Genomic DNA, 72089 nt, shown 5'->3' with positions numbered 1-72089 from the left:
AATGAGGCTTCTGTATTTCACCTCTTAACGCCCCTGCAGCTGCACTCTAACACTGGAATGCCGGGCCCCCACAGAGCAGCAGAGTCTCAAAGTCCCGTGGCGCGCAGTACACTTTAATTATTTATTTATTTTTTAAAACATGGGTAAAATGTCTGCAAGGTCCGCGGGCCGCAAGGGAAGGCTTGCCGGCTGCTGCTGGCCCGCGGGCCGAGCTATGAGTACCCGTGCCTTAGGGGAAGAGGGAAAAAAAATATATATATATATACATTTTATTTTTTGTGCAATGTGGTTTTACACCGGATCGCTCGACAGCGGGTCCAGGCGTAGGGTCAAACCAAAGACCAAGTTCAATTTTAGTACAAAGTACGCAGCACTCAGGAACTTAGATCATCTTATTTTATTAGCACAGATCCCAAGTCTGTCACACCGACGTGTTTCGGCCTAGCGGCCTTTCTCACCGTGAGAAAGGCCGCAAGGCCGAAACTCGTCGGTGTGACAGACTTCGTATCTGTGCTAATAAAATAAGATGATCTAAGTTCCTGAGTGCCGCGTACTTTGTACAAAAAAAATAATATATATATATATATATATATATATATATATATATATATATATATATATATATATATATATATATATATATATATATATATATATATATATATATATATATATATATATATATGAGCAAGAACCTTCTCCACAGGCAAGAAGAAGGGACCACATCAGGGGAGGCAGTGGAGACGTCATTTATTGCAGGTAAACCAAATTCAATTGCAGGGCGAATGCATTTCGGCGTTCTCTGTCGCCTTCTTCAGCGCCAAATGGTTTAAGCAGGAGCAGGGCGTTAGTCAAGGTTTTAAATACCATTGGCCCCTCCTGCATGCTGTTAGTAACCTCCGCCCCCTCAAGCAGCAGTAGTTCGTGTCACTGGCTGTTTAACATGGAGGACGCCCCTTGCATCTGTACTCCATGTCCCAGAATGCTGTGAACTATTCTGGGGAAGCTGCGAGGGTAAGTGATGAACCATATTGGGGGATACTGGCATCTGATGATTATAATGCTGGCGTCTCCTCCGCTCCCCAAACCACACCAACCACCATGTCCCAGCATAGCTTTAAGCAGGGGTAGGTCCGGAAGTCCAGCCCGCCCAAATGTGGCGTAAAGTTACTCCAACACTGCCCATTTACTTGCCAAGTCCAGTGGTGGGTCCCGGTACTCCCAGTAACCTAGGAACAAACATCGCCACCGAAGCGGATGCCAGTGTGCCGGGGCCATCTTTTAGTGCGGGGGTCTCTTAAAAGCACGACTCTGGCACTCGTGCTGGAAATGTGAGCAAGAACCTTCTCCACAGGCAAGAAGAAGAGACCACATCAGGGGAGGCAGTGGAGACGTCATTTATTGCAGGTAAACTAAATTCAATTGCAGGGCGAATGCATTTCGGCGTTCTCTGTCGCCTTCTTCAGCGCCAAATGGTTTAAGCAGGAGCAGGGCGTTAGTCAAGGTTTTAAATACCATTGGCCCCTCCTGCATGCTGTCAGTAACCTCCGCCCCCTCAAGCAGCAGTAGTTCGTGTCACTGGCTGTTTAACATGGAGGACGCCCCTTGCATCTGTACTCCATGTCCCAGAATGCTGTGGACTATTCTGGGGAAGCTGCGAGGGTAAGTGATGAAACATATTGCGGGATACTGGCATCTGATGATTATAATGCTGGCGTCTCCTCCGCTCCCCAAACCACACCAACCACCATGTCCCAGCATAGCTTTAAGCAGGGGTAGGTCCGGAAGTCCAGCCCGCCCAAATGTGGCGTAAAGTTACTCCAAAACTGCCCATTTACTTGCCAAGTCCAGTGGTGGGTCCGGGTACTCCCAGTAACCTAGGAACAAACATCGCCACCGAAGCGGATGCCAGTGTATTTAATTCCTCCCTACCCGCCCCCTTCACTTACTCCTAACACAGGTCTCCACTGTTCCTTCTCGACTCCCATACACCCATGCACAGACTCATACTTCTACTACACATAATAGATTAGCCGTAGCAGGTTCTGTTAATTTCGTCCTCCCCTATTAACCCTCCCTCCCTAACTTCTCGCACCAGAACCCTCGGATGCCTCCTATGCCCCATACACCCACATACACTACTACGCCTCCCCACACACTCCTGCACCCTATTCTTCAGCGCATAACATGGAACCCACAGGCATACACACTTACAACATCACTTATCCCCCCAAACTCTCAAAAAAATCTGTCAAACGTTTCAAGCATAATTTTTTTAAATCACACCCGGAAATTCCCTTCGCTGCTCCCTATTTCTCTGATCACAACCACTGATATCATTTTCCACACCAAACGTAGAGCCCAATGGAGGAAGGCATTCATGGACTTACTCTCTATATCTTCCACTAGGAAATCCGCACATGGTCTAGCGATTTCTATTGCACCGCCCCAACTCTTCCAAGCGACAGCAACCATCAACATTTACAATAACGGAATAATACTCATTCAATCCACGGATCGTAGTTTAAATCTACTGGATAACATCTTCTCCATTATTAAAGAACAAGTGTCTAATCCCCATTCTTCCACCCAATCTACTTTCACCCCCAGCACTCAAGATGTCACAGTTCCCACCCCTTTTGTCATCCTCCCCCCCCTCATCCCCGGTCACCACGGATATCGAATCCATTTGCCTCTTCCACCATGACTACCCCTCCCACCAACACACCTCACCTCTATGCGCCTAACCCTCACACGCAACCTCCATCATGCATGACTGTGTCAACTTATGCACCCCATCTGAATCTGTACCCACTCGGGGTATGATCATAGCTCCCCCCTCCCCTAGCTTCTCCCCCTCCATAACCATCTCTCCCCCTACCTCAGCCTTGCCTCACAATCACACTCCTAACACGCTCTCCCCCCTCTCCAATACTGAAACAAATCACGCACGTAGAGCAGAAGCTGATCCCCCTCCGGGTACGATCATAGCTCCCCACCCCTCTAACAATACCCCCCTTAACCCTCTCACCCCCTCATCATCCCTGCTCCACAATATCACCCCTAACACGGACTCCCCCTATGCCAGCCAACCCCCCACAGTTTACTTGTTAGCACACAATAGGACACCCATCCACCACCAATGCGATAGCACACCGCCCCCCACAAACCCAGCCTCAGAATATTCACCGCTACTATACCCATTCACCTCCCAGCCCCACCAACAACTCAGACAACTTCAGCAACTATTCTCCCATCCACATATGCAACACCGCCTCCTCTTCTACTCATTCCTGCACCAGATCGCACACCTAACCAGATCAATGCGCACTCACCCACACCCATATCCCAGACACCCTCCCCAGTCATAACCGCTCCAGACACCAGATTGGATGAGATAATGTCCGCACTTCACCAAATTAAGAGGAACTACACGCACTTAAAGATTTGATTTCAAGTCAACCACGGCGCTCCAGATCCTCAGGAACCTGTATATGAAGCAAGCCCCCTACCCACCTCCCACTTACCCCCAAACATACTCCACCCAGCTGGAAATCAATCCCATCCCGTAATTTTGCAACCCGCCCTATGCGAAGCATCAACCCATTCTCGGAGAATAACCTACGCTCTCTTCTTCACTCCTACGAACCGAAGCTTAAGATCCCATATCTCACGCACACATGCCCATCTCTACTATCCCCTACAACCCTCACAGGCCCTACACATAAAACAATAGAGGTACCATCGACAATAATCTTAGAAGAGTCTCACTCATTCAGGATCCCACTTCTTCCATCTTCACACCCCGACTTAAATGCACACTCCTGAACTGTAGATCGACCTCTAGACACGCAGCGGACATAGCTGACCTCATTATCGCACAGGACTTGGACCTTATAATGCTAACCGAAACCTGGCTAACAGAATCCTCATCGCCACTCATCGACATTCTAGTACCCCCTAATTACGACATCATCAGATTAGACAGGAGTGGTAAGACAGGGGGTGGAATCGCATGTATACACTGTAAGAACATCGCCGTTAATAGAGCCATATCCCCAGTATTCACCTCCTGTGAATATATATGCCTCGACATTAACAGCAACAACAATCCAATCTGCTCTTTACACATTATCTATCATCCACCGGGTGACAACCTCACCTTCATCAAACACCTCATGGACATTGTCACAACAAACACCGGACGTAAAAGCACCCAAATATTCCTTGGTGATTTCAATCTCCATTGAAATGACCACAGCAACTCAGTGGTCAACAGTCTCAAAACTTCCTCGTGGCTCTAAACCTCACCCAAATTTGCAACAGCCCTACACACAATAAAGGGTCAATCTTGGATTTAATCATCTCCAAAGGTGATGCCATTCAGCTTGAGTCATCCAACCCTGTGATTGGTCTGACCATCATATCATCACCTTCTTTATCAATGAATAGGTGAAACTTAATTCGGTTCAATCCACGAAATCAAAGGTATGGAAAAGAGACCTAAAAAAACTCAACCCTAACACATTACCCTCTGCCTGTCACAAACTTCTTCTGCCCCCTGCCGGCTCCTGTAATGTACATGATCTCACCAACCACTATCCCAACTCTATGACCTCGATAATTAATGAGGTTGCTCCCCTTCAACTAAAGAGAGTTTCTTCAAAAGTCTCAAAACCCTGGTACAACAGTCTACTTAATGAAGATAGACGCTCTCTGAGAACCTCTGAACGCAATTGGAGATCAGTCCCATCCGCAAAACACCTCAAAATTCTAAGGGCAAAAAGAAATGCATACTACAGAAAGTTCAAACGCACGAAAGCAGACTTCTTCAGCCACCAACTAGACCAAGCAAGAAATTGTCCAAAAAAAAGTTTGAGTTAATCGAAACACAATCTAAGGCTGAACCACAATGACTACAAGACACAGCACGTCCACAACCGACTTATGAAGAATTCTCTACCTTCTTTAATCTAAAGACTGATAACATCAAGAAAGATCTCCTCAATGACCTAAGCTTACACTCTAGTCACCACATCAATACCTCCCCCCTTATCCCAACTTCGGCACACCAAACCCATGCAAAGTTTGACCAAAAAAAAAATGCGGTATGGTCTTCCTTTGAAACTTACACTAAAGAAGCTATTGGCAAGATGCTCAGCACCCTGAAGCCAGCCAATCACATCACTGATCCTCTCCCCGCAAACGCTGTCAAAGACTTAACCCCATTGCTTTTACCTCTCTGGGCCAAAATCATTAACAGCTCACTTCAACAAGGTTGCATCCCGGACACCCTTAAAGTGGGACAGGTTTCACCCATCCTAAAGAAACCCACAGCTGACCCTACGGACCTAAACAACTATCGCCCTATTTCCAATATTTCTACCTTGGCCAAACTATTGGAAAAATGTGTCCACCACCAACTGACAAAACACATTGACCACTTCGACCTGCTTAACAAACATCAATCAGGCTTCCGTGCAGGCCACAGCATAGAATCAGCTATGACACACATAATTGATGATGCGCCACAAATACTTGATCAAAATGGTCTTGCCTGCTTCAAGCTCCATTTTACAACAGTGCCTTCATGCTACTTTTTAACTTTACTAATCCATCTATAAATAGAAAGACAAAATAGTGCCTTTTACAAGTGTGTGCATGGTTGTTGAACGCATGTGAGTGCTTATAAAATGACACAACAGTTGTATCATTAGGACATTTTTTCACCCGAGTGCACAGCATACACAATGTTGTTTAACATGGCTAAAAACATTAACAAAACCAATAAGTCTGATAGACGCGATCTGATGCTCTGCCAAGGCTTGTTTAACTAGAGCTGCTTATGCTGCCTGAGAACAGTACTGTACTCTGATATCTTAGAGTGGGTGACTTGCAGAGTTCGAGGCCCATGACTTTGACACCTCTGCATACTATACCTAGGATATTTTTCTCACTGAAATGCAGAAGTCTTAGTGTTCGTATGCTATTCGGGTTGTTAATTCTGTTTTAGATATGCTGGGACATAACCTTGCAATTTATTACACAGGTTGGCCAATGCTTTTAGGTACACCAGGTTCTCAATATAAAGTTTCCTTTACATTTGTTGGGGGCGGGGATTCACAACACTGCAGTCTTCTCTAAATCTCTTCTCCGCCTCCAGTCCACTACAGGCATTTAACGTTGTTGAAATCTTAAAAGCTCTCCAGTCCCTGGTCTCTCCTCTGCTAATGGTTTAAAAAGAAAAGCCAAATAACATGCCTTTTTATTGTGCTCTAACAATGGGAAGATTCAGAAAAGGGGGTGGTGATGAACAGAGTGTCTGAATTAAGCAGACCACTCTTACCCAGTCCAAAGATCAGGGCTTGATCCATCACCGTTATTTAGCTCACTGCCCCATCCCAGCTCAGAACCTGGCTATATGCAAATTAGTCTGTCCCTGGCCCAGTGCATCATGGGAACAGGGCAGACCAAACTACCAAGCCAATTCTTCACCAGAAAGGAGACAAGCTTCCGGGGACCGGTTTCTGCCATTCCAGGCGTCGTCGGCCCGGCTTGCTTGAATCCTGATGGAGCCGTGAGCAAGGGACTCATGTCTGAGTATACCCTTCCACGCTTATGGTGGACAAAATGATTCAGAAAAGGGGGTGGTGATGAACAGAGTGTCTGAATTAAGCAGACCACTCTTACCCAGTCCAAAGATCAGGGCTTGATCCATCACCGTTATTTAGCTCACTGCCCCATCCCAGCTCAGAACCTGGCTATATGCAAATTAGTCTGTCCCTGGCCCAGTGCATCATGGGAACAGGGCAGACCAAACTACCAAGCCAATTCTTCACCAGAAAGGAGACAAGCTTCCGGGGACCGGTTTCTGCCATTCCAGGCGTCGTCGGCCCGGCTTGCTTGAATCCTGATGGAGCAGTGAGCAAGGGACTCATGTCTGAGTATACCCTTCCACGCTTATGGTGGACAAAATGATTCAGAAAAGGGGGTGGTGATGAACAGAGTGTCTGAATTAAGCAGACCACTCTTACCCAGTCCAAAGATCAGGGCTTGATCCATCACCGTTATTTAGCTCACTGCCCCATCCCAGCTCAGAACCTGGCTGTATGCAAATTAGTCTGTCCCTGGCCCAGTGCATCATGGGAACAGGGCAGACCAAACTACCAAGCCAATTCTTCACCAGAAAGGAGACAAGCTTCCGGGGACCGGTTTCTGCCATTCCAGGCGTCGTCAGCCCGGCTTGCTTGAATCCTGATGGAGCAGTGAGCAAGGGACTCATGTCTGAGTATACCCTTCCACGCTAGGTGGACAAGGTGATGGATCAAGCCCTGATCTTTGGACTGGGTAAGAGTGGTCTGCTTAATTCAGGCACTCTGTTCATCACCACTCCCTTTTCTGAATCTAACAATGGGAAGAGCAAGCTCCAATACTACATTATCAAGAGATCTAAAGAAGGATAGACTCATTATTGGAAATGCAGAAGCTCTCCCCCCACCCCCATAACGTTCCACCCCCTCCACTAACTGGAACTAACTGGAAAACCAATCATCAGTGGATTTCCCAATGGCTCAACTCGCACAGTTCAACATCAGAACAGATTCAAGGCTTTTAAGCATGGCAAGCATGGAGGAATCGTGGTAGCCTCTCCATGCACATAAAATCCTTAAGTCTGAGATGCCACTGTGCAACAGAGGGTGAGGTTTCTTCTCCCACTAATAGGCTAAAAGTCAGTTTTGCTACCCCTGAAAATTCCATATCAGAATCATGTCAGACAAAGCTTGGCATGCTAGCAGAGGTGAGAGCAAACCCAAGATTACAAAGAAAATATCATCTGGGATAGGGTAGCCAAATACCTCCATGATAGCTGCCAATGTTTCCTGCCAGAAGAGTCTAACTAAGGGACGTGTGCACCTGATGGGCTACAGTTCACCTAGCAGTCCACATCCACACCAAAAGAGGGGGCTTAAGTTGTGGAAAATATTGCACAGCCTTGCTGTATGAAGATACCAATCAAACATAACGTTCATCCCTTCTTAATATTTCATCAAAGTAGTTCCTACTGTCAGTCCAATATATTTCTGTTAAGTGTGTCCTTTCATCTCACAATGTATGCCAGGCCCGGCAACAGGGAAACCTCCATCATGCTGTTGTAATATTGTAGACTGTACCCCTCGACCCAGCAGCTATCAAGATGAAATTTTAGAAAGGGGTAAGTTCTCTTCTTGCTGCTCTTTTCGTTTTTGAATGATGCACCCAGAACCTCATTTAGGCATAGTGGAATAATTCCACCTTCTAAAGAAGCCTGTGTACTCTAGCGCCCTTACTCTACTGCCCTCACTCTACCACCCTCACTCTACCGCCCTCACCCTACTGCTCTCACTCTACCACTCTACCGCCCTCACTCTACCACTCTACCGCCCTCACTCTACCGCCCTCACTCTACCACTCTACCGCCCTCACTCTACCACCCTCACTCTACCACTCTACCACCCTCACTCTACCACTCTACCGCCCTCACTCTACCACTCTACCACCCTAACTCTACCGCCCTCACTCTACCACTCTACCGCCCTCACTCTACCGCTCTCACTCTACCGCCCTCACTCTACCACTCTACTGCCCTCACTCTACCACCCTCACTCTACCGCCCTCACTCTACCACCCTCACCCTACTGCCCTCACTCTACCACTCTACCGCCCTCACTGTACCACTCTACCGCCCTCACTCTACCACTCTACCACCCTCACTCTACCACCCTCACTCTACCACTCTACTGCCCTCACTCTACCACTCTACCACCCTCACTCTACCGCCCTCACTCTACCACTCTACCGCCCTCACTCTACCACCCTCACGCTACCACTCTACCGCTCTCACTCTACCGCCCTCACACTACCGCCCTCACACTACCACTCTACCGCCCTCACTCTATCGCCCTCACTCTACCATTCTACCACTATCACGCCCTCACTCTACCGCTCTCACTCTACCGCCATCACGCCTTCACTCTACCGCCCTCACGCCCTCACTCTACCACTCTACCACCCTCACTCTACCGCCCTCACTCTACCGCTCTCACTCTACCATCATGTCTAATTTACGCTCTTTTTCGGCACACTCGTGTCCTCTTGTTTGGTCTCTCTAGCATCACCCTCATCACACTCTCCTAACGAGTCCCGCATGTGACCCTACTTGCACCCTCTCAGATCCATCTTCATTCTTTTCTGATTTTCCCTGTTTCCGCCACACACTCCACTCCTTTGTGTATCCTTTCTGGCCTCTTTCCTACTTAACTTTGTATCCTTACTCCTTTAATCCCATTTCCACCTTCTCACAACCCCTTCGAGCACTGTTATCTTAAAATTTGTGATTCTCTCTGTCTTATGATGTTTGCCCTGCCACCATTTACTTCGGACCTTCACCCTCACACCTCCTCATCCTCACACACCCTCTCATCCCCTCACACACCCTCACACACCCTCACTCACCCTCACAACCTCTCACTCACCCTCACCTTCACCCGTCCTCACACGCTCTCACCCACACCCACCCTCACTCACCTTACACCCTCACCCCCTCACAACCCTCTCACCCTCACCCTCACCCACCCTCACTCTCACACCCCCACCCTCACACACCCTCACACCCTCACTCTCACACTCCCTCACTCTCACACCCCCTCACCCACACACACACCCTCACTCACCCTCACCCACCCTCACACACCCTTTCACCCTCACACACCCTCACCCACCCTCACACCCCCTCACCCTCACACACCCCCTCGCCCTCACACCCCCTCACCCTCACCCCCTCACACCCTCTCACCCCCTAAACCCCTCACACCCCTCACCCTCGCCCTCACACACCCCCTCACCCTCACACCCACTCACCCTCAGACCCCTCACCCTCACACACCCTCACCCACCCTCACCCTCATACCCCCCACACCCTAACACCCCCTCACCCTCACTCACCCTCACACACCCTCACCAGCATAGCATAACTAAACATAGCATAGCATAACAAAACACAGCATAGCATAGCATACCAAAAAAAAGCATAGGATAGCAAAAACATAGCATAGCATAACAAAACAAAGCATAGGATAAGAAAACAAAACATAGCATAACAAAACAAAACATAGCATAGCAAAACACAACAAAGCATAGCATAACAAAACACAACACAACATGGCAGAACAAAACATAGCATAACATAACAAAACATAGCAGAACATAACAAAAAAGCATAGCATGACAAAACATAGCAAAACACAACAAAACATAGCATAGCATAACAAAACACAACAAAACATAGCATAGCAGAACAAAACATAGCATACATAACAAAACATAGCATAGCAAAGCAAAACATAGCATAACAAAACACAACAAAACATAGCATAGCATAACAAAACACAACATAGCATACCATAACAAAACAAAGCTTAGCATAGCATAACAAAACATAGCATAACAAAGCATAGCATAGCATAACAAAACATAGCATAACAAAACAAAACATAGCATAGCAAAACAAAGCATAGCATAATAAAACATAGCATAGCATAAGAAAACATAGCATAGCATAACAAAGCATAGCATAGCAAAACACAACAAAACATTGCATAGCATAACAAAACACAACAAAACATAGCATAGCATAACAAAACAAAGCATAGGATAGCAAAACTAAACATAGCATAGCATAACAAAACAAAGCATAGGATAGCAAAACAAAACATAGCATAACAAAACATAGCATAACATAACAAAACATAGCATACCAAAACACAACAACACATAGCATAACAAAACACAGAAAAACATAGCAAAACACAACAAAACATAGCATAGCTTAACAAAACACAACAAAACATAGCATAGCAAAACAAAACATATAATAGCATAGCAAAACATAGCATACCAATCACAACAAAACATAGCATAGCAAAACATAGCATAGCAAAACAAAGCATAACATAATAAAACACAACAAAACACATCATAGCATAACAAAACATAGCATAGCATAACAAAGCATAGCATAGCAAAACATTGCATAACAAAACATAGCATAGCATAACAAAACATAGCATAGCATAACAAAACACAGCATAGCATAACAAATCAAAGCATGGGATAGCAAAACATAGCATAGCATAACATAGCAAAACAAAACATAGGATAGCAAAACAAAACATAGCATAGCATACTGCAGCACTCAGCACCACCACAGCATCACTTAGGGGCACCACAACATCACTATGCGCTACCACAGCATCAATGAATGCCACAGCATCACTCGTTCGCTATCACAACATCACTCAGTGCCACCACAGCATCAATCTGTGCAACCATTCAACAACACCTGGTTCAAATATGTTCTCTCAATGTTTCAAGCTTTATTCTAATGTAACAAAAAGATTTTAATATTTCACTTCTGTTCTTGGATTTTCTCCACAATAAAATACACTGAACATAATCTTCGCAAAAGTTATTTACAAAAGTTTAAGATATTGCCATTATAAATTACAATAACTTGTATTTAAGTATTAATTATTAAAAAAAATTAAAACTCATTGTTACTTGTAATATCAATACATGTAAGTCACGTAAATATAACACATACTGCATTACAAATGCTATAGGTGTCACATTTGCGAAAGTTATAACTATTGGCATTGTAAATGACAAAGCTATTAATTTTGCTATTTTCAAAAACAAAACATAAATAAAAAAAGTTGTCATTTACAATACCAATAGCTCAAACTTTCCTAATGCGAGACCTATTGCATTGCAAATGCTTGTTTGTTTTGAAAATCTGCTCACCCTTACTTCAAATGTGTGTGGGAAGTTCTTCCAGTAAATACATTATTTACAAGCTTGTCTTATTGTGTCATTTAATGTGATGCTCTGTGATGGAATTAAATTACATAAAAGCACTTCGATTCTTGTAATTCCATTGGATATTTGAACACGCAAAACGTGCATTTCCAATCAGGCAATGCGAAGACCGCCTTGCGCTTGGGTCCTGGGAGAGAAGGATAGACGTGCCGTACTGCGCATGCTCCTTCCTTTCCTTTTCTGCTCCAGGCCCACAAGCAGCCGCAGAGGTGAGTTTATCCGGCTCCATCTGTTGAATATGCTGGCTCTTTAAGCCGCTCGACTTCCCGAGTATGATACGGGACATATTACCTTGCCGCCCGATCTTTTATTTTCCAAACGGACGCGAGTTTCGGGCCCTAAACAGGATTAGGCTGTTGGCTCCGGGGTTAGAGGCTAGTACCCTCTCTGCGTAATCCCGCCCTTCCGCTCTTGCAAACGGATATAGTTATTCGTAGGTTACGTACTGGTCTAGTGGGAAACGGTGAGGGCATGATCTGGTGGGGACATGATCTGGTGGGGGGTTTGCAGTTAAATGGGGCTAATTTGTTTGAATCGGGAGTAAGGAATGGTGAGGGTTCCTGCATGGAAACCGACTGTGGGCATCATGGGATGTGTAGTCTGTCCTCCAGTACCTTGTTAAACTGCGGGTAGTCTGTAAAAAAAAAACTGACTCTTTCTGCTTGCGTATTTTCTAAGTCCTCATTGGTTACTCCATACTTTCTAGATATTTATATTCGTCGGAAAGTAAGGCAGGACGTTTCCTAATGAACGCACATCCCATAACTTTCGCATCACACCGGTGCGAAGTCGAAACTGGATCACGTTTTGTCCACGGGATGTTTAATACCTGGGTGATTAAACGTATATTTTATGCGAATGGCGAACCACTAGTATTTATTTGTTTTGCAAACGGCACAAAAGCAACTCTACTTCCGGGTTGGTTCTTAATATTCGCGTCTACTTTACGTGGATTTTTCGTGTGGAAATGGACGAGTGTCACTGGGTGGGTACTTGGGCTCAACTGTGCAGATGCAGAGCGTAATATTTCATATCGATTGAGCATCTTTGGATTTAAATAATGTCTTTTCTAGGTATGGTGACTTAAAGCTAAAATAAACGTGATCCGAATTAAGGGTCGGTATACGTTTTGTGGCTCAAGATAATTGGGCTGTCAGCTTGTGAGTGTCTTTTGCACGTGCGTTGACATCAGTGTTGAATTGTCCACTTGTACCTCGGAGTAACGAGCAGTTCTTTATCGGCCTTTTACGTTTACATCTAGTTGCATGTTTTAGCGTGGTTATGAAACTGGTTTGCGCCTATTGACACTAATGCTTCGGGCATATACAGTAAAGAATGCTTGATGTAGTGGCCCTATTTATTTCTTATGTTGCAGTGGGTAATTGAAGGCCTATTTCCAACGGGTGCATACAATCTACTCTTGGACTAGAGCCCGAATTTTACCACAATTGGTAGGGCAGCAGTATGCCAGTGGACTAATGCGCTGAACCAGCAGAGGGTTTAAGGAAGAGAGACCTCTGTAGGTGAGGCATTTGCACACAGCCGTAGGGCAGTAACTGTTCGCAAGCTGTGTCCCAATGAATCGTCTGTTATACCCCATAGTATCACCTTTGTGCAGTTATCTGGGATACTGAGGGCCTTTTAAATTGACCTTTCAGCATTGGGACCAAGTGCGTTGTACTAAGTGAGTGTGGTGCTAGTTGAAGCCGTCTAGATTAATGGGCCATAGTCTTAATCATGTTATCTGCATTCTTTGCTCTCCGGCTGTACAAGCAGAAATCTTAAAACCCCTACATCTGCATGATCACTTATGACCACTGTGCACTTTAAAAAAGATACATTAAGAGTTTGGGTATTGCTGTTGTGATGTATTATTGGTCTAACGAACTGTTCAGAAACAAACCGCACAATCTAACCCCACACCGTGGCATTGTCATAGGGAATGTAATACTTAGGGGAACGGCCCGGGCCAGTATTATGTGGAATGATGCTGAAGACCGTTCGAGTTAATGACTCGTGGAGAACAATTGATGGGTGCCATCAGTCTGAGGCAGCGCCGCTCTTAACGCCTCAGAAGAGGCACTAAAGAATTACCAGGGTACCAGATTACTGCCTCTGAGGCAGAGTATTAGATTCAGATTTGTATCTGTTATCATGCCAAGTGGTACCCAAATATTGTCAATCGTTGTATTTACTAAATCTTTTACGTTAGATAATAATAGTTTAAAACCAGAGACCTGTTGGTTAGACATAATTCCCTAATCCAAATGTAATGCAGCTCCACCGATCTGGCTTTTGTTAGCTTAGCGATGCAGTGGACATTTTCGATTCCCTACTGGAAGCAGCACTCGTGAGATGGGATGAGAGCGCGGTCATACATGCTCGGGTCTGCCAAGGTGTGAAAAGACAAACATGACTTGACTAAGACAACGTTCTCCTCACTCTGGCTGCCAGAAATGACAGTAGACCTTTCTTGACATGGTTATAATTTAAATTCATTTAGGACAATGTATGATTTGATTAGTAAAGGGACCGCTCCCCTACGTGCGGTGTACTCATTTGGTACTGTTCCTTCATCCTAAAACACAACAGGAATCTGGTATAGGAGGTGAATTTACATCCCCAGTGTTGGTTTTTTTCGGTCGCAGTCCAAGATAAGTTGATAAAAAAGAGTAATGCTGCTTTGTGCGTGAGTGCTCATACACTAACATCTCTGATCATTGTTTGAGGCTTTTGGTATATTGTAGAAATGTTATGTTGCTTTTGGGATGCAACGTCCTAGTTGTTCAGAACATCAAAATATAATAAATGGGATAAAAGTTTGAAACTATTGCACACTACTGTAACATGCATGTAAAGAACTTTAACCCCTCTTCATGAGGCTCACAGTATATAAATGTTTGTATTTATATGCAGTATTACTTGTGCCTCCGATAGGGACTTATTTTCAGGGTTATTTATACTAGCAAGTCGGTTCAATAATAAGTGCAGATGTTTTTTTTTTTTTTGCCCATTAAGAAGAAAGTGCAAACTGCACGTTACATTTTTGCCTACACGCTTAACCACCAACTGAGGATTAATGGTATTTGCCCGAGCAAAACAATAATATAGCATGGAAACACATTCAAAAGTAATAGTTCCCACAATTGTAATTTTTTTCGCTCAGATTTTCTTACTAATTGTCAATAGATTAAGCCTACTACGCAGCACAAGCACGCTCTGTAAGGTATATTGTGGCTTACCATTAACAGAGGTTTGGAACCCGTCCATGCATTACCACTAGTTGTATTTCCTTGTCATTCATATTTGCTTACTAATTCATATAGCAACTTCTCAACCTTGTTTGTCCCTCAAGGGAGCGTTGCCACTTTCCTGTGTGTGTGCGCCCGAATGACAGGTGTCCGTGCTCGATGTGGGGGCAGGCATAATTTGTTTTCTTTTTAAGCACTCACAGATTGCATGTGTGTTTAAGCCATCTCCCTTGCGTTTCTCTCTCCCATTCATACTGCTGACTGTTTGTGCTTCTCCATGCCCCTTCCCTGTTAAGCTCACCCAAGTGCTTTTCCATCTTGTATCCACCTTTAGCCTGTCTTGTTGCATACCCACCTATCCTGTTTAAGTCTTTCCTGTCCGTCCCAAATAAATGCCTTTGTAAATTTTGTCATAAGTTACCAGTATGACTTATATCGGTAACTAAAAACAAATTAAGCAGTACATCGTTTTATTGGCAGGCACATAAGTGATGCCAATGCCAAGCTGCACAATATCGAGAATGCTGTGGAGCTTGGTAAAAAAACATTCTACAAAGCCGTTCATTCACAAAGGCGAGACCCATTTGCTTTGCTGATTCTTGTTGGGTCGAGCCTGGCAGCGCATGCACTGCAGCGTGCTGTATTGGAATGTGGAATAGAAGCTCCGCCCATATTTGTCATTGTCCTTCGTAAATGCTGGCTTCTGATTTATTAATATGCTTGTTCGTCCCTCCTTAGTACTGCCTTGTCTTCATTTGTAACCTCCCACGAGGACTGGCCCGTTTACTTTGGTTGTTACACGGTATGTCTTTTTAAGTCTAGAAGTACTATTTTCTTTAATGAGTTTTTCCTACTGCCGGCACAACATGCTTTCCTGCAACTTTCAGTGCACTACGCGCGCTTTCACTTTCTGGGCAGCCGGGGCATTTGGTAATTGGCAAAGCATAAATAAAAGCCATTGTCATTTACAATGCCAATAGCTTAAACTCTTGCAAATACGAGACCTATTGCATTGCAAATGCTTGTTAGCTCGAGCCTGGGCAGGGCATGCACTGCACGCCCTGCTGTATTGGAGTATGTACTTGAAGCCCCGCCCACTCTCCACCCATTTTTAGGGCTCGGCCTCCGCCCACGTAAGTGGGAGGAGTTTCGAGATCCTAATGTTAAAGAAAAAAAAAAGTATCTCCTAGGGCTTTGGCGAGACAAATTCCACACATTCCTTAGTGTGTTATGTCATCTGGCCAGTGATTCGTCTTCGTTGTGGTGTCGTTTTAATAGCCTTGAAGTGATAGGGTAAATGTAGTTTTCGTCCGCCATGTTGGGGATTTTTCGTTCGTGTGCGCGCAAAGAAGTACATTAATTATAATTAGGAGCTGTCAGGGTGCCTCCGTAAGTGAATCCAGATGGCCGGGCGCGTTCACCATTCAGCAGCGCGCAGCTACACCATGCCAGGCCGGGAAAGGGCTTCATTAGTTCAAGAACAAGAGTCTGACGTTCTGTCATGGGCTGTTCTTTTAATCTCAGTTTCATTTTTTTTCTGGAATGGTCCGTGGCCGGTGTGAATGGAATTGTTCTCTCGAGTTTATAATGTGTTTCTTTGCAGCAGCTTTTGTTTTCGGAGCTGAGGTAATGAATAGCAAGCTGGCAGGCAGCGCCTTTTAGAACTGTTTGCTTTCTGGGCAGAGTCCTGCAGTGGTGTTGAACTTCAGCATAGTCTGACAGGCTGCTGTATTGTTTGTATTTTCCCATACCGCCTGCGTCAACTTTTTTCCACACACGAATTTCCAACAGTTTTGTTCTCTCTGAATAATGCGCCTTGTTACTTCCTTCAGACAGCAAGCAGAGTTTTAAAGGAATGATTCAAGGAGCCCGTCAGTTGTTGACACAACGAAAGGTGAGGTAACTGTTTGCTTGCAGTTACGGACCTTCGTTTGGGGTTTTCATTGGTATTGTTTTTCCTAATGGGATTGGTGTTTGTGAGAAAATTGACTGCCCACAGCTGCGCTTGTAAGACGCGGCTGGCAAAGCGTGTCACGAGGGCTGTGTGGGGCTGATACAGATGCTCGCGCCCTATCAACATTGGGGACTGTATATTGACCGTCGTGCTGAAAGGCGGAGCAGCAGAAGTAGATTTCCGTTCTTGACTTAAATTCTATTCTTCCGAGCTCTGGGAGAAACCCCGAATGGAATCTAGGTATCCTGCTAGTTGCAGCGTTTGCGCGATGGCAAAAGAGGAAGTGTGCTAAGTTTTATTGTTTTTATTTTTTATAAAGTAAAGAACATTGGTAGGAAAGTTTGTAGAACTCCCCAAGTCTAGCAACTCGGAACACATACTTTGATTATGTCGTTTTTAGAACAGTCTGCCAAAGAATTCATTTCACAACTTGTAAATGCAGTTTGAGAGTTGAGACTGCAGTTTGAGACTGCAGTTTGAGACTGCAGTTTGAGACTGCAGTTTGAGACTGCAGTTTGAGACTGCAGTTTGAGACTGCAGTTTGAGAGTGCAGACATACTTTGATTATGTCGTTTTTAGAACAGTCTGCCAAAGAATTCATTTCACAACTTGTAAATGCAGTTTGAGAGTTGAGACTGCAGTTTGAGAGTTGAGACTGCAGTTTGAGAGTTGAGACTGCAGTTTGAGAGTTGAGACTGCAGTTTGAGAGTTGAGACTGCAGTTTGAGAGTTGAGACTGCAGTTTGAGAGTTGAGACTGCAGTTTGAGAGTGCAGTTTGAGACTGCAGTTTGAGAGTGCAGTTTGAGAGTGCAGTTTGAGAGTGCAGTTTGAGAGTGCAGAATCGGAGTGCAGTTTGAGAGTGCAGTTTGAGAGTGCAGTTTGAGAGTGCAGTTTGAGAGTGCAGAATCGGAGTGCAGAATCGGAGTGCAGAATCGGAGTGCAGAATCGGAGTGCAGAATCGGAGTGCAGAATCGGAGTGCAGAATCGGAGTGACATTGGGAGTGTGCGGGTGAGCAGTGTGTGAATGTGCAGAAAACACCACACACACATACACCACACACATAACGCACACACAAACCACACACCTCAGTCTCTCAACACCACACACTTGTCACCACTCAACACAACACACTCACTCCCCAGGCTCACCCCCACAGACTCACCACCACACACTCACCAGCACACAGAAAACAACACACACAACACACCCCCAGCCGTCAATGAATGCTTTCACCATGCACAAACACCAACAACCATCATACATCTGTGCACGCTTTTACCAAGCACACACCCACCAGCCGTCAGTGCACCCTTCCACCAGGCGCACACACCTCCAGCCGGCAGTGCACTTTTCCACCAAGCAATCGCAGTATGGTACACTTTACTTTTAAACATATTCATATAAAGCACAGCATGCCACCATTGGTAAAATTACAATTCAACCAAGATACTTCCACTACACACCACATGCACACACTCCATAACACATGGCAAAAAGACATTGGCATTTACAATGCCATTAGCTCAAACTCAAATAAATCCGAGCCCGATTGCATTTCTAATGCTTGTTGTTATTGGCTTGTCATTGTCCTTTGGAAATGCTGGCTTCTGATTCATTATTAGGCTTGTTAGTCCCTCTTTAGTATGGCCATGTCTCATTTGTAATCTCCCATGAGGACTGGCTCTTTTACTTCGCTTGTTACATGGTAAGTTTTCTTTAGTCTGTAAGCACTACTTTCTTTAATGAGTTTCTCTTACTGCAGGAGGGTCTCGTGTGCAGTTGTGACCACGGCTTGTTTATTTAACTCGTAGCAAACAGGGACCACTTCAGGGGCCATGGGATGCCTTCAAGCATTTGGAATGCAATAGGTCTCACATTTGTGAGTTTAAGCTATTGGCATTGTAAATGACTGCCTTTTTATGTATGTTTTAAAAAAAACAAAATAAGTCATTGTCACTTACAATGGTAATAGGTTAAACTCTAGTAAATGCGGTACCTATTGCATTGCAGATGCTTGTTTTTAACTGGTACCTGCCAGACAGCTCAAGCAGTATGATTTTGAAAGACCTATTGTGAACTTACCAAGAACTTGGTGGGTTTAAGGCCTGCCTTTAATTTACTTTGTCACTTATCTGGGTCCTTCGAATTCAATGACTTTTTCTCACTCCATTGTTGTTTTTGTCCCTCATCTGGAGCATATTCCTTTTTTTTTTTTTTCTAATAATTTTTAATTAGATCATTTGTACTCTTCCACTGCTCATGTCTAGGTTAAGCCAGGGGTCCACAACTTTTCTTATAGGAAGAGCTACTTAAGGTAATTTATACATTTGTGAGCTACTGCCTAATTAAGGTATTTGATAAATGAACCGAGTTCAAATATCTTGGACTTTACTGGCCTTTAAGTAGCCCATGTCTGATACAAGCATACAGCAATAATGGCACAATAGCTGTATCGCAAAAGGTTTTCATTTGGGTTTTCTGGATCAGTTTTGTCCATTTTGTGCTTGAGACTGAGAGAGATCCATAGAGGGAGAGAGGAAAAAAAGGAGAGTAATCGAAGGAGAAAAAAAAGAATGGCAGAGAAAAATAGGACAAAGAAAATAAGAGAAGCAGGGACACTAATAAAAGGAAATTTGAAGAAAAAAACTGGGACAACAAGAGATTGAAATGACAGGAAGTAGAACAGAAGGAAAATGAGACAAAGGAAATAATGTGAACGAGAAGAGGGTGGGAAGGAAACGAAAAATGAGGATAGAGTACAAAAAACAAGAAATAACGACGGACAAACGGTAGAGGAAGCAAAGGAAAAAAAGCAAATACAACAAAATGACAGAGAAAGAAGAAAATAAGAGATCAAGAAGATAAGCCAAAAGTCGAAGGAGAGATCAGATGTAGAAAGAAAAATAAACAGGATAATAAGACGGAGGGGAAAAAATTGAATCAAGGGACAATTAATGAAAGAATGGTGAAGAAAGTAACAGAAGAAAGAAAAGCAGAGGACAAGGAGGATAAATGGAGAATGTAAACAAATGAAGCTAATAATGGCAAATGACGGAAAAGAAGAAAGAGGTAAAAAGTACAGAGAATTTACAGTAGTGGGCAGGCTGCATCACCCTGAGCTTACAAGTCTTTCCAGAAACGAGGACGGATTTTTAAATTTCTTCCTTATTAGGCAGTCAGCAGTATATTCTCAAGCCTGCTGATTGGCAGTTATCGTGTGTGGGCTACTCAGTGGAGCTACTGGTAGTTCCCAATCCACCTGTTTGAGACCCTAGGGTTAAGCACTCCATGAGTGTGTTTTCCAGTTCTTTCCCACATGTTCTTCTCCCTCTTAGCAACAAATATCCACTTGTGCAGCTGTCTTCCCCGGAGTGCCCCCACTGATGGCACTGTGTATATTATTCCACTCCCACTCCCTTTTTTTTTTTTTTTGTTTTTTTTTTTTACATCTCTAGAAGGCTTTAGCAAAGCAAATATGTCCTAAAGGTGGAACCTATTTGCTTTTGCCAGTGCTTGTTTGCATTATATTTGAAGCGGGTTCCAGAACATGCCGTAACCAGAGACATTTTTTATGCTAGATTGACACCGAAGAGTAAATAGCCTTGTTGATGCCATGCGAAATCCATCATAATACTGCTAGTGCAATAAATACTAAACTTTTTTAAAAAGTATATGTTTTCAGTTTCTCTGCCTCTGTGCAGAGTTGCTGCTAAGAGAAACTTCTTGTTTGTGGACACATTTTTTTTCTCCTTCGCTGTTCTTTCCAATTTCAGTCCATTGAATGCAGTAAATGTGTTTGTGATCTGATAACCGCACATCACATTTTCTTGGGGAGGAGGGCAGCTACTTTAAATTAGGGTGTAAAAGTGGCTCTGATCGTTTTCTGTTACAGATGTTGATGCCCAAGAAGAACCGAATCTCTATCTATGAGCTCCTGTTCAAGGAGGGAGTGATGGTGGCTAAGAAAGATGTCCATATGCCCAAGCACCCTGAGCTGGCTGACAAGAATGTTCCCAACCTACATGTCATGAAGGCCATGCAGGTACATTGCGAGTTGATGAACATGGCTTGGAATTGATCACGTTTGGTTTAAAATGTTAAGGGATTTGATTTTCTGTATTGTCCATGTGGTTTGAGCCATAGACCAGATGCGGAAGTCTTGATTAAGTATCTGATCCACGTTAGATACCGAATTGATCTTGTATCCGCAATTGGAGCTTTTAGTTTGGGATTTTTTATATTTGCCTCCGTTGTCATTTCAATCCAGTGCCTTATTAGTTTTATTTTTTAATTGTTTTCTGGAGCTGTGGTGTACATAAAGGCAAAGTAGTTTATTACTACTAAAGTCAAATCTTTGAGATATATGGGTTATTTAAGTGATCGTATTATTCTTTCAGCCAATAAAATCTTGAGTGGGTTGCTGTGTATTGACTGTCTATTCATGGAGTTCATGTCGGCCCCTCCATGAAGGAATCTTGAATAGTATCTATTAGCTTACAAAGACCATTGCAGTTCACTCAAGTTAGTAGTACAACTGTTCTTGACCACAGAGAACCTCTTAGAGGTTGTGGGACTAAAAGTGTGATATTTTGGATCGCTTTAGGTTGTTTTAGGCATGACCATTTCAGCAGGATGTTGGGGCTTTTAACCAGGGATTGACATGAAGGCCAGGACTATGAATTTGAAGCGGAGCACTTTTTGCATGTTTAGCCATGGTGTGTAAGTGGGATAATGTACTGGCCAAGTTTAAGTGTAGAGGGCAGACAACGAAAAGATCACAACATTAGTATGCTTTGGACTTGTGTATGTTGCAGTTTTGATGGCATGTCATTAACTACGAATGGTAAACAGTCTGAGTGAAGTTCTAAATGAAGTTGGTTCAGTTATATTTGCAAGTGCTTACCTGGTTTGTAAGCAGATTTGTATGTCATGGTGAAGGATGATTAATGCTGGATTGAGCATGAATCTGTACAGCAGTGAAGTGAGATTGCATAGTGGTACCCAGTTGCAGTCTGACAAAGCAGTTATCTGCTTTATAGATTTTCATTATGTACACTAAAAGTGCCCGCCACTTGTGAGGTTGGTGGTAAATGGATTATTCTGTGGACTGGTTAGCAGACTACACCAGCTGTAAATTGAAAGCAGGATTAGTAAAATGATCTGTTATGCATCTGCTACTTTTCAGTCTCTAAAATCACGTGGTTACGTGAAGGAGCAGTTTGCCTGGAGGCATTTCTACTGGTATCTGACCAATGAGGGCATCCAATACCTAAGAGACTTCCTGCATCTGCCCCCTGAAATTGTACCAGCTACCCTGCGCAGAAGCCGCCCAGAGACTGGCAGACCAAGGCCCAAAGGTACAAAATAAGTCATGTATATTAATTTCTTAAGTAAACTGTTTAAAAAAAAAAAATTATTGGGTTTTCTGAATAATGCAACGTATAACCATCATTCATCTGGCACAGTATGCAGTGTCCAAATGAGATCGGCAAAGCTTCATGCAAGTATCGTTCCCAATCCCTCTCTGCCTACAAATGCCAAAGAAGGTCTTGGTTAACTCCAGACCTAATTAGGGTCCCAATTATTAAAGAGTTACAAAATTGCACCCATGGTATGTCTTTGCATTGGAGCAGATTTATGGCTTTCATGAATTTACAGAAGTAGGATGGGAGATTGTTATTATTATTGAGGCACACCGCTACCTGGAGGTTTCATTGCGCCAGACAAGAGCAACAGAAGATCAAGGTTACTGGTTAAATAGCCAGGTTTTAAGGTTTTTACGGCAACTTACATGGCTGTTTTTGTGACGAAGAGGGATAGGGAAAGTGTTCCACAACATGGGTGCCAAGTAAGAGAAGGAACACCCTCCCTCCCAGGCGAGCAAATTTGAATCTTGGGACTGAGTATTTGGCCTGGGAGGCTGACCTACGCAGGCGTGTCGTGTGATAAGTCTGGACCAGAGAACATAAATAGTGGGGAGCTATACCTAGTTATACCCGCATAGACTATGGAATTGTGGCCCTCAGTGGTCTCCCTCAAGCAACAGCACCCCTAAGAGCCTCCTTGAATGCTGCCGCGAGACTCATTTCGGGCTCAAGGAAACACTCTCATATAACCCCTGACTTGAAATCCCTGAAATGGCTTCCCCTCGAACCCAGAATACAACTGAAAATTGCTGTTATGACACACTCAGCCATACACCACAAGGCTCCCATCTACCTCACTCAAAAGTTGACTATATCAGGAGGCTCGAGATCCAATAGAAGTACAAAAAGTCTGCTCCTGAAACCTCGCAGATTCCGTAAGGAAAAAACTTACAAACGCTCCTTCTCAGGAATGGCACCCAGGATCTGGAATGCACTCCCCCTCTCCCCCCCCTGAAACGAGGATTATCTCCTCCACTGCACTCTTCAAGAAAGAAGTGAAAGCCATCCTTATGGCCAAGTTCACCTGATCCCTACTGTTGCTGCTCAGAGACTTTGCACCAATTTTGTAACGCTGGATACTTAACGGTCCAATAACTTTTTATTCATGACCTCCTGACCTCTTTTGCAGTTGGATCAAAGACTCTGCACCGTCCTATAGTATTGTCTATTTTGAGTGTTTATTGGTATCTACTGATCCCTATGGTAGCTGGATCAGAGTCTCTGCACCGCCTTATTTTAATGTCTATTTGAATGTATATTGTTATCTCATGATCTGTATTGTAGCTAGCTCAGACTCGGCACCGTCTTATATTATTGTCTATTTGAGTGTTCTCTGTTATTTCATGATCTCTATTGTAGTTAGATCAAATACTCTGCACCGCCTTATTTTACCGTCTATCTGAGTGTTTACCTGTATCTTATTGGCACATGACTGTTATCCTATTATGTTACCGCTTACTATATTGTACCCAATTTTTATGTCCACTCACCCTACTGTTGCCCACTCTCCCCCCTGTGAAGCGCTCTGATATCTGTCAAGATCTTGTTCGCGCTATATAAAACTTTGAATAAATGAATAAATAATTGTATGCATAAAGCACATAGCTTTAAATTTTAGTCCCGTTCTCAATTCTTAGCCAATAGAGGTCCTGAAGGGTGCCTGAAATGGAAGATGTTTTAGGAACATGGCAGAGCATCCTAGCTGCAGGATTCTGTACAACCTGTAATCTACGAATTACCTCCTCGTTGGCTCCTAGATAAAGAATGTTTCCATAATCCAATCTTGACATTATCAATGCTTGTATTACAGTTCTTTAGGTAGATCAAAGCAGCATCCATAATATCTTCCGGAGCCACCTCAAGATAGTAAAGCAGATAGAAGCAGTTTTAGTGGCTTGCTGCTTCATGGAAAGTTGATCCTCGATCATTACACCCAAGTTGCGGGCGGATTGGACTGGCTGAGGAAGTAGACTCCTTTCCAGGGACCAGCGACGTGGGCCCCAAAGATCTTTAGCTTTCCCTATGATCAGGACCTGTTTTACCCCCATTTAATTTTAGCCAGTTGTTGTGCAATCAACTGGCTATTTTAAGCAGCCCTGTCTGTGAGGAGGAAACTTTAGAGGTATCATTACTAGATAGGAAAAAAGAGGCTGGGTGTCCTCCGCATAAGAGAAGATACACAACCCAGCTTCCTCCGCTATGGTTGCCAACGGGCTAACATAGATTGAATAACACAGGGCTCAGAATCGAGCCTTGCGGTACTCCATAGGGAGATTCACAGGTCTTTGAACTAGCTGAAGAAGAGAGAACCTGGAAGATTCTTACGGTAGGGAAGTCTTTGATCCAATCCAGAGCTAAGCCTGCAATTCCCAGCGATTGTAGAACTTTTGTAGAACTTTTAGAAGAGTATGGTGTGACACCCTATCGAAGGCGGCACTTAAGCCTAACAAGATAAGTGTAGCGCTTTCCCCTTTATCAAGTAGCTGGCTGATTGTTTCAGTAACTCCCAGAAGAGTAGTTTCTGTAGAGTATCTGGCTCAAAAAACAGATTGGATCAGTGCAGGACTTTATTAGTTTCCACAAATTGAACAAGCTGTTGGTTCACATGTTTTTCTTATATCTTACGGGGAGGAGAGATCGGTCGAAAATTAGATGGTTCTGCTGGATCGGCATATTTTTTCAACAGGGGAACTACCATTGCATGTTTACGCTCTGCAGGCAGACCAGCCTCTTTCAAGGAAGCATTAAGTAATTCCATGATGGGCTGTAGAGTACTGGGCTTTATTTTTTGAAGGTGTATGAAATAAAGGGTTATACCCAACAGTAGTCACTGGGACCTGGGTCAGCTAAGTACTAAGAGGAGAGGGTCCCAGCCTAAATAGACAATTAATATGAAAAATTTAATTATAAAATCACACAGAGAATAAATCCGTCCACATTGTTTTAATCACAATGGGAGAAGGTAATACATATCACACTTTTTGAACAATAAACAATAGGTTGAACAGTGCCCCAGTAAGGGAGAGGAGGGGGTGGGTGATATCAAGTGAGGAAAATGTGGTAGGGAAGGAATTGAGTGACAGAGTAATCAATCATTTGTAAGTAAACAGTAAAGAGTTACATATTCTGTACAAGAAAATGGACATTAAAGTTCAGATTGTGTATTTACACGGGTCACCCATAATTCTTACAAACCCTGTGAGGCTCCCAACACTCAACAACAGAGGCTCCGTCCCTAACAACCTCAGAAAAGTTCCCCTCACACTAGAAAGCTCGACCACCCTTCTCTCTCCCAAACTCAAATGCATCTTACTCAATTGCAGATCGGCCCAGAGACACTCCTCCGACATCGCTGATCTCGTCTCAGCTAGGGATATGGACCTAGCCATTCTAACGGAAACGTGGCTTTCTGAAGCCTCTACCCCGATTATGGACATACTAGTCCCCCCCAACTATCACATCATTAGGTTGGACAGGTCGCCTGACAAGACGGGCGGGGGAATTGCATGCATTTTTAGGAGCAACCTCTCCGTTACTCAAGTCACCTCCCCCTCCCTTTCCTCCTGTGAACTCCTCTGCCTCGACATCACCAGCGAGGGCAAACAAGTTTGTGCTTTACATCTCATCTATCACCCGCCTGGTGACAATCTCATATTCACCCAACAACTCATGGACATGATCTCTTCCAATGCCGGTCGGCAGACCACCCAAGTCTACCTGGGTGACTTCAATCTCCACTGGAACGATCAGAAGGACACAATGGTGAATAGTCTCAAAAGTTTCCTTAATGCGCTTGACCTCACCCAAATATGCGATAGACCAACACACGACAAAGGCTCGATACTCCATCTCATCATTGCCAAAGAGAACACTACACAACTGGAGGCGATCCAACCCTGCGACTGGTCAGATCACCACATTATCACCTTCTTTATCAATGAAAAAGTTAAACCTATCCCGGCTCAACCAATCAAATGCAAAACATGGAAAAGGGACATGAAGAATCTTAACCCCTCTACCCTACCTCCCCACATCGGCAATCTCCTCCTTCCCCCTTCAGGTGCCTCGGATGTTCAATCACTGACCGACCACTACCTTGACTCTATGAATACAATAGTCAATGAAGTTGCCCCACTGCAACTGAAGAGTCTCCACCAAAATTTCTAACCCCTGGTATGACGATAGACTCAATGACGACAGGCGTACCATGCGAATGGCAGAGCGCACCTGAAGATCGGACCCTTCAGCACTGCACCTCAAAAGGCTCAAGAACAAGAGAAATGCCTACTGCAGGAAAATAAAGCGCACTAAGTCGGTCTTCTTTAGCAGTCAGTTGGACCAAGCAAAAAACAGGCCAAGAAAGCTGTTCGAACTAATAAAGACCCAAACAAAGACTCAACCCTCACAATCAAACAGCACAACAAGCGACACCCCACACTGTGAAGCCTTCTCTGCCTTCTTTAAGCTAAAGACTGACAACATAAGAAATGACCTCATCATGGATGTGAGCCGACTCCCCAACCACAACAAGGCCTCATCCCAGACTCCCTCAAGGTAGGGCAAGTCACACCTATACTCAAGAAACCTACAGCAGATCCGTCTGATCTAAACAATTACAGGCCCATCACCAATATCCCCACCCTGGCCAAACTGCTGGAGAAATGTGTCCAACTCCAACTAACAAAACACATTGACCAATTTGACCTCCTCAACCCTCATCAATCAGGCTTCCGAGCGAAACATAGCACGGAAACAGCTATGACACACATACTTGATGACGCCCTCCAAATTCTTGATCGCAATGAGTCCTGCCTCCTCATCCTTCTTGACCTCTCGTCAGCATTTGACACGGTCAAACATGAGAACTTGCTGGAGTTGCTAAGCACTAGAATGGGTCTATCGGGAACTGTTCTCAAATGGTTCTCGTCCTTCCTCCACAACCGGTCTCAGAAGTTCAAGATCGACAATGTACTATCTACACCTGTGCCTGCAGACCTAGGTGTTCCACAAGGATCCTCCCTCTCCCCCACACTGTTCAACCTCGTCATGGAACCGCTCGCCACCTTGCTCCAAGCTTCCAATGTCCAATTCCATATGTACGCCGACGACACACAACTTTACCTAAAGCTACAATCCCCGGAAGATATCAAACATCTGAATTCCACGCTTATTAACACTCAATCTTGGTTGGCCGATAATCACTTCAAACTAAATGCTCTGAAAACTGAGTTCCTACTCATCTCACCCCCGGCGAAAATCTCCACCACCCAAACCTGGCTCAATAACCTAACCGCATTCAATGTCCAACCGACTATCGTGGACTCGGCGAAATCCCTAGGCATCACACTCGACGCCAAGCTCAACATGCAGCAGCACGTTAGCAAAGCCACAAAAGGAGCTAATTTCCAAATCAACACACTGAGGAAAATTAAACCCTTCCTCCCTGCCGAAGACTTCCAAACTGCCGTACAAGCTTTAGTCATCCCTAGAATAGACTGCGGACTCCCGCTATCCACAACAGCACCCTTAAGAGCCTCCCTGAACGCTGCCGCGAGACTCGTCACTGGCTCAAGAAAACATTCGCATATAACCCCAGACTTAAAGTCTCTAAAATGGCTGCCTTTTGAAGCCAGAATACAATTAAAAATTGCAGTTATGATACACGCGGCCGTGCACCACAATGCACCCAACTACCTCGCTCAAAAGTTATCTATATCAGGAGGTTCTAGAGCCAATAGAAGTACAAAAAATCTACTCCTGAAACCTTCTAGATTTCGGAAAGAGAAAACATACAAGCGCTCCTTCTCAGGAATGGCACCCAGGATCTGGAATGCGCTCCCTCCTGAAACTAGGCTTATCTCCTCCACTGCACTCTTCAAGAAAGAGGTGAAAACCATCCTTCTGGCCAAGATCTCCTGAACCTTATAGGTGCTGGATCAGAGACTCTGCACTGCTTTGTATCACTGTTCACCTGTCCTTTGGCACTATACTTCTACTTGATGGGGACACTCATACGCTACTCTCTTACTACAGACCAATATATGATACACTTTGTTTTACTGATTCGCTCTCCCGATGCCCCCACTTAGGGTCCTCTCTATACTAAGACATTGGTGTTAACCATCCACACACCCAAGGCGTACCTGAACACCTCTGTAGTGGGATCAATGACTTGTGTCGTCTCATACTATTTGTTTACCTGATTGTATATTGATATGTTCTATGTATGTTATTATTATTGTTTACCTGATCGTATATTGATATGTTCTATGTATGTTATTATTATCCTACCATGTTAGCGACTATTATACTGCTCCCATTCTCTCTGTTCTTTCCTATTGCCCCTACCCTGTTCTTTGTGAAGCGCTCTGATATCTGTAAGGATCTTGTTCGCGCTATATAAAACTGTGAATAAATAAATAAATACTCCACAAAGTTCAATCAATGGAAAGTTAGGACATGGAGTTGACATCGAAAGAACAAGTGGTTGTCGACGTTTCGACCCTCTGAAAAGCGCAGGTATTCATATTATCCTTGCCGTGGGGTCTTCATCAGGACGTGTATCGGGGCAGGCAACCTGTATCATAAATGGATACGGTTTGTTGAAAGGAAACTCTGCTGTGTCCGGTAAAAGCGTTCAAGACGCGTTCCTCGAAGGGGAATTGTTACTTGGGAAGACTCGTGGCCCAACGATGTTGGGTGCCGACTGAATCTGGCGGTGTACCGATAGACTTCGCTAAGTCCATTTTCTTGTACACAATATGTAACTCTTTTTACTGTTTACTTCCAAATGATTGATTACTCTGTCACTCAATTCCTTCCCTACCACATGGAGATGGAGGAAACCCCTAAAATATGCAATTTAGTAGGTTTGCACAGACTACAAAGGGCATATCAACCCTGGAACTATTGCTTGACAGATCTCCAGCATATAGATCTGTGGAAAGATGGCAAAACGAAATTGATAGAGTTCCAACCTATTATAGTATTAACCCTAGCATAATCGGAAGGGCTTAATATCAGAGCTTTCATATGAGATTGCTGCCATTATTTGTCACTGCACTATGTGGCACCAAACTGACAAGTGGCTTTCTTTACAGGACAGGTAGATTTATGAAGCAACTTATCAAATGGACAAGTAGATATTTTATTAAATTGCACACCCCTGATAACTGGCTCTCAAGAGGTACCGATGTCCATGTGGGAAATGTTTGGTAGCTGACAGTAGTCCTTTGGGCATTACATAGCCACTTTGGTTCTCCCCCCTTTGCAACAGACCATGATGGTGGGTGTGCTGTTTTCAGAGTTCATGAATTTGTGAATCTCTCATAAAGAAACTAATGTTTGTCAATTTGAATACAAGTTTTCAATGGTAGGAATCTTCACTAAATTCATGGATTGACCGCTTCCTGGGAATACAGACTAGACTTGGTGGGCAACCACAAGTTGGTTTTTTAAATTGAACGTTTAACTGCTGGTGGAGTACCTGGTCTATTCTGAGCTGGCTGATTCCCCTCTGGCCATAAACATCGACAAAACAAAAAACAGACAACAATCAGAACAACGAAACAGGAAAGACCGAAAGCGAGCCGAGAAACCCCAAGGAAAGCACAACGGGAAAACACGACCAAAAGAAAACTGATGAGGAAAAGAACAGCACACTTCTAAATACCGCAGAGAATAAAATAAACATAACAGCGGATCTGATAAAAACTCAAATAAAGAAGGGGAAAATGGCAGGAGATCCAGGTCCAAATGGAATACAACCGATATTATTTAAACACGACATCGAATTCTGGAGTAACACACTACTACCACTCTTTGTGGGCATACAAGACTCAGAAACCTGCCCCGAATCCTGGCATGGATCAACCATAAGCCCAATTTACAAGCAAGGAGACAGGAGTGATCCTTGCAATTATCGGTTAATCGCTCTACTCGACATTGAAGCAAAGTACTACGCGGGCATTTTATTGGATGAATTGACATCTTGGGCAGCGTCAAAAAACATAATCCCGGCAAACCAAACAGGGTTTTGCAGAGGACAAGGAACGACTACAAATGTCATGGCATTAACTCTGCTGACAGACGCGGCTAAAGTAGGAAAGAACTCCCTGTTTTCATGTTTCCTCGACTACAGCTCAGCCTTCGACCATGTGGACCAGGGCAAACTATGGAGAAAGCTTGATAATTGGGGGGATACCGCAACCCCTCCTGAAGCAACTAATCTTACTCCACACTAACACCTGGGTTAAGATTAAGCTGGGAGACGTGACGCACCTTTCTAGGAGAATCCACACCTCTAAAGGACTAAACAAGGGTGCGTCCTAGCACCTACTTTGTTTAATCTTTTCCTGGCAGACCTACCAGGGGAACTGGACAGTATTAAATCGCATGCCCCACGGTTGGGGGACACCACGCTATCTAACCTCCTCTACGCTGACGACCTGGTTCTAATTAGTCGTACTCCAATTGGCCTTCAGCAACTGATAAACACTACCAGCACATTTTCACAGCGTAACGGGTTACAAATTAACCGATAGAAAACAAAAACCATGGCTGTGAACTATAAGAAGGCCAGGAAAATTGTTGGCATTTGGACGGACACAAACTGGACCATGTAGCGCAGTGGTTCCCAAACTTTTTTGACCCGTGGCTCCCTTGACCTAATTGGCAGTTGGCCGTGGCTCCCCACCATTTTTTTACCTGGGTGCCGCGGCGCACCCTTTGGGAACCACTGGTCTACATGAAGAATCAAGCCTAGACATGAAGGATTCAGAGAGTAGCTCTCCACCAGGCCCCTGACCCCGCACCCACCCACCCAACGCTCTCCACCAGGCCCCTGACCCCGCACCCACCCTACGCTCTCCACCAGGCCCCCCACCCTGCACCCACCCACCCAACGCTCTCCACCAGGCCCCTGACCCTGCACCCACCCAACGCTCTCCACCAGACCCCCCACCCTGCACCCACCCACCCAACGCTCTCCACCAGGCCCCCCACCCTGCACCCACCCACCCAACGCTCTCCACCAGGCCCCTGACTCTGCACCCACCAACCCAACGCTCTCCACCAGGACCCCCACCCTGCACCCACCCACACAACGCTCTCCACCAGGCCCCTGACCCCGCACCCACCCACCCAACGCTCTCCACCAGGACCTGCACCCACCCAACGCTCTCCACCAGGCCCCTGACCCCGCACCCACCCAACGCTCTCCACCAGGCCCCTGACCCCGCACCCACCCACCCAACGCTCTCCACCAGGCCCCTGACTCCGCACCCACCCACCCAATGCTCTCCACCAGGCCCCTGACCCTGCACCCACCCTACGCTCTCCACCAGGCCCCCCACCCTGCACCCACCCACCCAACGCTCTCCACCAGGCCCCTGACCCCGCACCCACCCACCCAATGCTCTCCACCGGGCCCCTGACCCTGCACCCACCCAACGCTCTCCACCAGACCCCTGACCCCGCACCCACCCACCCAATGCTCTCCACCAGGCCCCTGACCCTGCACCCACCCAACGCTCTCCACCAGACCCCCCACCCTGCACCCACCCACCCAACGCTCTCCACCAGGCCACCCACCCACCCAACGCTCTCCACCAGGCCCCTGACCCCGCACCCACCCACCCAACGCTCTCCACCAGGACCTGCACCCACCCACCCACCGCTCTCCACCAGGCCCCTGACCCCGCACCCACCCACCCAACGCTCTCCACCAGGCCCCTGACCCTGCACCCACCCACCCAACGCTCTCCACCAGGCCCCTGACTCCGCACCCACCCAACGCTCTCCACCAGGCCCCTGACCCCACACCCACCCACCCAACGCTCTCCACCAGGCCCCTGACCCCGCACCCACCCACCCAACGCTCTCCACCAGGCTCCTGACCCTGCACTCACTCCTTATGAAATGTCATTAGTGCTCATGTAAAGCACTCCAATATGTTTGGGTTGAGTTTGCTCTATAAAAAAATTGAGGGGAAAAAAAATGAAAAAATTTGTTTCATTTACCCTTTCAACGCTTTTTGCATCTAAATAACCAAAGGTACTCGTGACTCCACAAGGAGCATGACCCCCTCCTGTGCTGAAACACCTTCCTTTCTGCCACTGACCGGCATCTCTTTCACAGCTCATCAGCAGCTGAAAGAGTTGATTGCCTTCTTAAATGGTTAGAACTGCCAGGCGCCAAAATGCGGGATTATGGGCATCATCTTTAGCCTTTGAGTAAGAAGTGCCTGGATCTTCATTGGCAGGCGGGCCTCACAGCTATGTCTGTAGCCGAGTCCTGTGCGCGCTGTTTGTGCGCCCCTCCCCTCTCCCCCCTCCACCCTCCCCCGCCGCCGTGATGCTCTGCTTCAGAAAGGCAGACACTAGGGGCAGAGCAACCTATTAATCTTGGAGGCGAAGGGGGGCGAAAGTGACACATTCTTAGTGTGACTTTCACACTTCTCCTTTCCCACATCGTGCCCGCGGCGCCCCTGGCTCCTGATAACGGCGCACCAGGGCGCCGCGGCGCACAGTTTGGGAACCACAGATGTAGCGTGTTACAAATATCTGGGAGTCCTAGTAGACAGCAGAGGCTCGTCTTAACCGCAGTTAGAGACGTTGCATCGAAAAGGCACCATGAGCTGCTTAGCGATGATCCCCTGGAAGAAAATATTACCTGATTACACGGTTGAACGGCTTCTACAAGTATTGAGAGCTCGCCTTCAACTGATGTTAACATATGGGAGCGAATCAACTCTCGGAAAAGATGCTCTGACCCTCGATAGTGATCAGTAAAACTTTCAGAACCATCTTCTGGCTACCCAGTTATGTATCTCCTGCCCAAATTCGTCTGGAGTTCGGGATTCAAAAACAGACCGTGGAAAGAGGGGGTAGCTTCATAAAAGGCTGGCATAAGATTAAAAATGCAGAGCAAGGCACCCCAAACGCCCAACTTTGGACTGAGCTGCAGCGACGAGAATCTTCGCACGCATGGAAGTACCTGATGGAATCGTTAGAAGTACTCGCACTGTCTGACCTCTGGTACTCCTCAGTAGACCACAAAAGCTTCAAAAAGGTAGTAACAAAGGTTACAAAAATAATATCGCTATTAGAGGACCAGGAAACTAGCAAAAAGGGCACATGGATGGACAGTCTTAAACGACTACAAAACACTAAAGACCCAAGCGTATATGGATCACGGATTTAAACAGAAGAGCAAAGAGAGTTTTAAAACTACGTTTCGGTATACTACCAATGCTCCCTCACCTGGCCCCGTGGAAAAGGAACCAGGAAGTCAAAACCTGCCGCCTCTGCAGTGCAGGACTGGAAGATCTAATCCACATAATATGTAGTTGTACAATCTTAACGGACAAAAGGAGATCCTTATTACGTGCAATATGGAACCAGAAGGGCATTAGAACCTGCAGACAAGCAGTCATATTATGTTTTAATCCTCAGGAGACCCAATTAAATTGCAGACTTACAAAATACTTTGATGCAGTGACTGGAGAATTAAGGAGACACAAAATGAGGAAACCGTAACATTCAGTCACTGCCTCAGAGTACAACTTTGGGTCCCTAGCTCAAACAATAATAAAAATGTAAACTGATAATATGGACTTCATAATTTTAACTCCTAATAACTCATTTTTATGTTTAGCAAGCCAACAAAAAAAGAGGTCTGTGGTATAACAGTAACCACTTGAAGGAGCAAAAGAGATTGGGAGAAAATCAATACCTGACCCAACTTAGGTGGGTAAGAAAGCACTCACACACCGACCTGGTCGGTGTCATGCTTCATCATCGGGCCCCACCAAAAAGGTCTAGTACCTTTTTGGTGTGCTGCGACTCCAGAATTACTGCGGAGCAGGTTTCGTGAAGTAGGCGTGCATTGAGAATACTTAAAGTGTCTAATGAGTATCAAAAAATTGTTTTAATATTAGATCCCTCAGACACAGTTAAAAGTTATGTGATCGGAATTATGGCCAAGTGCAATGGTTTGGTTAATTCCAATTACTCTTAATATCAGTCGACATGTTTCTGCCTATGAAACTGTGTTAATTTACCAGGCATTCTTCAGGACTCATGTTATGTAATAAACCCTGGTGGTGTGAGCGCCCTAAGGCTCACCCTTACCTAGGGACGTGTAAGTGAAAAAATAGTTAAAGGGGGAGAGCAGTTGCTCATTCCCAGTAACTCCTGGTTTAGGAGGATTACCGCACCTAAGGAGAAAGAGGGGACAGACATACATAAAAGACAAAACACACAATTAAGTAGTTGGTCTAGCATGTACATCATTGGTGCTCCAAACAAGTGGGAGGATCATGGATTGCGTATAAACATTATAATTATCACCAACCTTCATACCCCTATAGGAGATGCCAGTTGTACATAAGGGTGACGTGAACTAGAAGTGTATTAAAAGCAACAGGAAGCTAAGGTAGTTTAAAACACCGGAGTAATCTACTCCTAAGGTAGGATCAATGGACCAAAAGGTCGGTGACCCCACCCATCGCCTAATGAAAAGAAGTTGATAAAAAGTCTCACTTTTAAATTCGATGCAAAATGCGCCATGGGTCACAGATGGGGAGTGGAGGGTTACTTGGCACACCCTGTAGGATAAAAAACAAGTAAAACCCACGAGGTGGCAGATTAGAAGTTAAATTATCACCCAAAGTACTTATCTTGGAATCGCAGTAAACATGCGTGGGTAGACGATGAAAACTCACGCCCTCAAAGCCCGGCACCCGTGTGGCACCTAGCTATTCCTCAAACTGGACCCCGAAGACCGAGATCAGGCTGCTTGCTGTGTTTATGAAGCAGCGCCGCGTAGCTCGGTCTGTTTCCGGGTTGGACTTGGTCTGCAATGAAAGAGGGCGTGGCCATGTCGCAGGAGGTACCTAGCTCGTCCGTATACCCAATGGAGGTGTGTAATGACGTAGGTCAGCGGGTAATCCAATGTCAGTTCATCCAAACGGATGATGGCGCACTAATCCCACCTTATGATTCTGGAGATGGATGCACTTTCAGGTTGGTATTGGTTACCGTAAACAAAGCAATGAGTATACTGAGCAGCCATGCCAAAGCCACGTGGAGCGTGGTGTGAGTAACTCGGATAGAAGATACTGTTAATTACAGGAACGGTGCACATATACAGCGAAACAGGATAGCGCTGAGGGTGCGGTTAACTGCAAAAGCCGGTGGTGTACAACGCGACTTGTTCGGTGCATTGTGTGACATAGTAAGATGTTAATAACTAAATAGATCATTCCGACCATTTTTAAACTAATTATCTAATAAAGGTGGTCGGAAGGGACAAGATGTTGCATGTACCCAGAATGTGTTCACTCAACTATGCTATGGCCCAATACTAACATTCAGCAATAATCGGGAGCCCATAAACTTCAGAATATGCGAAAGTAACAGAGGAATGTTCCTAAATTGATATTATAGTCAATGAAAACAATGTTATTTGTTGAGCCAGGTTAACCTGGTTCATTTTAACACTGCATTCCAGGGAATATCATCATTTAGGTCAGACAAATGAGTCCCCAGTCTGTACACCCAACGCTGAGTTGCAATTTGTGTGTGCAGTTTGCGTCCACAGTTTCCCTTTGTTCCAGCGACAGTGTTTTTATAGGGGCAGTCAGGGGACATACGCTGCAGTCAGAGCACGGGTAATGACCCGTTATCCTAGGTAGTCCCCAGGAGTCAGTGACAGAAGTGGCTATTGGTGGGGGTTGTTCCTTAGGGCGTGTGTGTACCAGCGCATCCTTTAAGCTGCGTCCTTTCTTGAAAGAGAAGAAAGGTTTCTCCGAGTCTTTTTAGCAGTTATCTTTGACATGTATCTCGTTTAACCCCTTCGGCGCTCATGACGAGCTCAGCTCGTCATGAGCGTAACGTGCCCTACGCTGATGACGAGCTCAGCTCGTCATGTAATGCGGGTTTTTCAAAATCGCAGCGGGAAAACCGCTAGCGCACATGCGGTTAAAGTTGTGTACCTTAAATTGTGAGTTTTAATTAACTGTGCAATAAACTTATCTTATCTCTGGCCATAAAGGCACCAAAGTTTTTTTTCAGTAAAGCTGTTTGCCTACGTGCTTGCTTGTTTTTTATTTTTGAGAAACGTGACCGCACTTTAGAGGCTGCTGCATCTCATGGATAGTTAAGATTTGTTGTGTAGATGGTTGAAGGAATTCAGCCTAAAATGAGGTTGGAAAAGTAATTCATTTGTCAAAGAGTAACATGCCACGAATAGCGGAGTGGATACTTCAGAGGCATAGTTCACTCCGGTGGAGGAATTATGAACCAGCATTCCAACTAGATACAGTATCTGACAGGATTCTAAGAACCCTACAGTGAACAAACTTCAAGTAGCTAAACAGCAAAAATGTAACATGCTGTTGTAAAGAAGGGGGATGTTGGGTAGCATGTGTGGAAGGGTTGTGCAATTTCCGCCCTCTGAGGCATGATTAATAAATGTTTAATCAATTCAGTGAATTTCTATAATGGAGTACTTGGTGTTGGCATGATATAGTACCATAACATTTTGTGAGCTGTTGCCCAATAAGTTTATTCACTTTTCTTTTTAGGTCTTGAAGGTGAGCGCCCTGCTCGTCTCAACCGTGGTGAGGCTGATAGAGACACTTACAGACGCACTACTGCTCCTCGTAAGTATTTCTGAATTATGTTTTTGTTCTTTGTTGATTCTGCAGTCTTCAGTGTATACATTCGATGTAACCAATCTCCACCCAGAAACATAATGATAAATGATTACTTGAGTAGGTTCCTTAATAAGGTTCCAGTGATTGCTTAGAGTGCAGTTGTACGCTACTTTAAATGTGAATTGCTTGGTTTGTGTGTGGAACGCAATGGGCCTGATTCACAGAACTAACTTACGACAAAATCCTAAACTTACTACCGTTTTGGAATTCTCAGAAGTTGAAAGGTATTCACAGAAGGCATTTAGGAGTCCTAAAGTTAGGACTCCTAACTTCTGTGAATACCAAAATGAATAAGTACCTTCTGTGAATACCAACATGGTAGTAAGTTTAGGATTTGGTCTTAAGTTAGTTCTGTGAATCGGGCCCAATTACTTCTGGTTCTTTAAAAAAAAAAAAAAACGTAGGGACTTAAGGATCGCAGTGCCTTAGCTAGTAATGGGAAATTTGGTTAAGGGGAGCACAGTTGCATTTGTTTAAATGCAGTCGATGAGAAGTTACGAATCTCATAGAATTTAGATGCTAGAATTTAGCATGCTGCTCTTGACTTCCTTGCTTGATGAAGCAGTGCTACCAGGTTTGATATTCGCTTGAAGTGTAAATTGGGTGTGCATCGGGCAAACGCTCTGGAAAAATAGTTTTGTCTTTGGCTGAAATAACTTTTTGCTATGGGATTCAGTGGAAAAAAAGTGGTTTTGCGAGGTCTGTTCCTAGGGTGCTCTATTAAGATCGTTGGTATTAATGAGAATTCTTATTTTACAGCTGGTGCTGACAAAAAGGCAGAAGCTGGTGCTGGAGCTGCTACAGAGTTTCAGTTTGTAAGTATTTCTTCTGTGCCCCCGAATTAACTTCTGAGTCATGCTATGTTCGTTCATTACACAGAGGTGTCTTTCCTATTTTATTTATTGGGGAGTTATAATAATTCTCACTTAGCCCTTTTCCTGCATGCCTGGCTCATTAGCAGATGTAAATTCAGGTCCTGGTCATGAAACTCCTTCGTTCCTTAATCCGAAATACTGGCACTTTGACCTGCCAGCATGCATCAGAACCAATCATTTACCACACAAGTAGAATCCTAATTTACTTCTGATGGTTCTGGAACAATTTTATTTTATGAAGACCATATATATCCACAACTTTGTGTATACTAAAGAATTTAACCAAGCTTAAAATGCAGCAAATCTAAATCTAGCTAACATTGCACAGATATCCGTGGGAAGTGCCTGCATCGCAGTGTTGCTATTTACCTGGGCTTAGTGCTGCAGGTAGCGCTAGCTGCAGAGCATATATTGTCCCTTGTTTGCGGTCCGAAGTTTTAATTTCGAAGAACTGGAAACTAACTTTGGCATCTGTCCAGTTTCATCTTCCTCATCAAACTACTTTACAGGAAGGTGGTTGTTTATTCCTTTGGGGCATTGAGATGATGTTGTGCTTGGATCTGAGAAATTCCCTCTCCAAGTCCTGATTCTGTGTCCGATTGCACCAAGACTAGTGTCTCCCATGGAACTAGATTGGCATTCCCGTGTTCCTCCTTAAGAGGTACTTGCGTTCCTGTGGTAACGAGTTAAGCAGAGTGTCCTATTGAGATACATATCAATGTTGAAACTAAGCCAGATAAGGTTTGGTCTAATACCCATAATGTACTAAATTGCCTGAGATTGGCATCTTGACGCATGGCATGGTTCCGCTCCTGTATGCATAAGCAAATGGGTGTATGCATCTGTTCTCCCCAGCCATTCAGCACAATAGAGCGGAATCGGTCTGCTTTAAGTTTGAAGATTTCCCTCCTGGAACCTCCTTTTCCCAGAGCCTTTTATCATGCGAAGGGCCAGTAAAAGTCCAGTGCCAGTGGGATTTTCCAAGATGCCAGGATTATCTGTTCTGTCTCTACCTGTTGACAGTATGAGAAAACTGTTCAGACTAGATGAGTCTGGCTCAACGTTGCACCTGTAGTAATCCACCCTCCCAACCACAATGGTCTTTTGTGAAGTAAACATGTTGTCCTTTACCCCCTCACACCAAATTTACTCCCTGGTTCTTATGCTGTAGAGACTTCGCACAAACGATGAGCATTTCATATGAAAAGATGTAGGCATATAGAAGGGACTCTAGAAAACCCTGGGGAAGCCCAAACTGTCTTGTAGAAAGGAAACCATACATTTGTCAACCCAATAGTCTTTAGAAATGGATCGCATTGTTTGGTGATGAAGTTATGTTCCCTTTTTACCTTGATATTCATCTTTGCTTTCTAATAGCCCTGGAATGCTTAGTGCTTTCCTATTAACTTAAATGGGCTCGTGAGCTATTGGATTATGAACCGCCTGTCTCAGAATGCCTAGAATTTGAGAACGTCTAGAACATTGGGTTTCCGTCATGCTTGGCATTACCAAGTAAATACTCCTTATTTTTTATTTTTTTATAATGGCTTGAAAGTTGTCCGTTAGGCTGCCAAAACAGGATTCTTGTACAACCCCCACCCCCTCCCACACACAAACGATGCCTCGGTTGTGCATGAGGGATGCAGTGTATTGTAGCTTTGTGTGGTTTGGACTGTCCCCTTAGAAAGACTGGGTTTGTTATATAGGATTGCCCTTTAAACATTCATGAGTACCTGCTTTGGGTTTTTGGGAGCGGCATGGGTGCTCAGGTGGCTGCTTTCGTGGTTTCAGGGAGAAATCTAATTACTACAGTTGTGCTTTGAAGTTACCAGGGGTTTATTCTTTGTATTGACTTGTGGAAATCTATATCTACATATGAATATAAACCGATTTATGTGCCATGTGAGCTTTCTGTACTGACAAGTTATTTTTTTTTTCTTCTGCTTGCAGCGCGGTGGATTTGGTCGTGGACGTGGCCAAGCTCCTCCATAAATTCTGTTGGATTTGTGTAAAATAAAGATTTTGACAAACCAATGTCTGCTGTGTGAGATCTCTACTTCCTACCTTACAGTTTCAGGGGAGATTTAGGTTTTCTGGATTTAGGTACAAGTGGTTGAGAGGAGTACAACAAAGACTATGTATTTGAAACCGTGGCTAATTTTGTTAGAAACATTTTACATTTGTTCAGGAGTATACAGTTGTACTTCTAGAGGCTTAAACACATTCAACCTTGATTGTTACAGAAACCTTTGACTAGGATGGATATTTGCACATGGGTGGAAGGGAACACCAAGGAGAGTATTTGTATGTTTCTATGTGGCATTGATGCTTGAATGTTGTCATTTAGGGAATTTAAAGGGGCTGGTTAGTGAATGTTGCAAAGACGTCAAAAAGCCAGATGACCTCAAGCAAACTTTTAAGAACCATTTTTGCTCACTGCTCAGTTGTATTGATGACTGATATCTTGTTTCCTCTCCCTAGACTGAATGGTCTGTCTGATCCATTTTAGGAGGACTCTGGGCAGGCAGGGAATAGTGCCACAACAATGAGTACTGAACTAGTTGGCATCTGCTATCCTGCTATGGCTCTGCAAACTGGTTCTAGGACAACCCTGTGGTATCTTCTGTTCTAGGGGGAACCCTGGCTTTGCCGCCCACCCCCTCCCCTTCGTGTGCAGTTTTTCACGCCACTGTCACCTGCTGTTAGAATGTCACAGTGGCGAACGTTCTGAGGCGAGCTCCCAGTGAGACGGAGTGAAGGTTCTGAGACTAACAGCTGTGGCTGGGGTCCTTACGCTGTACTTGAAGAAAATAATCATCCTCTTTTGTACGGCCTCTTCTCCTGTGCTTCTATCTAGTTTTATAATTTAACACTGGTGATGGAGGATGGGATTCAGGAGCAGAGGAGCATAAGAAGTGATCATAACGGGCTACTAGACTCATTGTATGGCAACGGTACCGTGAGTACAATGAGATGAGTTTCCTGTTGTCTTGTAAGAAACGCATGCTATTAAGCGTGGAGTGAACTTTACGAGTAGTGAGCAGGAGAAGAAGTTAGTTAAAATAAAGCAATTTTTTTCATTATCTTCTGCCGGAGAATTAATTTACTCTGCACCCCTCCATGGAGTACCGGCTATGCACCGCCCTTATCTCAAGACTAAGTTTGGATTGCTGGACCTGGACGAGTGGTGCTCTGACTCGGAGGAAAAGGTCCGAGGTTGTGTGTCCAAGGTATTGGTGTGCGCAATTCACTTGTGGCAGTGGGCAGAGGAATAGGTATGCCAGACCAGCCACGCTGACTGGCACAATTACAGATTTTCAAGAGGTACTTTTCTCAGCGTTCTGTCCCTTGCCAGTCGCACTGAAGCTCAACTAGGAAAACTACTTCGGAACCCAGTGCTGGGGGCTGACAAGGAGAGTTTGAACAGCTGCCGGTTGCTCTGACTGACCGTTTCATCGCACGCACCATGGCACCATTGAATCATTGAATACCGGGTGTTTTGAACAGACTTCAGGGAGAGATATACTGCTACCTAGGTGGGTGGTCACGTAGGAGATCTTTTTGGGATTTTCTTTAATTGATTCTTGTGGAGAAAGGAGACTGTCAAATTTGACGTGCCGAGCGTGAGAGAAGCTCCAACACTCGCAGGGACAGATTAGTTGGTGTACAGCGCCACCTAGTGGATTTCTACAATTTTTTAGCCGTTGTAGGGTAAAGCTCAGTCCTGCGCTAATAATTACTACTTGCTTGCCAGTCCATTGACCGGAACCGTCTTATATAGTTCTTTCCACCTGTTCCATCATTATGGTGCTGAATGTAATTTCAAGGTCTTCTAAGCTACTGGGTTTGTTTTCATTCACTTCACAATAACATTGTTGTCCTCTGCATACCTATAGTCTGGTTAGAGCTTTGTGCAAGTTCTGTAGAGTAATATGTGTGTTTTACCGATTGCCCAGCGAAGTACTATAGGGCACCTTTTCCCCCTGTCATTTATCACTGCACTTCGTAAGTCATCATGCAGAATGTCACACCTCTGCCATTCTTCTGTCCACTCCAGGGGAGCCAGCTCTCAAGTGGAAAAGGTTTTCCAGAATTACGCAGTAGTGTGTGGACCAAATTTGGGTCTTGAAAGGAAGGTAGCTTTGCTGATGCATTATCTAGGAGATACTGCAACGTGTTCGTGATTTGAATGCAAATGACGCGAGAGGGTTGAATGAATATGAAGTAAGTGAAGAAATTAGACATCCATTTCTTGCCAAAGAAGAGCACCATCATGGAACGATACCACTTCGGAAAGAGGGAGAAACAGTAGAGGAGTTTGTCTCTGAGCTGCGTAAGTTGGTGGCTACATGCAAGTTTGGGGGAGCATGTGAGGAGCGGATACGTGATCCATTTCTCTTGTAAGACTGAGCGTGTACGTGAGGAATTATGGCTAAAGATGACCCACCCCTCGGGGAGGTGCTCATTGTAGCTAAACAAGTAGAGCACATGATGCAATGCATGAGTGAAATAGAGCAGGATAGCGAGGAAAAAACCAAAGTGAGTCAAGTCAATGTTGGGAGTAAAAATGTGCTCACAGTCAAAGGGCTTAAAAAAAAGTAATTCGAGTTGGAGTTTCAAAGGAAACTTACAGATGTGGCAGACCGGGTCCCTGGGTGAATGACAGGGAGTGCCCGCCATAAAAACCTGCAACAAGTGTGGAAGGAGGGGGAATTTTGGGCAATGCTGCAGAAGCAATGCTAATTACAGGAAACGGAACAGGGATGGCACTACCTGTGTCTGTGAAGAGATTGTGTTACAGGTTCAGGGTAAGACTGAACAATCCAAAAGATTTTATAGCAGTGGAAGAAACCTACATTGAAGCAATGTTTGACTCCTGTTCCAAACTGAATTATATCCGCAGAAGACTTTGAGAAAGTATCAAATGGTAAAAGCGGTGCAGAGAATGGATGCAAGACCGGGAGGTTATAGTGGGCAGCCCATACAAATGAAAGGTTACTTCTGGGGCACAGTAGGCTACAAGGACCGGTTAGCTGCCATAAATCTTGGTGTGTCGAAGAAGGGCAACAACATCCTGGGGTGGCAGACCCAAAAAGGCTTAGGCATCTACCTCATTCCCAACCAGAATCCACAGATTTTGGTTCAGGAGGTGGGGAAACCCCTAGAGGGGATCGAGGAGTTTAAGGAGGTCTTTACAGAGAAATTAGGATGCCTAAAAACTATGCCCACAGAATAAAACTCAGACAATTCTAAGCCCGTCTCAGCCAAGGTTAGGAATCTGCCCATTTCCATACAGGAAGCCGTGAGGGAGGAGTTTGAGAAGTTGTGCAGGTTGGGGTTGATCGAACCAGTAGAGGCCACTGAGTGGTTGGCACCCATTGTTGCAGCTAGGAAGGGGGATGGGGCAGTGCGCTTATGCATTGACCGTAGAGCGTTAAACAAGAAAGTCATAGTTGATTTCACAGATGATGAGCAAGTTAGCAGGGGCAAAGGTATTCACAATGCTGGATCTGACGTTCGCTTACTACCAAGTCAGGCTCCACGCTGACTCAAGAACTCATGGCGTTCATAACGCCCATGGGGGCATACAAATTCAAGCGGATGCTGTTCGGACTAGTGTCTGCCGCGGCAGTCTTAGAATGGATAAAGAGCAGCCTTCTTAAAGGCATCCCTGGGGTCATGTGCTACCAGGATGACGTGCTGATTTTTGGAGAGGATGGCATGCAACACGAGCTCAGGCTGAGACAGGTATTTGAAAGATTCAAAGAACAAGGACTCGCGGTGAAGAAAGAAAAGTGCAAGATTGGCTGTGCTGTATTAGTTTCTGGGCCGCATTTGCCCCAAAGCAGATCTTCAAAACACCATTATCAACCTCACACCACCCAAGAGCAAAGATGAAATAAAATCCTTCATGGGGATGGTGGAATTCTACTGCAAATTTGTGCAGAACTTCGCCAGACGAACATATGCCATTCGCAACCTACTCAAAAAGGGGTGGCATTCGACTGGAGCGTGTCGTGCGAGAAGGAGTTTGACGATACAAATGAAGCGTTCGCTGAAGCTCCGAACCTCCAATCTTTTATACCTGGCAGGAAGACTGTGCTGACCACAGTGGGCCATAAACCAATTCAGTTACTTCGTGTGGGGAATGAAGTTTAACCTGAGTACCGATCATAAGCCCTTGTTCGAAGTATTCTGCAAGAAAGGGTTAGACTCCATCTCGAGCAGAATCAAACAATGGGTCGTGAGCCTCCAGTAAACGTTTGAGGTGGAATATGTACCCGTAGTGAGAAATCTTGCAGCTGACTGTCTTTCTCGTCTGGTGAGTGAATATAGTGAGGAAGCAATCTACATTAATGAGGCAGGTAACGAGATGCAGGTGGAGAATGTGTGTCATCACTCAAGGAGCCATTGAAGGCTGGAGGGAAGCGCTCAGGGCAGACGTGCTACAGAAAGTTTGTGAGAAGATGAATGGTGATTGGATGGACCAAGACTAACTGGAAGAGTCCCGTAGACCATTCTGGATGGTCAGAAACAAACTATCCTTCACAGAAGATTCTTTTATGGGGCACAAGGTTGGTACCTCCTGAGACTTTGAGAGGGGCTTTAGTCAGCCTGGCCCATGAGGGGCACTTCGGGAATTACCAAAAACAAACAAAGATTGCGGCTAGACTACTGGTGGCCCAGCATGGATCTCTAAATCGGGAGGAAGATGAGAGACTGTGTGCCATGCTCCGCCAGTGAAAAAGTTCTAAAACACACACCTTCCATGCAGTGTAGGCCTCTCCAAGTAGGTCCATGGGTGGATGTGGCTTTAGAAATTGTGGGTCCCTTGACTGGGGAACATCATACACCCTACATTTTGGTGTTCATAGATTTCTACTCCAGGTGGGCAGAAGTGAAATTAGTGTCATCACCACAAGGACTGTCAGACTTTCTAATAGAAGTATTCATCAGGGAAGGGTTGCCAAGTAGCTTACTGACGGACAATGGGGTGCAACTCTGCTCTAGAGAAATGAGAGAATTCGTAGAGTGTAATGGGATCGAACACAAACCGTGTGCACTCTATCACCCAGGAACGAATGGGATGGTCTAACGATTCAACTAGACCATCAAGGAGGGGATCCAACTAGTGAGGGCTAGTGGGTTGTGTTGAAAGGATGAGGTCGTGAAACATCTGGAAGCCAACAGGCTGACCCCTTGTCAAATCACTGGCATGACACCTTTTGAATTACTTAAAGCTAGAAAACCCAAGACCAGCTTAGTACCTGGGTGGCAGAAGTACTAAGGTGGGACAGGCCACTCTAAAGAGTCACAGTGGCAAGATGGAGAACGCAAAGCCATGAACGATAGGAAGACCAGGTTCGACAGGCTACATACTGTCAAAGACGTGAGATTCCAGGTGGGAGATTTGGACAAAATAAAAGCACCCCACTGGCAGAGCAAATAGTTCAGAGCCCACAAAGATTGTAAAGTTATTCAAGAATGCTGTCAAGACACAATAAGGGAAGATTTGGAACTTGGGGAGGGTGGTAAGGTGCACTGCTCACATGGTGGGTGCTGACAACACGCTAGGAGTGGGAGTGGAACCCAGAGAAGGGGTGATATGCCTGAGCTAGCTTGTTCAGGACAACCCCTTTCCCAGGACCAGTCACAGGAAGGTTTGGTGCCCGAGGTATTTGGAACACTATGTTGCTAAATAAGCATCCTCATGCATTTGTTTTCTTTTATGTTCCTTATATTCTTTGTTGTGTAAAGGAGGGGGATGTGTAGTATCTTCTGTTATAGGGGGAACCGTGTCTTTGCCACCAACCCCCTCCACTGTGTGTGTAGTGGTTCACGCCACTGTGACCTGCTGTTAGAATGTCACAGTGGCGAACGTTCTGAGGCGAGCTCCCAGTGATGGAGTGAAGGTTCTGTGACTTGCAGCTGTGGCTGGGGTCCTTACGCTGTACTTGAAGAAAATAAACATCCTCTTTTGCACGCCCTCGTCTCCTGTGCTTCTATCTAATTTTAGAATTTCCAACCCTTTCAGGATTTGACTCTGGGGCAGCGTTGGCAAGCAGTCTCCAGAGGCTCAGTGGGGTTATACTGTCTCTGTGCTCAACACCGCCCCACAGCAGTGCAATAAGGTCAGTGCCCAGCCCAGTGCTAGTGCTTCTCTTTATATAAAAGATAAGTACTTGATTGCACAGCAAAATGCGACACTACGTTCACATTGAAATACCCAACTTGCAGGTGCAAATCTTATGTTCTTCAAAGTGGTTGCTCCGTTATCCTCTATGCATTCTACCTACCCTCCTCCTTACTCTGTCAGGATCATGAGGTGCAGTAAGTACTGTTCTGTCACTTTTTTTGCGTAGATACTTGGGGATCTCAACCCTTTTAGTCTCTAACCTATTCCTGCTAATGCGGCTTGAGAGGCAGCTTTAACCTTTTTGCAAGTTCACTGGCTGTGACTGGTGGCAGCACAGTGAGAGTCTGAAAGGCAGGAGCGGGTGCTTCAGTCAGTGGCCCCCTTCTGGGCTTTGGTGAGCAGTCGGTCAGTCAGTATAGGTGGGCCTCAGGTATTTGGCAGGCACAGTCCTGTCATCAGGTGGGTCTTTGTGAGTCACGGTGGGCCCTCCATGGGTTCCCGCGTTTGGCAGTCCTTCAGCTGCAGGCCTTTGCCGTCATGGCACACTTCCAGTTAATATCCTGGTACATGGTGGCAGCAGCCTGATCGGTTGATAAAATCGTCGGCACTTCTTCTGCCCGGTGCTATCTTTAGCACAATGTGCTATGAAGCGACAGCCTAGCTGCTTCAGAGTAGAGCTTTTTCCTTGGGGGCTCCCTAATGTGTCATGTTTCTCTGTTAGAGACTTTCGATCTTCAGGACGATCGGGACAGCACAGTGTCACTAGTGCCGCTGTCATGTCATATGGGGTCACAGGCACACGGTAGGTGCCTGCCATGTCTCAAGCAGTACTAATCCGAGATCTGCATGATTGATTCAGAGGAACCCTGCACTTCCACATCCACACTGACCCCAACACCACCCTCGTAGGAACCCTCCTCTACAGACTTCCCCCCGACCACAGTTCAGCGACTCCATCGCAAACTTAGTCAGCACACTCCTCCACAGACTACATCCTCCTCGGGGACCTGACCTTCCACCTCGAGAACAACACCACCACAAACTCCACCACCCTGATCGACAACTTAGCCAACCTCGGACTCAGACAACTCGTCATAACACTCCACCCACTCCGCCGGTCACACGCTTGACCTCATCTTCTCTGCAAGCCCCCACGTCTCCTTCAACCACACCACTGAACTCCATTGGACCGACCATCTCTGCATCCACTTCACCTTCAAGAAACCCACCACGCACCCCCCCCACCCAACAGATGCCTCTGCGCTGCTGAAGCAAAGTCACCGAAGACCAGCTAACCACCACCCTCGCCCAGATCCCACCCACCGACCCAGACACTTGCAACCTCAGACAGTGGATCAACGACTGTGCCAACACCCTCGCCCCGATCAAGAAACCGTCCAACAGTCACACCAACAAGAAAGCCATCTGGTTCACTGAAGACCTCTGGGCCTCCAAGCTAACCTGCCAAAAGCTGGAGAAGATCTAGCTCCATGAACTAACACCGGACAGCCACGCAGCCCACAAGAATGCCACCTGTGGACACCATCACCTCATCAGATCGGCCAAAAGGGCCTTCTTCAAAGACTGCCTAGACAACAACGCGCACAACAGCAAAGAGCTCTTCAACATCGTGAAGGAACTCTCCAACCCCAGCTCCAACACCAACAACGTCCCACCCTCACAAGACCTGTGACTCGCTGGCCACCTTCTTCCATTGCAAGATCGCAGACATCCATGACAGCTTCAACGCCCCAACAACCACTGAGACTCCGCTCCCACGACCACCAACCGCTTGTCTCCTGGACCAACATCAACGACACCATGAAAAAATACCAAAAATATACATAATAGATAATTTTCAAACTCATTATATAGAAAACACAGGACAAAAATTAATTATTTAATTAAACTCCAGTTTTTATTTGAACTAAAAGCAACACAGCACATACAATATTGTCAACCCTCTCTTTATAGACAAGCAAAAACAAAACAAACCAGATATGTTCAATATCAAACGAAAGTCATTTCATTGCTCAATGTTTCAACAAACCCATGGGGGAAAGGAATGGGTAGAAGTTTAGCCAATGATGTTTAATATCTAATTCTTCTTGATAACTAAAAAATAAAGGATTACATCGTGGAAATACTAAGTCACCAAGATATCGAATACCTAGGTACTTTACTAGATTCTTCTCGAAGGATTGGGAGAAGGGAACTGTGAAAATAAGATTTCATGTCAATATATGCATTTTGTAGATATACTTTGTTTGTTCATCGATATGTTGATATTTGTGATGACTCAAGAACATTAGCTCATTCATAAGGAAATAGTCTAATATGTTTCGATTGAAATTTCAGATTATTTATTTACTACCCTATGACTTGTTATTTAATCAGTACTCATAGGTTCTATATTCACAGATGATCCTTCTAGAGTGAAATTACGAACATGGACTTTTTATGTTAAAAAGTCGTACCTTTTTAGTTACAATATTTAATGTAACTAAAAAGACTATTTCCTTATGAATGAGCTAATGTTCTTGAGTCATCACAAATATCAACATATCGATGAACAAACAAAGTATATCTACAAAATGCAGATATTGACATGAAATCTTATTTTCACAGTTCCCTTCTCCCAATGCTTTGAGAAGAATCTAGTAAAGTACCTAGGTAATCAATATCTTGGTGACTTAGTAAGTATTTCCACGATGTAATCCTTTATATTTTAGTTATCAAGAAGAATTTTAGATATTAAACATCATTGGCTAAACTTCTAGCCATTCCTTTTCCCCATGGGTTTGTTGAAACATTGAGCAATGAAATGACTTTCGTTTGATATTGAACATATCTGGTTTGTTTTGTTTTTGCTTGTCTAAAAAGAGAGGGTTGACAATATTGTATGTGCTGTGTTGCTTTTAGTTCAAACAAAAACTGGAGTTTTATTCAATAATTAATTTTTGTCCTATGTTTTCTATATAATGAGTGTGAAAATTATCTATTATGTATATTTTTGATATTTTTTCAGATTCTATGTGGCTACTCCTGAAGAAGGCGCTGGTCGCCGAAACATCGACAATAATATTGTGCCACTGATATTAATTTTGTGCCATTTGTGTGTTTTTATTGAAAATAATTTCCTTGTCTTTTATATTTAATTTTTTTCAAATTAAATGTAATTGTTTTAATTTGTCTTGAACTGTTGATGTTGTAGCTGTCTTTTGATAGGCTAAACACCATTTTAAATAATGTGATTCTATGTGTAAATCTTTTTTATATATAAAGAAATTTTCTATAAGAATAAAAAGCAATAACTTCACATGTCATTAGTTTATTCTTTTTCCTCTCTAGTATCATTATTGACAAGCAAATAGTGACTTGCCTAGGTTGTTATTTTCATATGTTAGGTCTCTGACCTAGGAATTTACTGTAATGGGTCAAGCAGGGGGTCCTTGTTATTTCCACTTATGCTATTTACACTGTCCACAATTCTTTTCTTTTCATTTTATCCTTTAATCAACACAATGTTTTATAACTTTCTCCCAGGGTCGCTGAAGTTCATCACAGCCAATTCTTTAGTGATAATTTTTAACTTTCTGTTAAGTTCTTGATGTTTCTCAATCAAAAGTAAACATCCAGGCAGAATTGTCACTCCTAATCGTGGGTGCATAATTTCACTATTGTCAGCTGGCATTTCTGGAATTCCAGGTGCGGGAAGACTTCATGTCTGATCCTTTTGTGGGGAACAGCTGAAGGCAACCCCGAATGGAGCCTTTGGTGCGGGTTTTAGAGCAATGCACCCCAAACAGCTACCAAATCTTGTGAGAACTGGCACAGATCTTACTAACGTTACTGCAAACTGTGAGACCACACATTCCCACAGGAAGAGTCCGAAGCAAATCATGCTTCCAGTAGAGCAAACCAGAATCCAAAACTAGTCTTACACACCAGCGACCACCATTGCAGTTTAAACCTTGGTGGCCACAAGATTAAGCCCTAACAATCAAATTATTTACATTAGGGTTCACTTGGAATGGCAGGACGTGATTTGGGGCTAGAGCTGTATGTAACAATGCAACCTGTTGTGCGTATCCTTGATGGGCTATGGCAGTGCCACTTCAGGTGTTTTTCCTGGGTTTCATTTGGGCCAGTTGATCTGGCGCACTGTGCTAGAGTGCCTTGGTTGCAATGACCTAAGGGAGACCGTATGGCACACTTTGGCAATGCCATGGCTCTTATGACAAAGCTGCTCAATTTACAATCAGTGGTCCAGATCTGGTGATAATTCACGTCTAGTCTTTTGGACATACTCCTCCAGTGTGGTTAATTGTTACAGCCTCCTCCAACAGTCTGCTCCTGGGTTGATGCAACAGCCATGTGACTGGTCGGTGTAGTGTATTTAGATTATGCGTGCTAGGACCCTTGCTGTTCTGGGCAGACTCTGAAGAGGAATAACCTAGGCCGTTGGCAGATGTTAAGGTGTGGATATAAAATTGCCTTAGTTCGTGCAGTGTTATTTTATGTTCGAGAATAAGGACGTCTGTTGCTGAGCTCAGTTTGTGGTGTCATCATTTGCACTCCCCCCTCCCCCCCCCCCCCCCCCCCCGGTCTGGGGAAGTCACTAGAATTGGCTATGAGTAGAAGATATGTGCTGTAAAAACAAGCCTGCTCTTCTGAGCAGTTTGCGGGTGGCGCATGTCGAGTCAGTCTCGTTCCAGCCCATACACAGTCATCAAAGAAGTTAAAGGCCCTGCAGAGGAGCACATTCAAAAAGCCTGCCGATAAAGCTGAAAGAAAAAAAACTACGCTGCGCCGTAAGAGCCATCAAACAAACAAGGCAAATGCTAAAGGCCATGACAACCAGGTACAGAAATATACTTACTGGGCCAGGCAACAGGGGAGTTGTGTGGAGAGTTTGCCAGTCCCACTTTGCGCAAAGAACACTGTCTGAACAGCTTGTGTTCTCAATGGCGACAGAAGGGAGTATAAAGTGTGATGCTGCCTTGTTTCTGAAACCACCATTTGACACAGCGAAAAAAGAGCATCAATGCCAGGTGGGCTGCATGGATCAACGTTTGAGGATTTCATCGTGCTAGAAAAAGAAGAAACACTTTAAAAAAAAAACTATATGAAAAAACTTACCGGTGACTGAGTATAAGGAGTGCTAAAGAAAAACTCTCAAATTTATGCAATGTTGTACCAAAAGATAAAAGGAGCATTGGAAACAAAGTTCTTTCCAATGCTGACTAAAGGTACTTTTTCAACCAAGCATTACTACAGGCTGGTGAAACGATGGGTGAATTTGTTGAGACTTGATGCACAAGTTCTGTGACTACGATATAGAAGCCATGCATCTTGGTCATCTATGGTTTTCTTTCAGAAGTCTCCTGCTGAGAGACACTCAGTTTAGAGAAATGTACACCAGTGATCTCTGGGTCCAGAGCACCTATCAGGACGTAGGAAAATTCCCTGGGGTGTGGCGGGTTATGTTGAAAGTGTTACCTATACTCTTCTAAATGTTATCTCAATATGTTTGTAGCATAGGGCAATGAAAGAGGATGTGTGCAAGGTTACCGCCGTGAGATTTACAGTTCCAGCATGTGGGACTTTCACTTAGATTCAGTTTAAAAATAATTTCAGGTGTCCAGTAAGTCCTATTTATTAGCATCAGTTTGGTTTGCCATAATATTGGAGAAATTTAGTTTGAGAAATGGGTGGTATGTATCTATTCCCTGTCGCATTTGATATTACTGGAATTCGCTTTGGATTCCCACTTTTATTCGCATTTCATGTGAGGTTTGGGGATAGGATTTTAAATATTTTTGAGACAATGTGTCCTGACTTTAGTAGCTGTGACATCTTTGTGAGTATGGAAGAATCGGAGGGTTTAACCGCATCGTGAGGAGAGATTTTAGTTTTAGGAATTTATAAAAGTGTAACGTGTTTAGCCCGTGGCGAGTCTGAAGCATGCAGAAGGATAGGGGGAGATTTCCTGAAAAAAAGGTCTTTGACTTGATTTATGCCAATTTTTGATCAATGGTCCCAGTGGAGCAAATTTCCGTCAACCTGATTCGGATTATTCTAGAGCGATGTCAAGTTGGATTTGTTAATTTTTTATGAGGAGAAGTATTCCAGTCATAGTAGGGCTCTTTTGGTATTAAGCAATATATACTTTGAGTGGGGTAAGGAGGGTATATCCATGGTGAGGAGAGCAGGTACAGGCATGTCATGGATGATTGATCTTTCTATGTCCAACCGGACTGGTTTGTATTCAGTCTGAGGGATTAGCCAGTTAGATCCCTGTTTACAAAGATATGAAGTTTGATGGTTCCTAAAGTTAGGAAGGCCCACACCACCTTTTTCTTTTGGTAATTGGAGTTTTTTCATAGATATTCTGGGTTTCTTGCCAAAGGAACGTGTTAAAAAGCTTGTAGATCTTTTAAAAAACATTGTTTGACAACGTCATCGGTAGAATGCTTGCTAGATAATTGACGAATGGAGTAATCATCATTTTTAATGTCTCAGCTCTTCCCCCACCAAGATAGAAATTTAGGCAACCAGCCATCTAACAGCGAAGAGATTTTCTTAGAGAGCATTTTCATTGGTCTGAGGGGTGGTGATCAGATCTGTCATGAAGTCTGCACCTAGGTATTTAAAGTACTTGGGTTGCCACAATAGGCCAGAGTTACCAATTATTTCCTTTCCCCCAGATTATTCAGGAGTTTCACCTCCGTCTTGTCTTTGTTCAACTTATGCCGGGATACTGCGGCAAAGTCCTCCGTTGAGGACATAAGTGCAGGAATAGCTGCTTCCGCTTTTCGGAGACAACTAACATGTCGTCAGCATAAGCCGTAATCTTTTTTTAAATTTTTTTTTATTAAATCTGTTTATTGGTATTTGTAAATTCAACAATACAAAAGGCACTGCTTTACAATTGGAATCACTCTTCAGTCATTCACAGGGATTAGGACATCAACAGTATGATTCATTGGAGGCAGCATGACAGTGCAATTAAAGTGATTTTGAGCAGGACACAAATGCCCTGGTGTGCCTTCCGAGTAGAAAACAGGAGTTAGTTTTTCACCTCTTTACAAGGAGAAGGACAAGCATTGCATATCCATCCCAGCCCCAAATGATTAGCATGTGCAATAGAACAAAACAACTAACTACGACACTATTGCCAGGTTACATTGCCGTTCGCCCAGTTGTCAACCCCACCAGCCCAGACCCCCCCTCCTCCTCCGCTCCCACCCAGTTGACCCGCAAGATTCTTCACCAGGCGTTGCATCGCCGCAGTGTCGCACATTGCACCGAAGGGTATGTCTGCCATGGCGTTGCCTGCTCCCCCACCCCTCCCGCTTGTGGCGTCAGTCTAGGTCCCCGCCGACCCCTCCTCCACAGCAGCTCCAGTCTCCCGCATAGTGTTTAGCATGTGTTCCCATCTCTCTGCCATAGGCTCCTTACGGAGACCCATAGTTTCCTCCCTCCGGATGGCTGTCCATTCTGCGCGAGCCCATGACGAGAATGACAGGATCCACGCCCTCGTGGTGGGTGGGTCCCTCGCCTTCCATCTCTTGGTGAGGAGTCGGACGGCCGTCACCATTCCTAAGTCAAGGAATCTGGACGACGCCTTGTCCCTGGGCGGCCTTTTGAAGTGGTGTAGGAGACACTCAGGCCAATTGCAAGGGATGATGCGGCCTGTGCTCCGTGTAAGTAGTGCATGGATGTCCCTCCAGTAGGTGCCGAGGCGCGTACAATGCCACAGATTGTGAAGAAGTTCTGCGTTCACTTCCCCGCATCTGGGGCAAGATGCGTCTGCTCTGTGGAAGTATTTATTTATTAGGTCTGGGGTTAGGTAGGCCCTGTGCACTATGTATACTTGGATTTGGCGGAACCTCGCATTTCTGGGGATGCGGACCGGGCTTTTTAGAATCTTTTCCCATTCTCTGTCTGCAAACGCTCGCCCCATGTCTCTCTCCCATTTCACCCGTAGTGGGGCTAGGTCCTGCTCTGTATGCGCCCGTAGGGACGCAGCAGACCATTTGACTAAATGCCTGCCCCTGCCCATAACGTGTAGGTAATGTATCGTCAAATGTTGTGCCGGTTCTTCCGCGACATCGCCCCATTTAGCCGCCATGTGCGCCGTTAGGAACCTGTGCATTAGGAAGCCCCCGGGGGGGAGCCCAGCGTCCGCGACTAGCGTCTCATAGGGTATCAATACTCCATCCTGGTACAGGTCGCCCAGCGTCTGGACATCCATCGCGTGCCATTGCTCTAACATGGAGTGCGTGAGCATCCCCCCGCTGCCGGGCGAACCCTCCAGGGGCACAGCAGGCGCATAAGAGCGCACCCCTCTCGTGAGGTACAGTGCCCTGCGAAAGCATTTGAATGCAACCACCAGCTGTAGTGGGGTGGGGTGCGTTGGCACCGCCAGTGGATGAAATAGCGCAGTGATCCGCTCCAGTGTATACGATGGGTCAGCTGTAGCGGTATCCTCCCTTCCCCTGTCCGCCAGCCAGCGGGCGACCCATTGGAGCTGTGCCGCCAAGTAATAGTGTTCAAAGCAGGGAGCCGCTAGCCCGCTCCTGTCCGTTGGCAAAAACAATTTCCCAAGCGCGAGGCGGTGCCTAGATGCACCCCAGACAAAGTCTCGTAAAATCCTATTGAGATTAGAGAAGAAGGACGCGGGCAGGAAGAGTGGGAGGTTCGCGAAGTAGTAGAGGAGGCGAGGAAGCATCACCATTTTAGCGAGGGCCACTCTGCCTGTGGACGACAGTGGAAGTGTAGAACAGAAGCTTATCTGGGCCCGGAGCGCCGTCACTGCTCTTCCCAGGTTCCCGTCTAGCAGGTCTGTCTGTTGGTGGTAAATCTGGATCCCCAGATATTTAAACGTAGCCTCCTGCCATTGGACTCTTGTGCCGTGGAGACTGTACTCTGGGTCCACCACGCCCTCTCTAAACGCATAGAGGCACGACTTGCCCGCATTGACTCTGAGCCCCGAGAGGTCGGCGAAACGGCTCAGTAATGAGGCCAGTGAGTCCGGTATGTGACTCACGTCCCGGACAAAGACCAGTAAATCATCAGCGTACAGCGACACTTGATGAACCCCGTCGCCCAGCGGGATACCATCCGCCAGATGCTGTCTCATGGCCACAGCCAAAGGCTCTATTGCCAAAGCGAAGAGGAGCGGCGACAGGGTGCAACCCTGGCCGATACCTCTACCCACCGCCTCCGAGACATACGGTCCCATCCGAACACGGACCACGGGGTTATTGTACAGAAGCCCTACCATCTGCAGGAAATTGTCGTCTAACCCATACGCCACCAGCACTGCCGACAGGTATCCCCACTCCAGGCAATCAAAAGCCTTTAAGTCTAGCACCAGACATCCTGTCCTGGGCCAGGCCGATGTTGCCTCCGCAGCTACCCGGAAGAACCTCCTGAGGTTCAGGGATGGGGACCTTGCCAGTACGAAACCATTCTGATCCGGGTGCACTAAATGCGGGACCACCGGTGCCAGTCGCTCTGCAAGGAGCTTGGTGAACACCTTGTAATCGGTGTTCAGCATCGCCAGCGGGCGGTAGGAGCCTAAGGACATGGGATCTCTGTCTGGCTTGGGTAGGGACACTAAAAATGCTTCCCTCAGGGAAGGTGGGAGCCGGCCTGCGTCCACTGATGCCCTATACATCCTGAGGAGCTGAGGCGCCAGGATATCGCTGTGTGCTTTGTAGTATTCAGCCGGTAGACCGTCCGGCCCCGGCGTCTTTCCGGACGCCAGCGCACGGATTGCGTCCCCCACTTCCTCCAAGGACAGCGGCGCACCGAGTTCCTCGTTTTGGCTGTCCTCAATAGTAGGCAGGGTGACCGAGTCCAAAAACCCGGCCAGCCTGTGTGTGTGGCCGGTACTGCGCGACCTGTAGAGCTCCCGGTAATGTAATGTAAGGGACATTCAGCTTTCACTCCAAGGAGTATCTTGGCGCCCAAACAACTCAGATGGAGGAGTTGTAAAAAAAAGGGGAGAAAGATGTCACTAAGTTTCTTCACACACATTACACTAGAGTTTTACTGATGGAATCAGGCAGGGAGAAAATCCAGGTTTTCAGTGATTTTCTGAAAGGGGCTTCCTGGGAGATTAATCGCAGCTGGGGAGGGAGTTTGTTCCAGGCCTTTGTTCCTAGAACAAAAAGGGATTTACCACCCTTTGTCTTCAGCTTAAAATGAGGGGGGGTGAGTAAATTCTGATGGGCAGATCTAAGACAGCGAGTTGGTTGATGTCTTTTAAACCCATTATATAAATAGGTTGGGCCACGTTGATGAAATGCCCTAAAGGTGATTAAAAGAATTTTAAACAGAATTCTTTTCCCTATTGGCAACCAGTGAAGGGTGTTTAAGGCTGCAGAGGCCGATGACCTACGAGGCAGGCGCAGTACCAAGCGGGCTGTCGCGTTTTGGACCATTTGCAATTTGTGGAGAACAGATTTATTTGCTCCAGCATAGAGTCCATTGCAATAATCTAGCCTAGAGCTAATTAAGGCCACTGCGACAGTTTTCCTCGCTGGTAACGGAAGAAGATCGAAAAACTTCCTTAGTGCTTTGATAATCTGAAAGCACATACCTGCTACTGCCACGGCCTGGGGTTTAAAAGACAACTGGTGGTCAAATTTAATGCCTAAATTGCGGGCAGATATGATAGTATTAGGGGGTACTTCAGCCTCTGCTGGCCAGCAGGCTGTTGGAAAAAAAAGGTTATTCTTACCTACAGGAAGGATTTCAGTTTTTCCGGTGTTGCACTTTAAATGGTTGATGTTCATCCACTTAAAGATTGCTGTAAGACAGTCCTTTAGATCTTCCTCGGCACCGGGCCGCTCCCTATCCAACTCCAATATCAATTGGGTATCGTCAGCGTATGAAATAGAGCTGATATTGAATGACATGATCAGCTTCATCAGGGGCACCATGTAAAGATTGAAGAGAACCGGGCTCAAACTCGAGCCCTGAGGAACCCCTGACCTGACTTCTTTTACCTCAGATTGATATGGGCCAAGTACTGTTATTTGGCGTCTGTTGGTAAGGAAGTTCCTACACCATGCCAAAACCTGTCCTCCTATCCCTGCGGCAGCCAGACGGTCCACTAAGATGGTATGTGAAACCGTATCAAAGGCTGCCGACAGGTCTAATAGGATAAGGACAGCCTTGTTTCCCCGATCCATTGCTGCCCTTAATGTTTCAGCGGTAAAAAGTAGGGCAGATTCGGTAGAGTGTTCTGACCGAAATCCTGACTGATTAGGATGGAGAACGTTATTCTTCTCCAAGAAGTTGGTAAGCTGGTTGTTAACAACCTTTTCAGTCAGTTTGGATAAGATGGGTAACAGGTAGTGGTCCGTCAGCGCCCGGTGAATTTCGCGCTGCGTGTACACCACCGACCCATCGTTTGATCGGATGGCGCCAATCGGAGCTATGCGGTCTGCTTTTCGGACCAGCCGAACTAGCAAGCGGTCAGCCCTGTCCGCCTGTGAGTGTGTTCTGGCCGTGTGGGCCGCGTAGTTGTGGCACCTACAGTCTCCTTGCGGCCAAGGTTAAGTCTGGTTCACCAGATGACCCTCTGAGACCAGCCCAGTTTTTGGACTCTGCGTCTGTTATCCTTCCTCCTATTCGACATCTTGTGGATCAATCCCTTACCACCGGGTTGGTTCCACCCAGCTGGAAGGCCGCCTGTGTAATGCCCATCATAAAGAAGCCTGGTCTGGATCCGCTTAAACCGGAGAGTTATAGACCTATCTCCCTCCTTCCATGGGTGACAAAGATCACAGAGGCTCACGTAAACAAGATCCTAACAAAACATCTGACCTCTGCACACCTATTGGATCCTACACAGAATGGTTTTAGATCTGGGCATAGTACAGAGACGGCACTCCTTTACATGGTTGAACATCTCCGCTCTGTACTAGATGCAGGTCAAACGGCGGCACTGGTCTTGTTAGACCTTAGTGCCGCCTTCGACACTGTATCCCATGCCATTCTTATTCAAAGGCTTGGTGAGGCGGGCATTTCTGGCAAGGCGCTGGATTGGTTCCAATCGTTCCTCTCGGATAGATCCTTTCAGGTAGTGGTTCCACCTTTCAGATCTAAGTCTCATGCCATCACCCAAGGAGTTCCGCAGGGATCGGCGTTGAGCCCCACTCTCTTCAACTTATATGTACAACCTTTGGCGGTGGTTGCGAAGAGTTGGGGTCTCACAATGGTATCATACACCGATGATACCCAGTTGGCGGTGGTCCTCAATGGGGACCCTGATCCATTGGCATCTAACTTCGCGGATGGTTTGAGGGCTGTTGCCAGTTGGCTTACAGCCAATTGTTTACAGCTTAACGCCCTCAAAACCGAAGTGATGGTAATAGGGAACCGCCCTGATCTGTGGGGTGCGAGTTGGTGGCCTAATGAATTGGGTTCTCCCCCAAAACCCGTTACCGAGCTAAAAAACCTCGGTGTGTGGCTAGACTCTAAACTAACCTTCGCATGTCACACTAAGAAGGTAGCATCCATGTGCTTCGGCATCCTGCGGGGTTTGAGGCCTATCCTCAAATTTTTCGATGCCCCCACACGCCAGATGGTGATCCCAGCTAGTGTTTTATCGAGGCTGGATTATGCTAGCTCGCTGTTTTTAGGCGCCAACCAGGCAGAGATTATGCGACTCCAACGGGTACAGAATGCGGCCTCCAGAGTTCTGGTGGGCCTACCTCGCTTCTGTTCAGCCCGCAGTACAATCTCTAAACTGCACTGGCTACCAGTAATTAGACGCATAGAGTTTAAGACCCTTTGTTTTGCGTTCAAAATTCTTATTACTGAGACCCCTACCATCCTCCAGCATCTTTTGACTCTGTACATCCCTTCACGCAGTCTGCGCTCTGCAGGTCAGAAACTAGCTCTTGTCCCACGTTTCCAAAAATGTAGATTAGGTGGTCGATCGTTTACAGTGCTGGCTTCCAAGCTCTGGAACGCGCTTCCTGTCCATACTCGATCTCTAGAAGATCTTTTTTCATTCAGGAAAGCAGTTAAAACCTATCTTTTCCCATTGCCTTATTAAAAGCCAGCTTATTTCCTAGTTGTTGTCTGTTGTGTTACCTTGTTTGATATAGCGCCGGGACGCCCCTTTGCTGGGGCAGCTGCGCGCTCAAAAATTTGATTTAACATAACATAACCTCAGCCGTTCAAGTAGGACCGCGTGCTCACCACGAAGCTCCCCCAGTGTACGCGCGTGCTCGCCAGCACCCTCTCCCTCTCTTTCATAGCACAGAAGCTCAGATTCGATACGGGTTAGGGACTCAGACACCTGCGCGCGGATATTCCACGTGGCACCCAGGCAGTGCCCGCGGATAGTCACCTTGTGGGCGTCCCACTCCACCCCCGGATCGCTCGCTGTGCCCTCATTATCTTCAAAGTAAGAAAGGATGGCTGTGCCCAGGGATGACCTAAATTCAGCGTCCTCTAACGCTGCAGGCTGTAGTCGCCAGGTGGGCACCGGGGGTCTATCCGCCTCCCAGTTAAGCTGAAAGCAGAGAGGATTGTGGTCTGATTGTGTCCTTCCTAAGTACTCAGTCTTGGACAGTAGCGGGAGTAGGGACTGGGAACCCACTATGCAGTCCAGGCGAACGTGGAGGCCGTGCACAGCCGGATAATACGAGTATATTTTGTCCGCAGGGTGTTGTGTGCGCCAAAGATCATGTATGTCCCAGTGTACTAACCAGGTCCTAAAGGCCTGTGCTGTTGATGTCGCTGCCGCTGCGCGCAGGGGTGGGAAGGAGCGGTCTAGGTGCGTGTCTAAAACCATGTTAAAGTCGCCGCCTAGTAACCAGGGAAGGCCCGCATATCTCTGGAGGACAGGGTTGAGGGACGCCAGGAAAGCGGGTTGGTCTGTGTTGGGGGCATAGATGGAACCCAGCAGGATCTCCTGCTCGTTAAGCCTCCCACTAACAAAAGAGTACCTCCCGTCAGTGTCTACTTGCGCGTCAGTGTATGTAAAGGGAATGCCAGCTCTCACCCATATCAGGGTACCACGCGCTTGCGAGGAGTAAGTCGTGCTATGTATCTGCCCCCTCCATCGCCTGCGGAGCCTGTCCAGTCCACCTGGGACATATGCGTTTCCTGGAGGAGCGCAATCCCCACTCTGTGTCGCTGCATATAAGCGAATATCGAGTATCTACGTGACGGGGTATGCATGCTGCGGATGTTCCACGTCATGATGGTGGTGTTCGCCATGGTGTGTGTTGTAGTGTAGCCATCTTGGGGGTTGGGGGGGGTCGACCCACTGGGCCGAGGGCCTGGCTTGTGCTGGGTGTTCGCTAAGTGTCGCTTCTGAAATATGTGAACTAATATAAACATTATAACTCAACGGGCGGTTTCCCAACGGGGCAAACGTCCAAACCTAGTAGGTAAGTGCTCTTCAAGGCAACGTGTCCTCGATGTGAGTGCATGTGGGGAAGCGCGCAGTCAGTAGCTTATCATACTACGCCCTCACCCAGGGCCCTCAAACTTGTGGAGGTGTTCATGAAGTTATCAATCGGTGGTTCACGCCAGATCGACCCTGGGTAGCCCATGGGGTGGTGCACGCGCTGAGTGCCCAACTCCTCCCCCCCGCCGGGCACGGCTAGGCGCCTGCAGTGTGGCACGCGCCTGGCATCAGGGGCCTGCTACTTGCGCTAGCAACATATCTGGTAAGCAATGAAAGGATACAATATGCAGTGCATTCAATTTGGACAATACATCTGGTCGTTCCAAGTCCGTCCCAGTTCAACTATAAAGTCCGCTGTCTGGGGCGTGACCGTAGGCATAACAATATCATCCGACAGCACCGTGGACGGCGACGACGGTCCGCTGGCTTGTGCTTCACTCAACTGTCCATGGTCCAGGTCGTTGCTTGTGTTCCCTGCACTCAGCGTCGCAACCGCCTCTAGGGCCTCCTGCCGCATTTTCTCTGGGCTTTAGGCGGCCTGTCCTAAGCCTGCGCTCCGCCGGGTCCCCCTCTTCCTCCGCCGCCTCCTGGAGCGCTGCTCCTGCCAGCCACCTTCATCTGGGCCTGTCGGTCGCGGCCCAACCATTGCCCCGTTTCCTCTAGCCAGTCCCAAACCTCTGACGGGGCCTCGAAGAAGCGCGAGCCCTCCTTGGTGACCACTCTCAAGCGGGAGGGGAAGAGCAGCGAATAGGGCAGGTCTTGCTCCCTCAGATGCTTCTTCACTGCCAGATACGAGCCACGCCTCTTCTGTACTGTCGCCGTATAGTCCGGGAAGAACAAGACTTAGCTGTTGCCCACTTTGAGGTCTCCCATCTTCCGAGTCTCGCGGAGCACTGCATCGCGGTCTCGATAGTTGAGGAGTTTAAATAGGAACGGACGAGGCCGAGTTTCAGGCCTCTGGTCTTGCGCTGGCACCCTATGTGCCCTTTCCACAACAAATTGCGGCGATAGTGGCCCAACTGGCAGAAGAGCCCGCAGCCAGTCTTCCACTTAGTGTTCGGGGCTCTTCCCTTCTTCCCCCTCCGGTAGACCCACTACCCGAACGTTGCTGCGCCGGGAGCGCCCTTCCGCGTCCTCGGCACGATCCTCCAACACGTGAACTCTGTCAATTAGGTCCTGCAAAGCAGAGGCATGGCTATGCACCACCGGCTGCAGTTCCTGGACTGTTTGGCGCCGCGCGGCAACTGACTCCGATAGTTTGCGATGGTCCGCATGCAGCAGCGTGAAGTCGGAGGTGACTTTGTCGAGTCGCGCTTCCAGGGAGGTCTTGGTTTGTACCAGAGTATTCCCAATGCACTCTACCGCCGCCAAGACCGTGTCCATCTTGGCTGCCAGAGCTGTTACAGGCTCCATCTCCATCTGCTGCTGAGCTTGTGGCGGGTCGGGCCGCCCGGGCCCTGTAGCTTCGACTGCGGCTTATCTCTCAGCCTGCCCATTGCGAGCTGCTGCGCTGTGGGCATCAACACCCCCGGCGGTGTAGCAGCGGCGGCGGGGCGCACGAACCCACCAGGCTCTCTGCACTCGCCGGAGGGTCAATGTAACGTGGCAACCAGTGATTAGCGGGCCCAAGCACACCCACCTCAGCAAAGGGCGTCGTTGTGTCTTCGGAGGGCAGTCCAGCGTCGAGTCTCAGATTGTGTGCCTCACTCCCAGGGGGTATGTAGGCGGTTCTCGCAGGCAGCTCGCCACTGCAGCAATGCAGAGGGGTCCCCCCCTCTCGGGTCCTCACCACCGACTCAGCCTGAGTGTCCCGATGCGTCAACAGGCGACATACACAGAGGGGTGCGGTCCGTAGGCGGGGGCCTCACCTGTGGGCGGCCAAGGTGGTTCCCGTGGCAGGGCGGCGCGCTCAGCTGCCCGCCTCGACTTCTTCGCCGCTCTGCCTTGGCCTTCTCTGCTCCCACCGCACCTCTGCTACTCTCAAATGTTCCACAGCCAGGCTAGAGGCAAGCGTGTAGTCCACACCTCTGCAGCCAGGGTCGTATACTGATGAACGCGTGGGGGTCTCCGGTCGTGGGCCTCTGTGAAGGGGCTACCCGGGGCTGTGCGCTGGGTGACACCGAGATCACGGCGCGTGCCCCGTGCTGTAGACCGTTGCGGGCTGCAGGCAGGAATGTCTCACTGGAAGCTCCCCGAGGCAGCAGCACAGGCAGGCTCTTCTGCCCTGCAGTGACTGCACTGTGTCTGAGCTGGACGGCGCGGTCGGGGAGCCCAACGCTGGATCAGCAGGGGGGCAGGGGGCCTCTCCCTACGTGGGCTCCCAAAATGGCGCCTAAAACAAAATGTCGCCTCTTTGACGCAGTCCATTGGATGTCTCACCCCAGCATTGCCGCTTCCGTCCACGGCCGCCTTGCCTTGCCTCTCGGCTGGTCCTGTGTCCCTAGGCACCTCACAGCTCCCGCCGGTCACGGCTCTGCACCAGCGCTGGGTCGCCTCCCGATCGGCCGCTTCTGGGCCCCGCAGCTCACTTCAGGGACTGCAGCAGTCTGGCTGCTACTCACACCAGACAGTTAGTAGAGGAGCGGGACTCTCCCCCTGCGCCGCTCGTCCCCGGGGCCCCGCCAGTGGCCGAGTCCGCACCTCCCCAGCTCGCTCCGGCCCACGGCGATGCCGCCGCTCAGCCGCTCTCCTTCCGGCTCCCTGTGCGAGCTGCTCCGGGCTCCTCCTCCTAGCCTGCCGGCGGCTAAGCAGATCAACCGATCACCCGGTCCTCAGTGCCTCCCCAGAGGGCTCCGTAGCCCGCAGCTGCGGCCGGTGTTCCTCCACTGCTTCCGCGGTGCCGGAGTCAGGGCCCCTCCTCCCTTTTTTCGAGATCCAGGCGACCTTCGCGCCCCCGCCACGTTTGCCTGCGGCGCTCAGGCAGCGGTGGGTTCCCGGCTCCCCGGCCGTGCCCCACGGTTTTGGACACACCGATGAGGTCCCCAGGCGATCCCTGGCACTGGTAAGCTCATGTCACTTCGTCCGGGGAAATGCAGGATAAGTTGGGGCCTCACTGGCAGAGCTCTAGCAAGTGGCGTCCGCCATGTTGCCCGGCTGGCCACGCCCCCCCATAAGCCGTAATCTTGACAGTACAATTGTTGAAACGTATCCCTGTGATCTGTTCATTGTTCCTTAGATGGTGAAGGAAAAGTTCAATTGCAAGGAGGAATAGAGCGGGTGAAAGGGGGCAGCCTTGCCTAGTTCTAATGTAAAGGAAGATGAGAGGCAACCTCCCGGTCTGACTCTAGCCAATGGGTTAAAATATAGTGCCATTACCATACGTTTAAAATTCTCACCCAGATTAAATGTATTAAGTATTGCTTCCAAGTATGCCCAATCAACTTTGTCAAAAGCGTTTTTGGCGTCCAAAGTGATAGCGACTGTTGGCGAGTCAGTATGTTTGGCTTTCTCTAAGACATGTGCTAGGTAGGGGTGGGCGGAAGTCACGTAAGGGACTTTCGCGGAGAGGCACGGAGATTGAACCAATCTCTGTGCCTCTCTGCATATTTCCGTTACGCGCCTCCCGCCCGCCGTATTAAATGATATTTAAAAGCCTAAAATTAAATTTAAATAAAACTTACCTTATTGCTGGCGCATCCTTGCCCATCGCGCCTTCTTCTTGGAACTGCGCATGCGCGGGAGCCTGCGCATGTGCATTCCTGGCGAGGAATGCGCATGCGCAGGTTCCCGGCGAAGCTCCAAATTGAATCCGATGGAAAGTTGTGGTTCTTCAGCAGGCCGGAGGACGCTTGGGACTGGCTTGACGGTTGGCGCACAGTTGTTAAGAAACCACACAGATCCACACCTACGTTGGGCGGTACCAGCTTGTGGTGCCAGCAGAGACGAACCCCGCCACCCTCTGATTCGGAGTCTCGTAGGGACCACGCATGGGGCTGGCTTGATCTCTTTCTGACTAACTTGGGTTACAGGGACTAAATGTTGAGTTTCTGCCACAGTTCCTTATTGTGTTGTCTGAGGGACAGATTCATGTGCTTTTAGTCCTCTGTTGTCTGCGAAGGCCGGACAGTAAGGATTTGCAATTCTATGACTACCTTTCTCTTACAATTTAACGCAGTGTTATTTTCCGCGCCCGGGGGCTTTTAGGCGTGGGCTAGATATTTGATTTCACGTTTGTTGCTCTAGGGAGTGGGGTTGTACACGTTCCCGAAGTTGATAAGGGTGGGCGACAAACACTCTGCAAATTGGTGGTGGTGGGTGGTTTTTGACCCGTTATGCAGGGAGGCATGGGGGGGGGTGTTCAATTTGGAGGTGGGAGGGGGTGTTTTTCATGTTGTTTTTTCAGGTTTTTGTAACTTCACAACGATTGGTTCCTCACTGTCACTAATGGGTTCACCGCAATTAGTCCACATAAAGTGCTGGTAAGCTGCCTTTGGCCACCAAAACTATTCTGCTGTGTAATGGAGGGAGGGACCGGTGACCCCCTAACGGACGAGTACACCTGGATGTATACATCTCTCACTAACGGGATAGATGACTCATGGCCTAACACTTAGTTTGTCCACATGAAATGTCAACGGCCTTGGGGACAAGATTAAGAGGGGTACAGTACTACAGTATATTAAACGGCAGGAGCTGGACATAATGATGCTGCAGGAGACACACTTGGTCGGGAAGTCCTGTGGGGACCTGAATAGAAAAGGTTACAGAATGGTAGTCCACTCTGGGTTCACCTCTAGCTCCAGGGGGGCGGGGATTCTCATCAGAAAGGGATGTCCATATATTATTCATAACACCTGGACTGACTCTCAGGGTAGATACACAGCAGTCACGGGCTCCTTGGAAGGGCATGTCCTTAATGTTGTCTCTGTCTATGCTCCCCCATGACTACAATGACTGACACTATGCAACGTAGGCGCTGTGTTGTTGGGACTGCCCGTAGGGCTGTTGGTGCTCGGGGGGGGGACTTCAACCTCGCAATGGATGGTTTACGAGACCGGCTACCGCCCCCGGGGGGATCCACTGGGAGGCTCGCAACTATCTGAGTTTGCTAACGCACTGGGGTGGTGGACATATGGAGATGGCATAACCCGTTACACACACATTTTACATTCCAATCTGGGGCGCATGGCAGCCAATCTCGGATAGACTACATATTCACACATGCCAAGACATTCACGCCTTCAAGAGCTCGAGCCGCCTAGCTCGTGTGATTTACGATCACTCCCCAGTCATCATGACTTTTGGCATACAATAGTCCAGACGCCCCGGTACCATCAAAATGCAACTGTGAATTCTAAAGATACCTCAGATTAAAGAGGCTCTCCGAAAGGTTACCGAATTATATTTTGCCCAGAATGTGGGCTCCGTTGATTCGGCGGTGACGGTGTGGGGAGCATTTGGAGCAGTCATAAGGGGCAGGGTGTTGTAGTTTTTAGTGGGATATAGGTCTGAGCGGAATAAGAGGGTGGATGTGTTGAGACTTGAAGATGTGGTGGCGCGTACCCCCAACCAGGCTGACAAACACTGCCTCACAATTAAATGACAGTAGTATAGGCAACTTCTTTCAGAGGAAGCCGCGATGCGGTCTCTGTCTTCCTGACATAGGATCTATGAGCAAGGTGAACAAACAGGCAAACTCCTGGCGTGGCTGGAACACAAGGAGCAGGCTGCCAGATGGGTCAGAGCCATAGCCAGCCCGGATGGCACACTTCTCACAGACCCTCAATTGATCGCCGATACCTTTGCATCTTATTTTGAGGAAGACTATAGGGTCCCACAGACATCTCAGGCCCTAATATCGCAGACTTACTAGCTGCTATTAATGTGGTTAGCATCTCCTCACAGGGTAGGGAGGACCTGGAGGCAGACATCATGGAAAAGGAGATCCAAAAGGCCATACAGGAGATTCGATCCGGCAAGGCGATGGGTCCAAATGGGCTTCCAGTTGAGCTTTTTAAACCCTTGACATCAATATTAGCTCCCCATCTTTTGAATCTATATAAGAAATGTTTTGAGTCAGGTCTCCTCACGGCCGCTATAATAGTCATTCACAAACCAACCAAGCCGATAGAAGTCTGTAGATCGTATCGCCCCATCTCCCTTTTAACGGTCGAGGCCAAGATCCTGGCCAAACTCCTCGCCAATTTAATCCTTCCTTATATAACCGACTTGGTCCACCCGGATCAATCCGGATTCATTCCGGGGCGAAATACGGCGCTAAATTTGCGAAGGGTACATGGGGCCCTGGGAAGGATCCATACTATTGAGGAAGACGCGATCCTGTTATCTTTAGATGACGCCATGGCATTCGATACTATTGAATGGGACTTTTTCTTCGCTGTGTTGGCTCGAATGGGATTCGGACCCAAGTTAATACGTTGGATCAGGCTCATGTATACACAACCCACTGCACAAGTCATCGTCAATAACCACAGCTCTGCTGCTTTCATCCACCACCGGGGCACGAGACAAGGTTGTCCTCTGTCTCCAATATTTGCCCTGGTATTAGAGCCACTGGCAGTTTGGGTTAGGGGAGAAACCTCCTCGGACCCCTCCAATGTCTCATATCTGATGCTGCACACTGGAGATCTCTCCCTCTCCCTCTCACTCTCTTGGGATGAGCGTCCTTGTTCAAGATGCTTGCGTTTTCGCGCTTTCTTTATGCGTTACAAAACACTCCCAATCCTATTCCAGACTCCTATTTCTCACAAATTGATGGCATATTGCGGGGCCTGTTATGGGAAGACCGTGCACCACGAATCGCAATGAGTAAGCTCACAAGGAGCTGTTATGATGGGGGTATAGGGCTCCCAGACTTACGACTATACTATCAGGCGTCCAAGTTAACTCCAATTAATAGATGGGTGTTCGACCAGCATGACAAGCCTAATTTCCGAACAGACCGCTGGCTTATGGGAAGAGGCGGCTACAATAGGGCGCTCTACACCAACCCGCGTAAACTTAATTTAACCGGCCAAAACTTGGCATATGGTCACTAGAAACCTGGGCTGGAAGGGACGCCTGACTAAGGCGACGCCATTGTGGGAACCTGACATCTTGGGTTGCCTCGGTCGATGCCCGAGATTCGACAAGTGGGACTCAATTGGGATATCCACGGACGGGGACATGTGGGTTAAGGGAAAGTGGACTGCATTCGCTGACCTCCAGACAAAGTACCAATTGGCACAATCCGAGACCTTTAGATGTCTGCAGATTAGTCATGCAATTTTGTCCGCCCTACCAAAGCACACCCCTCTCCCTGACTCTTCCCTCCTAGAAGACCCGTTACTATTGGACCCCATGGATCACAAGGCCATATTGCTCACTTATAAGAAGCTGGTAAATAATTGTGCAGATCCGATGCGGAGAGTGAGGGTCGGCTGGGAGACAGACTTGGGAAGCATAATGGATGACGACTGGCGAGACGCATTGGCATCCCAGTCAGTTGAAAATTCTCCATCAGGTCTACTTTGACGCTAAGCTTTTATTTAGACTGGGTAGACGCCCTGACCCGCTCGGTCTCCAACATTGTAACCAAGTGGGTACCTTTGAACATATACTGTGGGAATGTCCACAAAAAGAATACCCGCCAAATTGAAGGGACTTGTGACAAGACCCTGGGGGTGTCTCCCCAGCTCTGTCTCCTCAATATTTGGGGTGCGACCGACCTCTCACAGGCAGAGCAGAATTAGGCCTCGATGGGCTTAATTGTCACGAAACACAACATAGCTCAGAAATGGGAGGTGGACATGATCCCGTGTGTGAGTGACTGGGCAAAAGACATGGATGCAGCTATGATTGCTGACAAGACGGTGATCTAGGGACGGGGTTGCCCCAGGAAGTGGAACCATAAGTGGGGAAGTGGAAGAAAAAAGGGACATCAGCATCTCCCCTACGGTAGAACTGCAACGAGAACGGCAAACATTAATGGCCCAGTTGACAGCAGAAGTGGAGTCTCCTTCTCCTTCCACTTAGCAGATGGACTAATGCCAAAATTATGTCATTTAATCTGCCGTGTTATGTAACCTTTTCTTTGACAATCTATTTTGTAATTGGCTTGGCTTTGAACAAGGGTGGTGAACTACAACACTCCTTGATTTTATCAGATGTCTATGTTAATCTATCAGAACCTGAGGTGAGAAATGCTATTATGTTTCATATGTATGCGAGGTACCGATGCAATGTTGTTGGAAAACGAATACAAAGTAAAAAAAAAAAAAAGTATGATGCTAAGCTCTTCCCTGCTTTCTTGGATTCACAGAGCTTAACACTTTTTTGTTTGTTTATCCATACTCCGGCCCTGTCACTGATTATTTTATTACACTCATATTTCTTTTTCATTATTTCGTTCAAGATTGGGGCATCTCTGGTCATGACATGGTTTTATTCTAAAATAGCAATCTGTCTCTAATTTATCAAGATTTTTATTGGAGTCTCTATTCATGGCAGCTCTAATTGTAACCATCTCACCTCTAATAGTGCTCTTCAATGCCTCCCATCTTGTGAGGTCTGATGTATCTCCTATTTTATTAACTCTGAGATAGTTCTGTATCGCATTTTGAAAAGTTTGTCTATGCGCTTCTTTTTCTAGGACTCCGTTATTGAGTCTAATAGGGTTTGCTTTTAAAGGGCTTCAGGTCTGAAATGGTCCGAGTAATGCATGAGTGTTCTGAGACCACCCTAGGTTCAATCGAGGTTTGCTCGATCCTGGTTATGGCGTCACATGAGATAAGTAGGTGATCAATACGTGAATAGAAATTATGTGGAGGAGAATAGAAGGTATAATTCCTCCCTGTGGGGTTTTGAAACCTCCACGTATCTATAAAGTTGAACCGAGTGCAAAGGTTAATGAGTGCTATATGTGAGTTGTTGGGACAAAAAGGGCAGTGTGAGTCTCTGTCTAAGATCGGGTCCATGGGTAGGTTAAAGTCGCCCGCTAGTGTGTGCATAGCAGTATCTGGGATTGTGTCAATTTGCTTGCTCAGATCTTCCCAGAAGTCTGATTCGTCTCTGTTGGGGGCATAAATATTAGTAATGTAAAATTCCGTATTGTCCTTAATCAATTTTGTTGTAATCCACCTCCCTTTAGTGTCAGATGTACTTGTTACCAAATCTTTAGTGTTACCAAATCTTTAGTGTCAGATGTACTTGTTACCAAATCTTATTACCAAATTTATATTTGATTTTTTAGCTACCAGAGTCAGGACACCGTCCTTTTTCCCTATTGCATCAGACCCAGCAACATCACTGTAAAACCTATTTCTAACTGAGTTGAATTGTTTGGAGTCTATCTTCGTTTCCTGTAGCAGGAGGACGTCACCCTTCTGTTTATGGAGATAATCAAGGATCTTCTTCCTTTTAATAGGTTGATTTAATTCCTTGACATTTAGTGAGACTACCTTGAGGAAGCTTTGTGTTAAAGTAGTGGCAGGGATGTGCGACATCCTGTGTGCATTTAATACATTGTAAGTGATTCTCTAGCTCCAGGATACGTTTTGGACGGTTTACTTACGATATGGGAGACAGTTGTAATCCCATCTTGTGCTTGTGGTGAGATTGGTGGGCACAATTGTGTTGAATTGAATAGCCATCTGTATAAGACATGAATATGCAGTTTACCAATCGGAGAGGAACTAAATGTACATACAGTCTTGTCACAGTAAAACATTTGAGTTGAAACAACAATAAAAAGTATATCATACGTTGGGTTGTTCCTCTTTTGTACAAAGCTGGTACCTGGGTAAAGAAAGAGCCATATTGCTTTTACAGCACTTACTATTCATCTTGGTACTCTGTATAAATATATTGACAATGCAGTAGGGCAATCTACTTGAACAAGCGAGCATGGCATTTGGGTAAGAAGGTACCACATGTACATAAAGCGTATTTCCCACCGTAATTTCTCCTGTTTATATAAGGCTAACATTGTGTGAGACATTGCAAAGACATTGCATCATTGCTAGAGGAAAGAGGCAAGGCACTTGAGTAAGCAAAACAGTTACAGCAAAAAAAGAAGAATACAATAAGGAAAACAAGATCCAAAACCCCAACCCTACCGACCCTCAACCCTCCCACCCAACTGAAGCATTCTAAAAGCATAACAAAGTTTGAAAGCAACTTACAAAATCCAATGCAGTTCAAGACATAAAAGGAGCAGAATCACCCTCTACCACAGATAGGACATGATCCCCCAAAGGAGGAGGAAAAAACACCACCCAACTGCAAATGATAGTGGGAAAGAAAAGTGTGCTGGGAAATTCAAGTTGCCACAGCGCATGCATCACACAAAGAACCACCCCCGAAAGACTGCCCAAGAGAGAGCCACACCCATGTAGAGCGAACTTGCACCAGCAGGGGCAAAGACCGAGACACCTGGTAAGCCCTCACACTGCCAGACACCAGCAGGGAATTAAGTCAGTAGAAGGACGAGAACCCTTATTGGGAAGACCAGATGTAATAAAAAGGGAATCAGGCTTACGAAAAGAAGAAAGCTCCAAATACATGGACATAGCCAAAGATCCAGGGAATGTAAACGAACCTCCTCCGCCGAAGAAGGGTCTGGAAAGAAAACTGGAAGGACAATATCCTTTGTACATACTGAGAAGGAATCTTCGGAAGGAAGGCCAGGCCGAAGAACTACCTTATCCGGAAAGAAACCGAGAAACAGACCTCAAAGCCCAATTTCTCCCAGCCTTCGCCCAGAACACACAGCAACCAAAAACACCACCTTCTTTGGCAGAAAATTGAAGGAAACCTCATCCAGAGGCTTAAAAGGAGGACCAGTCTGTGCTCAGAGCACCACAGACAAATCCCAAGGAGGAACCGGGGAATGGAAAAGTGGCATTTGCAAAATGAAACCCCAAAGGAGCTGAGAGGACAAAGGGACAACGTTAGAGAGATAATTCCCACGTAAGGCCCAAAGGGCTGCCCACTGAAATCTAAGGGTAGAAACAGCCAAAGGGAAGCCATTCTGTAAGAAATTTAAACTCTGCAAAAGAGGACAAGAGGAGAAAAACAACCCCTTAGAATGACACCACTTTTCAAAGATACCCCAATGACGATTGTGTGACTTGTGAGTTGATGGCTTGCGGGGAACTGGATGGAGCTGGCTATGGGATAGAGATGCAGCCGGCTCTAGGGGACCAGAGCCCGAGTGGATGCCATCACTCCCTGACTCCTCAGTTACCACCTCACCGGAGCAGACTGCCCCATTGTCCAGGGGTTGCTGAATCCTGTCCAAGAGGACAAGGCAACACACTGGATCTCGTGGAAGAGGAGTCTCGCGGATGAAGGATCCTGGACTTTCCAAAAACTCCAAGAGGCCTACACTTTGGACATGACCTGCAATGCCCAGGCATCCGAAAC

The 72089-nt window shown here is 46.5% G+C and overlaps 1 protein-coding gene across 1 annotated transcript; it reads left to right on the top strand.

Moving 5' to 3' along the window:
* The first annotated feature begins 11991 nt into the window (after window positions 1-11991).
* RPS10 (ribosomal protein S10) lies at window positions 11992-40173 on the top strand. The gene is made up of 6 exons (XM_078644259.1): window positions 11992-12122; window positions 21012-21161; window positions 22305-22476; window positions 37133-37210; window positions 38024-38079; window positions 40090-40173. Exons 2-6 carry the CDS (start codon window positions 21012-21014, stop codon window positions 40129-40131), a joined length of 498 nt encoding a protein of 165 aa, XP_078500385.1. The 5' UTR covers window positions 11992-12122; the 3' UTR covers window positions 40132-40173.
* Window positions 40174-72089: the final 31916 nt, after the last annotated feature.

The sequence above is a fragment of the Lissotriton helveticus genome, chromosome 5_1 (assembly GCF_964261635.1).
Source record: "Lissotriton helveticus chromosome 5_1, aLisHel1.1, whole genome shotgun sequence".
NCBI classification, from domain to species: domain Eukaryota; kingdom Metazoa; phylum Chordata; class Amphibia; order Caudata; family Salamandridae; genus Lissotriton; species Lissotriton helveticus.
This window is presented reverse-complemented; position numbering and strand designations above follow the sequence as displayed.

Bases quoted from the DNA above. Each gene is read 5' to 3' on its own strand.
- RPS10 (XM_078644259.1), top strand. From the start codon at position 21,012: ATGTTGATGCCCAAGAAGAACCGAATCTCTATCTATGAGCTCCTGTTC. The intron at 37,211-38,023 runs GTAAGTATTTCT...CTTATTTTACAG, and splicing joins CAGACGCACTACTGCTCCTC to CTGGTGCTGACAAAAAGGCA. The intron at 38,080-40,089 runs GTAAGTATTTCT...TTCTGCTTGCAG, and splicing joins CTGCTACAGAGTTTCAGTTT to CGCGGTGGATTTGGTCGTGG.